We start from the raw sequence: 72,089 nt of genomic DNA, 5'->3' as shown, positions 1-72,089 counted from the left end.
AAAGACATTGCTTTACATCATGCCTTATATACAAATTCATTTGGTGATCTTTGTACAACATTTATCTTCTGTGTCGGTCTTATTACTCGCCGACACAGACGTTCTCAAAAATAGAAAATAAAGAAAATAATACATAATTTTACATAATGACACAATATGACACATCTAATATTTTAATTATTACATAATATATTGTCTTTGTTTATTACAAGACGTTACAAATGGAAGGTATTATCCTATATAGAAATTGTTAAATCGAGGAAGTTAAGTTCACGTTTTTCATTTTGAAGTTCTTTTGTGAAGGAAATTTTTTCATGTAAACCATTGAAAGTATTAAACAGATGCTCTAACTCATGATCCGTGCCATCAAAAGCAATGATAATGGCGTCAACATAAAGATCATAATAGTGGATTTTGGGGCGTAATTTTGAACTTGAATTGAAAAATGTTATTTCCAGGGTGTTGATGAAAACCTCTGCTAAAATACCAGCAAGGGGGCTACGTATTGCTAGACCATCTGGCTGTACATACATTTTCCCATTAAATGTGAAATAATTGTATTTTAAAACGACCTTAAGCAAAGCAATGAGTTCCGCAATCTGAGTTTCACTTACTTTTTTATGCTTAAGAAGATCCTTTTTTACAAGGTCTATGGTTTCATCAACCCGGACATTTGCATAAAGGCTGACGATGTCAAAGGACACCAGTCTAGTGTCAGGTGTACATCTTACAGATTGAATATTGTTAATTAATTCTTTACTGTTTTTTACAGAAAAATTATTTTCAAATGTAAAAGCATCTTTAATTTTAAAATGGAGGCGCCTAGCAAGTGTGTGATGTGGACTGCCTATACCATTCACTACAGGGCGAATCGGGTGATTTTGTTTGTGCAGTTTAAACTGACTTCTGAGCACGGGTGGTTTCGGGTTCATATTTATAAGCCCTTTCTTTTGAAAGTTATTAAACAGGCTGACGGAACTAGCTAAAGTACGCCGGATTTCATTTTGCAGTTCAGCGGTTGGATCTACGGTAACCTCAGTGATGTCATTTTCCTCAAAAAACTTTACAGTCTTTTCTATATATTCATTTTTATAAGCCACGACAGCGGTGTTCCCTTTGTCGCTCTTAGTGACTAAGGTGTCGTGTTCTCTAAGCTTACGATTAATGCTTTTTACTATACTATATTCGCCCGACTGCCCATTAGGAAATAATTCAATTTCTTTTTCTATTATGTTATTACATTCGTAGGCACATTTGACTTCCTCTGTTTTCTCAAATTTCAGAGATTCTAAACCAATTTTAAGATCTACAATTAGATTACAGATAACTGGATATTTATCGAGTTGAGCAGGCAAATTATATTTAAGGCCTGTACATAACAAGTCATTCTCAGCCTGCGTAAAAGTAATATTGGTTTTATTTAGTACTATTTCGTAAAATAGGTGTTTCACACTATTGTCTGCTGTATTAACACTTTTACTTGTGGTCCTATTACTAAACTTCAACAACTTTCTTTCATGTCTAGCCTTGATTTCTTCTTTACGATTAAAGAGCCATTCATTAATACTTTTCCACAGGTGGTCAGTTTGAAAATTACAAAGATCTTTAAAGGCTTTAGTTAAAAATAGGTGTATACAACAGGCTTCACTATAAAGAACATCTTTTTTCTTGTACAAATTTACTGTGCTATCCGAAATGACTAAATGCACTAATTTCTTTTTAACAGAAGGCACTTTGTTACACTGTTTAAAGTTTACATATGCCTTCACATAATCAGGAGTAATGTCTTTATCTAGGCACTGTTGATTAAAGTCAATAGCCATACCTGCTTTCGCAATTTTTAATTTAATGTCCATGTACCTGGTTGCAGCTTTTGATAACTCGGCGGGCAGGAATTTCAGTATTTTAAACATAGCTGCGCAACACCAACGGTTCCACGTAATAAGACTAAAAACAGCCGACCAGTTGAAATGGATAAAGTAATCTTTACCTAGGTTTCGACAGATTTAAATCTATCATCTACAGAAGGCGGCCTGAGGACAATGAACATCGTAATTATATAAAAAGGTATGAAACATAAGCCAAAAATAGAGTTTAACACATATTAGAAAGCTCTTGTATTACAAAATATGAGAAGGACGCCTAGTACTTACAGTATTACATTATTATGGAATGATATGTCACTGTCGTTTTTACAAATATCTGCATAGATCCATTAGTCCAAAATAAAATATAGCCCTGAAAGTAGGGTTTGTCATGTAAATAAAAATTAGTGCATGGAAGTTGCAGAGCTCACAAGCGACTGAGTATAATCGGCCAGCGTAGTTACACTGCGGCCAGGACAGGTGGCGCTCATGTCGCGAACTATGTGCCGATTGGCGTACTGCAGCAACATGTAAAATATCAATATTAATTGCGTCCTTAGATAAAGTGACAATAAATAGAAGGAAAGCATTTAACACTCCCGTTATAACAGTATGGGAGCCTTGGGAACATTAACGTAGATATATACATCAAAAAGGCAGGTGGCGCTTACGCCGAGAGTTACATGCAGTGGCATATACAGCCAGAATATAAAAGTTACATTACAATATTAGTGAAGCACACACACCGTATATAAGCCAAAACTTTAAAACTATCAGTAATGGCTCTTAAGACAAAAATTACGAACCCTGGTCCACAATCCAGTTAATACACATTCTCAGGGAGCCAAGGTTTAAGAATAAGAGAAAATCACATGAGGGCCGATGTAGTGGTAGCCATACATCGTGAGATGACCATATTACATAAAAGGTAGTGAGCTTAAAGATTTGAAAGTGCATTATAGCTTCCTGAGAAAATAGACTACTGCGGTTACCAGCATTAATGTTATACAATAAACAGTACGGGTTTAAAGCCTTCGAAAAATTGTCTACAGGCAAGGTTCAACTGGTCGTTCAGTATATTACCGTCTTTGAGCTCTAGATGTTTCAAAATTTGTAACTCTTCCCACAGTTCTAGTCCACGCCCTTTGACTTGTCTGTGTAGGATAACCGTGTCTTCTAACTGTTTAGGCGTATGGCCGGCTATCAAGAGGTGTTCAGCAAAAGTAGAGTTGTGAATATTAACCCCTTTTTTACCTAATAGATGTTCTTTATATCGTGTTTTCACAGCTCTGCCTCTTTGACCAATCTAATATGAGGGGCAGTTATTACAAGTTAGTTTGTAAACACCTGAATTGGAAAACCAACCGCTGGCAATCTCTACTGAATGTACAAGATTTCTTTTTAAAATGTTTGCTGTAGAGAAGGAGACGTTACAGTTATATTTTTTACTTAGAAGACGTTTAATCCTATACGATATATTACCCAAGAAAGGGATGGAAATAAATTTTTTAGTTTCTTTTGTATCCGTGGGGAGGTTGTTGCTCAAAGTCGAACAATTTTGGGAAATTTTCTTATTGAGCAAGTAATCGATCATATTCTGATTGTACCCATTATTAGCAGCAATCGCTTTGATGACATTCAATTCCTTTTGTTGATCCACAGGTGATAAAGGAGTAGTTACCATTCGGTGAATGGCGGAATGAAAAAACGCCAGTTTATGAGCTTTTGGATGAGTTGACTCCGCGGGAATGACATTATCTGAATATGTTTCCTTGCGGAAGATATTGAAATGGAAGGTATTATCCTATATAGAAATTGTTAAATCGAGGAAGTTAAGTTCACGTTTTTCATTTTGAAGTTCTTTTGTAAAGGAAATTTTTTCATGTAAACCATTGAAAGTATTAAACAGATGCTCTAACTCATGATCCGTGCCATCAAAAGCAATGATAATGGCATCAACATAAAGATCATAATAGTGGATTTTGGGGCGTAATTTTGAACTTGAATTGAAAAATGTTATTTCCAGGGTGTTGATGAAAACCTCTGCTAAAATACCAGCAAGGGGGCTACGTATTGCTAGACCATCTGGCTGTACATACATTTTCCCATTAAATGTGAAATAATTGTATTTTAAAACGACCTTAAGCAAAGCAATGAGTTCCGCAATCTGAGTTTCACTTACTTTTTTATGCTTAAGAAGATCCTTTTTTACAAGGTCTATGGTTTCATCAACCCGGACATTTGCATAAAGGCTGACGATGTCAAAGGACACCAGTCTAGTGTCAGGTGTACATCTTACAGATTGAATATTGTTAATTAATTCTTTACTGTTTTTTACAGAAAAATTATTTTCAAATGTAAAAGCATCTTTAATTAAATGGATATATGCAGATATTTGTAAAAACGACAATGACATATCATTCCATATTAATGTAATACTGTAAGTACCAGGCGTCCTTCTCATATTTTGTAATACAAGAGCTTTCTAATATGTGTTAAACTCTATTTTTGGCTTATGTTTCATACCTTTTTATATAAAGTACGATGTTCATTGTCGTCAGGCCGCCTTCTGAAGAAGATAGATTTAAATCTGTCGAAACCTAGGTAAAGGTTACTTTATCCATTTCAACTGGTCGGCTGTTTTTAGTCTTATTACGTGGAACCGTTGCTGTTGCGCAGCTATGTTTAAAATACTGAAACAATTTAGTGTCTAAGAATTGTATGTGAACTATAAGTTTTATTGATTTAATTAGATCACCTTTTATTGATTTAAAATTTCAGAGTCTGCCATTCCAGACCTTGCAGTTCAATAATGAATTTATAGTTAAATTTTGTAAAATGTTCCTTCCAAAATTATTTTCATATTTTTTACAAGTCCAATACTATTATTTTTTATTTGAATTGCGAGTCTAAATATTATAAAACTCAATGAATTCAAAGAAAGAGCTTAAGAGCTAGGAATTAATGGTTTGTCTACATTAGAAATGGAAAATATTATTCTATTGATTACTTATAATTTCGAAAATTTACGTTTTAAGGAATAATATAAATGGTACTCAACAACAGCTTCAACATACAGTAATAATATCATTGATTATATTAAAAATTAAAATCCAACCAATGTACTTCAATGGGATTAAGTATCATATTATTTCGAATTACCAGAAAACTTTTTGAGAGAAGATGAAGATAAATTCAACTGGTAAAATGCATTACAAATTATCTGAAGATTTTTGTAGTGAATTTCAAGATTAATCTAATTTAACTTCTTGATAAAGGTAAAAAATTGTCTGTAGATCTTGAGAGGGATTTCAAGATAAATTAGATGGCGTAATTTATTCATATCAAAAAGAAATGCCACTTGGGATTAGCCGAGTGGCCTAAGGTGCTGCAGTCATGGACAGTGGGGATGGTTCCAGCAGAGGTTCAAGTCCTCCCTCAGGCATGGGTGTGTGTGTTTGTCATTAGGATAAAATAATTTAAGTAGTGTGTAAGCTTAGGGACTGCTGAGCTTAGCAGTTAAGTTCCACAAGATTTCACACACATTTAAACATTTTTTGAAAAAGAATTGTCACAAAACTACACAAGAGAATTTCCAGATAAACTGAATTGGATAATATATCAGATTTTCAGAGATTATCTGAAGGTCTTATAAGAGAATTTATGGATAAATTAGATTGGGAAATTATATCACATAATAAAAAATAGTCTGAAAATTTTATGAGAGAAATTCTAGAAAAATCGGAATGAAAGCTTTATAGAATGTCATGATAAATCTCCAAAGATTTTATGAGCAGCTTCGAAGATAAAGGAAACTAGAATAATGTATCAACGTGACAAGAATTATTTGAAGATTTTATAATAGAATCTGAAGATAAAGTTGTTTGGGAACTTTTTTATCTGAGTCATTCTTACAAATCAATAAAAAATGCTTATTAAATAATGGATCAAGTAATTAAAAAGAATGTAATTAATTTTCACAAAGCGAGAGCTAAATCTGTCTTTAGACTGGAGACTGCCAAACCTGTCTTTTGTTTGTGTCTGAGTCAAGTTAATTAGTTCATAAATCAACTGTTATTGACTGCAATTATTAAAATAAGTCTGTCAACAAATAATTCTTATTGTTTCTTTCATTTGTTGATATAAATTTATTGAATTAGCATTATAATTAAGTCTTAAAATTTCTTCAAATTTAGGATGTTTACCTTCCATTCTGTACAATTGCCTTTGTAAATTTTATTAATTAAATTTTAAATGTAATAAATGGGTTGGTGTTGTTTGATTGATTCATACATTGGTTTTGTGGTTGTATGCATTATCACTAACATTCATTATAATTATAATTCATATTTTTAATTTAATTTATTATAGTGACGTAATATGAGTAAATGATACTAGTATATTGTTGGTAAAATTAAATGGGTTTATATGACAGTCCTTAAACTGCTCAACCGGTTGAGCATAAAAATTAAATCCTTTTTCCAAATCTTCTAGTTTTTGTAGTATGGAAAGCATTTTTGATAGCAAACAATATGCTAAATGATAGGTAGTTCACCATAACAAGGATAACTGTTCCCTTCTTTTGCCTAGTTTTCAATATGTTTATTATACTGTTTCAATCTTCTCAGTGACTACTTTTTATAGGACCATTTTCGCCCCTACCAATTTTTTTCTAAAATCGTTTTCTGTTTTTTCTCTCTTCAATAATGTAATACTGTGACCTTGATCTATATCTTCTCAAATTTTGCATTAGCAATTCAAACAATGTCATTGTATTTATTATATGATAGTTTTAATTAAAAGAATAAAAATTTTCTAAATAAATGAAACTTCCAAACAGTGAAAATGTTGTGAAGTGTATAAGGCAACTGATAACATTTATTCACAGAAGTATATAAAAGATAGGCATACACATATTTGTGAGGAATGTGATAAAATTCTCAAAAGAAATATATGTAAGAATAAGTAAGTTCTTCTTGAAGAGTTTATATCTAACTATAAGAAACTTTCAAGAGATAAATGTTCCAAAAATATTATTGTCAATGATAAAAGATGAAGAACCTCAAAGTATTTAAAAATTCTGCTTGTTTATACTTTACTACATCTAGGAACAAGCTCTCTAATAGATGTAAAATTTCTCAACAAGAAGATAAGAATAAAAGAACAATGGTGTGTAGATGTGGTTAACAAGTAATTAAAAGCATTTAATCCATTTGACAGCCAAATCAACTGAAAATGAAATTTAATTTTGCTAATCCCGTTTTTCACAAAGTTAATGTTTCTTTGTACTACATAAAAGGAGTGATTTACAGACACCCAACTTTGTGATTATTGCAGAAGGAATTATTTGAGAGGATATAGTAGATTAAGGGAAGCTGATTTAGTCATATTTATTAATGAAAATCACATACCTAAAGTGGGCTCTGCAATTAACGGCAATCTTAGGAAACATCTACCGTTTTATGAAATTGCAAATGATGAAATTTTTCAAATAAAGAATCGAAATCACTGAAATATTTCCAATTTATTATAATGAATTTGAGAAGCAAAGACAAAACAACAATTAGAGATCTAGGTGATGCAGCATTTAAAAGCAGATTGAAAACTATAAATTCTTAATATAATATAAACTCAAATCAGCCTACTCATTTCTCAAATGTGGCAGAACCAAAAATTATGAAAATAGTCAGAGAAAATTTAAAACTATTTAATGGTTTTCAAATAAATTTTAATTTATCTTGTGATGACAGACTGCAGGCAAATGATAAACTTTATCAATGTGAACAACAAAAACAAACCAATGCTAGCATTGTCAAGAAGGATTAAATTAAAAAAACCGAGCATGTAAGGCGAGATATTTTAATGAAATTATCTAATTTTCAAGCAAGAGGATCAGGATGGACATTAGATAGAGTTATTGGACTCAGATTAGGAATTAACACATATGTTCCACTGAGACAATCCTCTTACATTGAATTACCAGAAAAAATAAAAGAAAAATAAGCTTGTCTTAATGTATGTATGGTGATCAAAAATGTTTTCTGTGATCTATAAAATATGCATTATCTCCTACAAATAAATATTCGCAAAGGGTTACAAAATATAAAAAAGTTGGTCTTGATCTTGATCAAAACTAGAAAATTTTGAATTTCCTGTGGTCTTCACAACATTCCAAAAACTGAGAGTAGAAATAATGTATATATGAACATTTATTCATTTGACGGAATATTCAAGATTACAAAAAGTAAGAAAGAAAAACATGTAAATTTATTATATTTTAAAAAGAATAGAAAGTTGGAAACTCATATTATTATTGGATTAAAGATTTATTTCAACTCGTTTCAGCCCATATCTCAAAACATAAAGAACCTAAATTTATTTGGAATATGTGCTTATCGCATTCCAGCAGTGAAGAAACAATTAGATAGAAACAAACGAAATAGCTTATTTACCAAACCAATACATGAAGAATTACCACAGGAAGGATCACTCATCATCGGAATACACTGAAGTTTCCAGTATTATCTATGGGGATTATGAGAGTATATTAAAAAAGATGGACAACTGTCCACCAAATCCAATAAACAAACTGAAGATTTCTATGAAGACACGAAATCGATGATTGATCACTTCGATACAAGTGACTAATAGATCAGATAATATATACAATATGCCACAACTCGATAAGAAAGTTTAGGAACACTGAGAGATGAATGTAACTGAAAAATAATAGAAGAATTTTGAAAACTGAAAGCAAAACAGTAAGCATATAAAGTTGGTGATAAAGCGAAGAAAAATCCAAAGGATGCAAGAAATATGTTGCTAAACCTAAAACAAGTTCAGAAGACTATAAAAACTGTTTATTCAACAACAGACAACAATGCAGTATGATGAATTTGACTGGAGCCAAAAATGAAATCTGCACAGTTGAGGTAAACATTGAGCACAGAGTCCTCATGATGATAAAAATATGTTCTGGAAATTAGGATAGATACATTACCATACGACATTCTTCATTATTATCATCTTCTGTATAGTTTTCATATTCATAATTATTATCTTCTTTAAAAAAGAAACCCCTTAATTCAGGTTTATTATTTCTCATTTCTGCTACGTGTTCAACCATATAAAGTGATGTAGAGTTTTTGTTGTTGTTTTCTGAGTCTATGTATAACATAAAATTTAATTGCAAAAATATGAATAAAAATTTGTCTTCATAAATGGAGACTTAACTGAAGAAGCTCACAATAGAAAATTATGATACAGTGCCTTATGGAAACTGAAGCTGTTCTGTTACTTCTAATATAAAATAAAAATCCGTACTATATTTATATTACAAATGGTACAACTTTATTAGTAGATTTTTATTCCGATCTTTGACTTCTAAACCTCTATTGATTGAGTGAGAAAGTGAATAGACTTTAATATAATTTTGTAATATTTTTGGTAAAATTTTTTATTGGTAAATTATAATTTGCTATTTTTTTTACACTCATGAAAGAGAGAGAATCAGAATTTTCTATTTCTTTCCATATCTCTATATAACTTTCCTTATAACTATCAAATCTAATTTTGTATTCTCTTTCTCCAAAAATTTGCTTCAATATATTAGTACTGTTAGCGTGGTCCTGACTTCTCAAATGTTCTATAATTGAAGGCGATTTAAAATATTTTTTTTTACAAATAATACATTCAACTTTTCTCTCTCCTGATTTATTATTTCTCTCAACAAAAATGTAAAATAGCAATTCATCCCATACATTATTCATGTTTGCAAGTTTAAAAATTGTAAAACTTATTACATATTTAGTTTATAAAATGAATATTCTACTGAAGAAGTTTAATAACGCAAGTTATTGCAATTTATTTAAAAAGATGAGAGTGCTAAGAGTAAATCAACTGTATTACTGTATGTTACTAGATATGGGGAGAAAATTAGTGTGAAGCTTAATAATGAGTTTAAGATCATTTTGCCTGATAGATACTCAAAATTTATTACTGGTTGAAGCTTCCAGATCGTGATGATGGTATTATTAAACTGATGTATAAAGGAATGAAGAAGCAAAAAAATAATGATAACGAGTTCCATGATCTGAAACTTTTATTCTGTATCTGACTGCATTACTTTACTTTGAGTGTATTTGAAAGTATATTTTCAACTACCTTATTAAATTTATACCTGTCATTTTGCTCTCATATGATGGCATGAGCGGGTAAATTGCATTTTTGTGGTTATTTATGTACGAAAATGTCGTTTTGTGTGTGCATATTTGCCTTTTGTTTTATTTAAAAACATAGGGGCTTTTGATTTTTTACGTTATTTGTGTATAAAAGTACCTATTTGTAAGACTGCGCTTGTGTCCCAATGTACATCTATTCAAAGGCGTTCATAGCCAGTAACAAGAGTCTTGAGCTCTTCTATGAACGACCTTGCAGCAAAACATTGCTGTAATCAATTGGAAGTATAAGTGTTTATATGGGCTCCTTTTTGATGTCTAAGGGGAGATGAGGACATGTATACACAGTGATGCCCTCTTGCACACTGCAGTTATGTGCTCAGATTTTTATGTTTTATTGCTCCTAGAATCATTGCTGAGGCAGAGATGTTGACATTTGTGACATTTAGGATTAAAGATGTAAAGGATTTCCGATATTTCGTGTAATGAGTCCAGGAGACAGTCAGGACCACTTGGTTTTCGTTTCGGTTGAAGTTTAATCTTATATTCACTCAGTGTTAATTTTGAAACTGCACAGATGTCGATATTTAAATTCTCCAAAGCTGTTTTCTAGTTTACTAGTTTTGCACTTTGTTATAACCGGAGGTCACCACCATACATGTGGAATCCACAGCACAACAAAAGTGATGATACAACATTGACATACAATGAAAAGAGTACAGGCCCTAACGCCGAACAGTGGGGGGGAATACCTGTTATTGCCTATCACCATTGTCACATATAGAGCTGGACACCAGATTTTGGGTGCGCAAGTAATCACTGCACTGCACTGGTCCAGAAATTTATCGATGACAACATCCTGAAAGGCTTTGCTGAAGTCTAATAAGCGCAAGAGAGTGCCTCTTGTCTATCTTTGAGAAGCTTGATATCGTCTGTTCTTTACTAAGTGGGGTGACAAGCTGTGATATTTGTGGAAACCTGATTGGTGTTCGACTAGAAGGTTGTTTGTAATTATGTAGAGGGTTAGCTGGTTGCAGACTACATAGTGTGAGGTCTTGAACAGTGTTAGTAGGATTCAAATCAGTCAGTAATGAGTGGGCGCTGTGGCAATGAACTTTTTAGGTAGTATCTTTACTAGACCCAGTTACGAAGCCTCAGGTGCAACACATGTGGTTAAGGAGTGGTTGAAAATGCATAATGGGCAGTAGTGGCTAGTCATTTGGCGTGTGAAACCATTGTATCCAGCGGATGCTGTTCTAATAAATATGATGGCTTTTTTGACAATATTGTAGAGAACATACTTTACACAGCATTTAGCATTGCTACTGTCGTTTATCCCCATGAAGTAACCAGTAAGTAACATCTTCGTTTGGGGTCAGCAAATCGTCATTCTCGTTTTCTACAACGCAATTTTCGGCTTCCGAAATAGTGACTCGGAGACAACTATTCGTTTTGCCAAGCACTTAAAGCCAGTTGAGATACTGGCGAGGTCTATATTTTCTCCAACTGTACCAGGACTTTTAATCCAGATATTTGAGGTTTCATTATGCTTTTACACCTCACAACTCACAAAATTCTAAGTAAGCCACATTCAATGCAAAAGCGTACATTTAAAACCTATTGTAGACAATGGAAAACCGAGATATACTTTCATTTACTGCCCACAACACTCTCACAGCACACAGATTATCTGAATTTCATGACAGTGCACTAGAGAGACCTTCGTGCTCAAATGTGATGCTTATTTCCAGTAATAATTATAAAATTAAGTGAAGACGGCTGTAATTTGAATGATGATGTCTTCTTATGTCCACTGCAAAGTACTCATGAGCTGTCACACAGTACAAATGAAGACCTCTTCAGCAGATGAAAAGAAATGTAACACAATATGCTACTTTCAGTGAGCACCTAACAGTTGTAGGCCATTATTTGAATTTTGAAGAAAGCAAGCTTTTGTCGCGTATGTTTTCTTCTGCAACTGCTTTATTCCATAAATAGCCACTTGACGCTTGTGAATACGTGCATTCCAAGTAATGTGGAAATTGGGGGATTGACTTTTCCATTCCCTAGGAAGACATTTCCGAGACAGAAAATCTCTCCGCTGATGGCCTTTTTAGCAGATGGTGTACACATATAGTCTAGTAGTTTCTCCATTCAGTTGATCAGTAACTTAATCTCACTGAATTATAACTTATTAGTATCGCACAGTGTTTGTCTTCTTCCCTGGGAGCTATACAGTGTTCTTAAGCACTAAAATCTCTAATATTCTGGTCATAAAATATAAATTTAATATTCCGTTTTTCATATTACTAGCAAGTTCTACACTTCATTTAATTTTTTAAAATCTCATGTCATTATGAAAATATTTCTTCATTTTATGTATATTTGTGCTTAACATCTGTTTACAATACAAGAATTCATTCTTTTAATGCTGGCAGTAATGAACGAACAGTGCACGTGCCTTGAGGGAAACCATAAGTACATGTTGTAAACAAATTCATGGTTTATCTGCTTAGCTCCATTATAGCGTCACTTAATGTTGTTCACTTGTTCTTGTTAATGCACTTGAGACGAACATATCGATATTGTACCAAATGGATCGTGTATTTGTGAAATACCATGTGGTGATCATTTGAATTTCTTTTTGAAACTAAAGGAAACATCTAAGTGCAAACTCCAATTGTTTCAACAAATGCAAAAAATTTTCTAACTACATTTGCTCACCTTCAAGAACCTCTGAATCCTATCATCCACTGTTATAGCCCTAAGATGGTTATCCAACAGCTTTCGTACACAACGTCAAGGACAATTTAAAATCAGAGATGGTGACATAGTCTATATTAAACTGAGTGAAAGTCCAAATCCTCACAAGCTGTTTATTGTGTTTTCACTGTATGACGACCGTTTTCATACCATGAAGGCATACCTTCAGGTCGTATCTGCATATAGAATGAAACTACAAAAGTAAAAGCGCTAATAGCCAACATAACCTACCGAACAAAGTATACACTAAAGCGATGTACTCGCTAAACTAATAGTTCATGTGCCACAAATTACAAGGTACAAGTGCGCATAAAAACATATCACTCCTTCGTAAAACCTTGGATGAAACACCAGATGGGCATCTGATCCAAACCATACAAGATCAGTAATACACTTCAAAATACATTCAAAAGACGGGCAGCTGATGATGAACTTCATATGGTAGGATGAAACTTATGAGCACAAAACATTCTTGACTGAATGTAATGGAAATTAAAACACACCTCGCAGTGTCAGTAGGATATAAGGCAGGAGAAAACTGCCAACGTCAAAATCCATGGGAGAAACAAACAATTAAAAAACACATAATCCTCAGAACTCGTCAACATACTAAAATATGTTGGCAAGCGTCAAACGAAACTACACATTACAGCACTAGCCACACACTGAATACTGTGAAGCCAAGCACACGCCATCCCATTGCACCTTGAACACTGCGACATCTAGTGGTAGAAACCAAAATTAAAAGGACACATAGGCAGGACCTTGGAAATCACAACAACAAAATGATCTCAGTATCAAATAACTATCCTCTACAGCACACAGAGAATATTACCCATTACACTTATGAGAAGTAAGATACACTTAAAATTGCTTACAGCTAAGGAAACTCAACCACCTGGTTACAGCCACAATCCAACTGAAGCCCTAGTCCTGGATAGCAAAATGTATTAAACCAACAAAAATACAAAAAATATGTATAAAAATACATAAAAATATAAGGGATATAAAAATTAAAAAAACAAAATGTCTAAAATGGTGATGCTAGACGAGCTTAACGTAAAAATCTACCTCTAACCGTTTTTAGTTTATGGCTGCTGTAAAAATGGATGATTTTTGGCATGGCTGAGGTTAGACTATTAGAGGCTGAATGGTTATCAGTTTGAGTATCAGTTTAGCACTACATGAGAGATTTAAACATATGCACTGGAAAGATAGTGAAGATATGGAAGCCTAATTAAAACTCATAGATTTGTTCCGTGTGATGGCTCCATTACTAGCGACGCCTATAACGCAACATAGGACACCAACAGGATAGAACACTCCAGAGCATAGGATGTCATACAGCATCCCAAAGCATGTACAACCATTGATTAATGGTTTCACCTGCCAGCAGTTAGCCAATGTAATCATTGAACACAATGATATCACTGAGGTGTGAGCAGTGTCATCAAGCTCAAATATCGGCAGATGGTACCAAGAACTATAGATTCTATTGCGTGTGTGACTTCCTAAATGGAAGGACTGTCCGTGATGCATATACCATCCATAAAATTAGGCAACGTTCGACCATTTGGACCAATCTAGACACTTTTCAACCATGTGTTTCAAGAGGGGCTACCACCAACCTAAAGCAGTTCGAAAATATAGGCCAAAAGCAGCCTTTTAATGGGGGCAATACCAGCATCATAGCATGGCATGGCAGGCTACATCAAACTAGTCAGAAAATTCAAGAAAAAAAATGCCATTTGGCTTGAAGAATGTGAAGGCTAAATTCCTTAGACTCTTGGACGGAGTGTTTCAGGTACTGAAACCTAAAAAGAAGTGTGGTCTCCCTTGATGACATGATTGTCTTTTAAAAGGATATGGAAGAAAATGAGTCAACTAGATAAAGTTTTTAAAAGACTGCAGGTACCACATCTGACGCTAAGTGCCCATTAGTGCCATTTCACTAGAATAGAAGTAAACTAGCTCAGTTACTTAATTAGTCAGGAAGGAGTAAAATCTGACCCACATCTCATATCAGCAGTCTGAGACTTTCTGGCACTGCATACTATGAAACAAGTACAGCCATTCTTAGGTCTCTGCAATTATTATAAAAAATTTTGACGAATTTTGCACAAACATCCAAGTCGTTGAATCGTGTATTGAGAAATAAAAGACTCAAATTCGAATGGTCAGCAAAGTGTCAAGCTGCTTTTGAGAAACTGAAACATTCATTGATATAAGTTATGTCTTGGTATTTTCTGAATTTGAGCAAGTGTTCATCAATCATGTGATGTGATCAATACAGCAAATTGGTTGTTTTTTGAGCTACATTGTGAATAACAGAATACTTCCAGTGGCTTATGTGCCAAGGCAGTAGAACGAGGAGAATGTAACTTTTCCACTACAGAGAAGGAAGTACTAGCTGTCATTTATGGCACTATCTACTTTCAGTGTTATTTATATGGACAAACATTTAAGGTAATTATGGGTCATACTTGCCTTTAGTGATTGTTGAGAGTGATAGACACTTCCAGTATGTTGACACAATGGGTGATGAAGCCAAGTAGATTCAGTTATAAAGTGGTGCACATACCATACATGGGAAAAAGCACACAAATGCAGACACACCGAGTAGGAAGATTGGAGCTATGCAAGCATTAGATGAAAGTCTGTTACAGTGGCAGAAGGCACAAGTAGTTGATGTAGACTGTCAGGCGTTTAGGTCGCAGCCATAGTTTGATACGCCTGGGGGAAGGTTTGTTATACAGTAGAAATACGAAATGCAGACCAATCATGGTGGTTCCCACATCACAGAAATAAATTATTATGACCGGCACATGACCATGACTATCATGGTGGACATATGACATCAGACGGGTGTGAAACTGACAAGGTTTGGTGGACCACCAGAAAACAGGATGCTCTACAATATATGAAAGACAGTGTGCCATGTGCACAAAGAGCAAAGATTGGTGGTACAGTTAAAAACTTTTGAAATTCTGGGTTTGGATACCTGTGGATCATTTAATAGGACAGCAGCAGGAAATAAATATATTCTGACGATACTAGCCACTTTTCCTAGTTTGTAGCAATGGTTGCAATGGATTTCAGACCAGTGAGTAAGCACATCACGAAACGGATAGTTACCACTTGGTTATAAACATTTGGCATTCCCAATGCTATAATTGCAGATCAATGTACAAATTTTGTGTCAGATCTGTTGAAGCAGCTGTGTTGCCAGCTTCATATCGGAAAACTGTGCACTATCTCTTTCCATTCTCAACAAATGGACATACTGAGAGAGTTCATCGCATAGTTTTTAAAATTTTGAGTCATTATGTAAATAATCAGCATGGTAATTGGGATATGTGTCTTCAACACGTCTTCTCTGTGTATAATTCCAAAGTACACACAGGAACAGGTCTTTCACCACTCGAGGTGGTATGTGGTAGAAAGATGCCATCTCCTTTAGAGATTTGGAAACCTAAATTAGGCTCTAATGAGGAATCGGTGTACAAGACCGGGAAACAGTTAAGAGAGGTTTGGCAGAGGATCAAATGAACGAAAAGAAAGGCACTTGAACATCAAGAATGGATGGGGAAACTTACTGGAAAACTGCTGCCATACTGGATGGGCCAGTGGGTTTAGTGACAAAACCTTACACACCAAAGTGCAGAACAAAGAAGTTTTTAATTATCATAGTTTATATTAAGTTATAGAGTTGATATAACTCGTAAATGTGAAGATGCAACGTCTAACAAAGACATCTATTATTCGTGCTTGCCAAGTCAAACCCCTGAGTGGAGTGATAGATAATTTGTTACACATTCCATCACTGCAGGGGGTGCACAATAAAGTGTCTATGAAGGCAAAGAGGCCACAATTTTAAAATGATCAGGTTACATGCAGCACGTCAAATACACTAATACTGCATGACAGGTAAAGAGTATTTAATTTCTTTAGTCTCAATACGTATTTTTGTCTTCTTGTTTCTGAAAAACAGTAACTTATTACTGCATCAAATTCCGTTTGAATAGTTACAAAAACACTGATGGAAGAATACGCCACCTGGCGCTCTGCTGCAACACGAGCCGTCGCCGCATGCTACCACCCTGTGCCGCTCTGCTGTCGCAAGGAATGGAGCGAGTCAGAACACATTGTATTACTCTGTTTGTTTAAAGGGTCTCATGTCTCAATAAATGACTGATAGTGGAACCACCAATGTTTCACTTACACCTCACCCACTGAGTCAAGGAAAGAGCCCATCCACCGCCCAAAAAGTGTCGCTTTCCCTCCCACCATCCCTGAGAAAATAATGACCTGTGCTCTCCTCTGTCACTGATGCTCAATATCTAGTGTCACAAAACCCGACCCACTACAGTAGTAAGGTTACGTAGTTTAGCAGATATGAGCAGCCAACCATAATAAAAGATGATAAAAGTACACTACATTTATGAATATAATAGTTTTCACGTGTTCATTATAACTGCTTATGTGTCATGAAGAAAAAAAGAATGGAAGGAAGCATAGGCAGAGAAGGCAGAGTATGTGTGGAGGAGAAACATTTGTCTGAAGATATCAACGTTTCATCTGAGCAGAGAACTGCAAATACCGCAGTCAGCTGTCTGGTGCATGCTACAAGAAAGTCTATGTGTAAAGGGGCATTAGAAAATGATCCGCCACAGACAGCACTTGTGACAGCCATCTGGCAGTAGAACGGATGGAATTAAGAGGAACTGAGAGAATTAGCAGACACATTATCTGCACTCAGAAAGAGAGTGCAGTTCTAGACTGCTGTGCATGCACAAATTTGGACATGTACATTAGATGGCCACAACTTGCACATACTCAAAAGGGAGTACTCTGAGTATTAGTATGATTTCTGTTTGTTGTTGTTTATCGTCTGCGTTTATTGACATATGTGGCCAGCAGCTATAGTGCATTTAAAATTAGTGGCGACTTTAGACGTTTGGCTGACAGGAGGGGAACGTGACATCCTTACCCAGTGCTGAGGTAACACCAGTGGCGAGCTGGCTTTACCTACCACACTGTTCTGTAGTCGTGAGGTTCTGTAGTGTTCGCACTGCATTAATAAAAACAATGCAGTATATATGAACACGAGATTTTAAGCAAAAGTATCACCCAATAACACGTTCACTGGCTGGGAAGATAACGTTCTGCTACAAAACATTCTTCGGAATTCGACAACAGTAATGGACGAAACACCACACTCCTCTGCTGAGATGCATAAAGCTCCAACAATGCAGGGGAGACAAGTGAATATTTTGCTCTGGGTTAAAACAGCTGTTCCTTAAGATAAAGCTGAACCTAGCATATATAAGGCGAAGTTAGTGTAACTTGTAATGCTGTACAAGCCAAAATCTCGCACTACCAGGTCGACGATCTGGCTAATGGTAAAGGGAGTAGTTTAATCAGACTTCCTCCTTATCATGCACATTTAAATCCGTCAGAGAACATGGGTTTAAGTGAAAAGTAATGCGACAAAAAACAACAAGAAGTTTATGTTCACTGAGGTTGAAATACTGACAAAAGAACCCACTTCAAGTGGTACATGGCAGGATTAGGCTTGAGGTGGCAGCCATAACAAGAAGATAGTTGAGGAGACGTTGGTTCATGGAGAACTGTGATAAGTTTTGAAAAATGTGTCTTCTCTTGTTGCCATATTAAAATATGCTTCTTTTGCCAAAACACAGCAGAGTTTAGAAATATTCATCTCATTAACATTCTAATATATACCAGTAACAGCGTCACAAAAAAGCCCTTTGCTTGCAAAAATGGACGTAGGAGATTTTTTATCTTGTCTATATAGTTGAGAATATGTAGAATACAAGTTTTCGATCTTCAATACCCTCAGGACAACCTTTTCTGCCAGAAAAAGCATGAAATTTTGCCACTTTTCCAGATTTCCTCCAATTAATCGAAAATTATGCATCCTACTGATAATTTATCATTACAAATATGTAAGCGCGTTCAATTATTCTTTGAATGACTGTTAAATGTCAAAGTCTGTGCAGCCGTTTGGCCACAGTCAGTTGTCAAATTTCGGTCATTTCTTCCCAACATGGTTCGAAAGCCGCCCCCAACGCCTTAGCGTAGAAAGAGCCACTCCAAATTTAAAATATCAAGTTATTAAAGTTGTAGAGCATGAAATTTCATGTTACAAAAGCATCAAGTTTCTCAGTTTTCGACAATATTAATCGTCTTGGGGTTCAAACGGAACAACAGCATCTATTTTATAAGGGTTAAGCGTGCTTGGGACTTTAATTTGCTAGCAGTGTGTAGTCATTCGAGTCAGGTATCTTTTAATTCAAGTTTCATCACTTTATCAACAATATTTCGCTTTGTGTAGGGAAGTCTGCTAAGGTTCTCCCAGTGGGCATCAATTTCCTAACCACAACAAAAGCAATGTTTATTAATATCAAATACCTTCTCGTATGATCGAAGATTTGAAGCTGGCTGAAGTGCACAGTTCTTGTCGGAAGAAGCACAAGAATGCTAACATGAATAGATCGTCTTTGACAATATAAATAAACAAAAGGCGCTGCAAATTTACTCCCAAGAGATGCTCATATTGGAAGACTGAATGGATGCTGCTGAATTCAACAAATTTACATCTGAAGGCTACTTCACCATTAGATGAAGTGTTAAATTTTAGTGTGGCATATGGGCTGATATGACGATAGAGCAAACTTTAATGAGGACAATGAAAGCGAAAGGTGGCTCAATTCACGGATGGGGGTTTTCAGATTCTTTGCTCTTAAAGTGGACTTCAGGGATGGAAACCTTACAGGAGATTTGTAAAAAAAATTAAAAATTCTCTGGTATATAAGAAGGAACAAGCGAGCAACATGTAGATTCAAGAGCCTCACGCACAGATGGAAATGTAGCAGACAATGACAATCTGAATAATTGGTTGTTAAAACATCCATCTTTTCCAAAATTTAATGTGATTATGTCAATAAACAGTGGAGTAATTGGTGATGAATGGGTGAACTTTCATGAGTTATTAGTAGAGGAAATCAACGGATCACCTGAATGAAAAGAGAAAACTTGAAGAACATCTCATTTCAACACAACACCAAGGTGCCTTACCACACTTGCATCCTGCGCTACGGCACTCAAGATAGGGAAGAGGAGGATTTATACCATAAACTCATTAACATTGTTTTACAGACTATGTGTTAGCAAGCAATCTGATAAAGATGTGAAGTTCTGTTCCTCATTTGAACTTTCCCCATCCCCCATGTCGTTGTTCACAGAAGATGGTCTCAATAAGGGTACCAAATCATATCGCTATGATGCATTCATACCTCTCCAACAGATGAAGTACCCAAAATAAAAAGCCTTGTTGTGAATGGAGGTCACCTGCTCCATAAGGTTACTTGGCACATCAAAGAAAAGTTTGGAATCATCTGTATGAAATATTCTGAGGACGGAGATATTAAAATGGAACAGGCAGAAGAAGTTACGGATTCATTAATTGTGAAAACGGCTATTTCTCAAGTTGCTGAGTCTGACAGTGTGGCAGTCGTGAGCGAGTACAGTCACTTGCTTGTTCTCCTAATGGGTCGACAAAACAACTACAACAACTTGTGCTACCATAAACAGGGAAGAGGGAAAGTAAGCTGGAGTGTGGTACTCCAGTAATTCTTTTACTTTGTATCCTGAATCTGCTTTTTCAGTTATGCCTTACAAGACGCGCTAACACATCTTCTACTTTTTTGGCGAATGAAACAGGAAATTAATAAGCCTTGTGGAGCAACAGCCACACATCAAAGTGCAAGGTGCTGAATTCGTTAACACCTTAGTCTCTCGAGAAGTTATAGCACAGGTAGGAGAACAGCTGACGTTTGCACTGTTATGGAATTCCAACTGTATAACTTTCTACGAGCTTTTCGTAAAGTCTTCCAGAAAAAATCTCCCAAACTTGAAAGGCTACTGGCAGCATCGGACGCAGCAAGTCGCCACTCATTGCGATCCTACCATCAGGTGCAATCTTGGCTGGGGAAGAAAACTAATCCATGCCAGCTGGGCTGGAAGGAAAACTTATCAGGCTTGTTTCCCATGGTGATGAGGAAAGATGTGGCAGCACTCACGGTACTGAAGATGGTGTCCTGCACTTGCAAAACAGGATGCACAGCAATACGTGGATGTCGCAAATGTGGACAGAATTACTCCTCGACATGCAAATACTGTTGTGGCTTATCTTGCGTGAATGCCCCAAAAATTGTGTTCGACGAGGGTGAGGAAGGGATCGAAGATAACTTACAGAACAAGTAAGTGGTGAAGGTGACATAATGGATCCTGAAGATCGGACACGGGACCGGTAATTGCCGCAGTCTCCCAAACTACCTCGATAGAATTGAGATTTGTCACAATGTGAATCACTGTTATTTAAATTCTGCTTTCTTAAATACTCTCATGCCCTTTTATTTGTTCATTTGTACACACTTGCGTATTACTCGTACATAAACACATACTGGCCATTACTACGTACTTGGTTTTCATTTTAGCAACCCACTGCCACCAATAAAGTAATGGATAAAAATGAATAAAAATACACACGAATGAAGAAACATGAAAAGATGTACATAGAAACATATATCTGCTCATTAGAGAGCCGTCTTCCCACTGGAAATTCATTTCATTGAATAACTTTGCTTGAAGAAAAAAAAAGAGACCTTTGGTTTCAATAGTATGAACACTTTATAGTGGCTAAAACTGCAAAACTAGATGCTTTCGTAACATGAAATTTCATGCTCTACAACTTTGATGACGTTTACCATTTGGAGTAGGCATTTTTGAGTTACAGGAGCTGAAGACGACTTTTTAGACCAGTTGCTAAAAATGAACGAACTTTGACAACTTACTGCAGCCAGATGGGTACACAGACACTGGCATTTAGGTAATCATTCGATGTAAAATCTAATGCTCCTTCATTTTGGTAATAGTTAAATTCTGAGTAGGATGCATAGTGACCGAGTAATAGGTGAAAACCCGAGAAATGTAGCAAAAGTTTGTGGTTTTCTGTCCACAGAAATTGTCCTGAGGGTTTTGGAGGTCGAAAACGTGGATTCTACATGCTCTCAACTATACGCACAAGATGAAAATTCTATCTCACCTTTGCAACCAAAAGCATCCCGTTACTGGACTAATACAGTTGAAATTGAGGCAGAATAATGACATAGTGGATTATTAAACTAACAACTAAGTGCAAGTCAGGTCAATAGTTTGTGGAACAGCCGAGTCTCAGTATAGAGATAAACTTGTAACTTCTTTGCTTGTACTGTTACAAAACCTACAGCAGTTCTCGTTTCACAAGTTATCTATGGTTCTCAATAATTACATTATTTCATTGAAAAAGCCTGGAGTCCCTCGAATGTCGAGGCAGAAATGGAAGTTTCACATATTAATCATATGCCAAAACGCTCTCGTGCTATCATTTGCAGAAATCTTGTTTCGGTATCACAGATCATTTATGAGGTACGAGGAAATTTTGAATACGTCGTTCTAGTTTCTTACTGACACACGAGTTCGCGATGGAGAGATTTAAATACATTCTATTTTCTCGAGATTGGAAACAGACAGCGATATACTTCCAAGTTTAAAGAATGATTCAATATATTATCTACATTTAATACACAGTAACATATAATCTGACATGAACCAAACACATATTCATGGCGGTACCTAGTTTTCACTGCAGACTACGAATTTCTTGCATAGTTTACCTACTAGCGAAATATCACAATAATATGACCATTAACGAAATGCTAGGTCATTCATCATGAAGCTGGCGAATTAAGCTATAAGATGCGCGAGAATGACAGTTTATTACCGAATAGATTCTTTAAAATCGTTTCAGAAAGATCGAAGATTGGCTGGCTTGAGCGGTAGTTAAGCGAGCCTGAATGGTTCTGCGCCGAGTAGGTCTGTACTGGCATTACACTATGGTCACCTACTAACCCGCCCAGCACACACTGGCAAACTGCTCTTCTCTTCACTCGTTCCATACTGAACTGTTGAGAGTCGCAACTTATTGTAAACGCACTTCAGCTTCAGGTTTCCATAGTGTAAATTTACCACAGTTTTCAGCGATTAAATTTTCATAAATATAATAATCAAACAAAATCGATATTTTGCCTACAAACTTTTTTTACACAAATTGTCACTGGAAATCAGTCTTTGTACTGATTGTTTCGTATCCTACAAATAGAAAGAATTAGGCAAGCATTTAGCGGTCTAAATCATGTGTTTGGTGAGGAAACGTGTCTGTATACAGTCATCGGCACGTCGGCAAACGTTTAGTTATGAGTAATTAAGTATATAACATTATATGTGTACTTTCTTTTTCTATATGTAGTGCCTGAATTGCTGGAAGATCACATTTGATTTGATTTCATCTTTTCCTATATTCCAACATGCCAGGAAGAAGAAACTGGCAAGAGTAGGTGAGAGTGCTCGATTACAAAATGAGTAAAAAATTATTTAATGGTCCCTTCTGACTAGATGAAAGTGTCTAACATTACAGTATCAGTTGAGTGAATTACTTCTTGTATCATCGACAGCTGCTTGTCGAAATAAGCCGCCCCATTCCCACGAAGTTCCATAATTCCTGCAGATCTGTGTCAGTTCCTTCAGCAATTGGGAATACATGCCATCAACTTCCACCCTTTTTCCCAGCCTGGTTTGATCCCCACAATATCTGCCTTGTGGTCATCATTATACTGCCATAACCCTATGAGTGACAAATACTGTGTGTCCAGTAGACCCAAAAACAACTGCATCCTCCAAGTGCATAATGATGTAACAACGCAGTTCATACAAACATATTCTTGGGATTCCATAGGTCATAACTTGAAACAAACGGTTAAGCCGATAATTCAGAACAGTAATAATATATTTCGATGATAGTTACATAAGAGAACAACAATTACATAATAAATAATAATAACAAGAAATAGAAGCAATTACTTAATAAATAGAAACTTCTGGTTCTCAGACATTTTTAATTTGAATGAACACCTTTACAAGAAATCAGACAGCCCACTTCAAGATTTGCACATAATTACCATGTAGTGTGAACGGCTGGACTTACACCAGGACTACTCCGTCTGCATGATGTAATCAATAGACATTAACCAATGTGCAGTTCCAAACATTTTCGCTTGGGGCTCTGCTGCATAGACCTAGGACTACATCTTAGGTACATCATGTAATATAGGCTTAAAACCAATCCAGCTACAAGCGACGACTTCAAGTGACAACAAGTGGAAGACAGTTTTTGACAATGTTTATTTTCAGTGATGAAGACAAGTTTTGTGTGTCTCGAAAGGTGAATCATACACACGAGATTATAGAAAAAAATTCGTGGTTCACCTAACATTAACGTCTTTTGTGCCACGTCCTCTTCAAAAGTTTACAGACTACTTTTCTTCCTGGAGAAAACTGTGCCTGATTTCGTGTACCTACACACACTGCAGCTGTGGCTTATTCCAGAGATACAGCAAGCAAGTGAAGGGTTCATTTTGCAACTACAAAATGCTCCACCTTACTTTCTTTCAGACATTTATGATTATCTCAATGCCAAACTGCCTCAGTGTCGAAATGAACATGGTTTCCATTGTGACCGTCTTCTCCAGTGCCCCCCCCCCCCACAGTCACCTGTCTTAGCTTCATATGATTTCTTCTTATGGGGTTAAGTCAAAGATCACCACGTTCCTGCTTCCATTGCCACTTAATTTGGAAGAGTTGAAAGGAAGGACTAATATGGTCGCTGACAATGTAATTGGTTATATAGATAGAAACTCCCTTGGACAGATTTAAAAGCACAGAGAAAATAACATTATGGCATAAAACAGAAAATTCAGTTTCCAGTTCTTCAGAAGGATGAGAAATGCACTGAACTCTTCCTGGGACTGACATGAAAGAACGCAAAAAACCGATTAAAAAATGGATTGGGCTTGCATGCCACACAGTGATAAAAATTTCTCTGTATTCCTATCTGATAGTAAATACATAGCAGATGATATGTATATCTGACACTGAAAAATTTCAAACGAGTATTAGTCATGAGCAGCATGACACCAGTAAATGATGTACTCTAGAACTAGACAACCTTAGGGCACTGCTAATTATTTTGAGCAGCTTGAGCTAATATGAAGAGACTAACACATTTTTATTCTTTCATTTTTCTACAGTGCGTTTGTGGAGAAAGACGTGTTGCCCTAAGTGGCATGTGGCAGAGACCACGTGAACTAGTTGTGACATGTTTATCACAAGCAGCCAGAGATGTTAAACAGCACTATGAATTTTGAGTCAAAAGGTTCCAGCATGTCCTTCACTCTTTATGTAAATGTAAACAGTGGTATAAATGTGCACTCTTGCTATACATTATGAATTTTAACAACTGACAAGCATCAAAACAGTGCTGTGTGGCCAAGTTTCACAAGGTGCATTTTAGCTGTGTATGTTTTTACTTGCGACAATTCTATTTGTAATGAACTTTTTGTCAAACCTGTGTGGAATGTGCAATCCGATCTCCACTCAAATGTGAACATCACATGAGTGATGAATGCACAATGGGACATGATGTAGACCTGAACAAGTTTTTAAAGATCTAAAGGTGACAATCTTAGCTGTTGAAACCAGTCAATAAGAAACTGTTTAGATCGAAATCTTGCCTATAGACTATTTCTTTGAAGTACATAGAGATCGCTGATTCTCGTTTCTCATTATAAAAAAATTCGGAGACGTTATATGCCAGTTTAAGCTTAGGGAACAGATGTTTAATTAGCAGGCTGGTGGAAATATGGGATGAAATATCACAAAGGTGCCATTATAAAACAAATTTTGTGAACAAACAAAACAAAAATTTTGTACAGCTGCTTGATATGTATTTATGTAGAAATCTATAACTGGCTGTAGTACCTTTCCAATATAAGGAAACTTTTGAAAGTGGAGTCTTTTTAATTGACATCAGCAAATTAGGATAAAAAGTGATTGATGAACTTGTCATAGACTTTCTTCTACCAGTATGAAGCTTAAAGTAGACGCTCAAGTTAACAAAACACACAGACTTGCAGAGGAACAAAGCACAAACTGAGTGTGACTTTACCTTCTGGATTCTTTTCTTGACTTTATTTGTAAACTAATTTTTAGTAGAAATCTTAAAATAAAAAGTTAGATATTCATCTAATGCACTTCGCACATTTCTTTAACACAATTATTTTCTTACAACATTATAATGTTTTCTGTCATTGTTAGCACTTTTTTTAAAGAGGACATTTAAGCTTCATTTGTCTTCTTATTTTTTTTCCTGAGGATCGGAGTTCCATGTGACTTTTCAATATAAATACTACATTACTTGTAACAATTATTAACAAAAGGTTTACATGAAGTAATTGTATTTTGAATGCCATTAATCGCTTCCTGAAGCAAAATTAAATCAATCCAAGAATATCAATAATTACCAACTGATGAAACTGTTTCTGTTATGCCACTTGCTGTGGCGTCACTTTGGTTGCAAATCACTCCTGCACCCCACATCAGTTAAATAAGAGCAAATATTGAAGTTACACTATAACGAATTTGGAATTATACTTCGTGCAAGTGCACTTAAAGACACTCTAATACAATCCATTTGCATTGTTAAAAACTACACTTAATCTCTGTAATCTCGTTCATTTCCTATATTAAAGAGTATACTTAATCTGAAGTTATACTGTCACCAGAAACCTCCTTACTTCCTTCCTCAAATCCACTAGGTCAGTGTCTAATGCTGCGTACTCTGTAATGGAGACATAGGGCATCTGTGTACACTCATATTTAAATCGCCACCACCTGGTGGCGAGCATGCCACAGGGAATTGCACAAGCCTCTTTGTGGAAACAATAAGGTCACTGGCCAACAATTAGGATATACATTAAAACAAGAAGTGCACTTTCATGCAAGCATATTTACATAACCATTACAAACCAAAACTTTTCATAGTTTGATATTTTTTGAATCTCTTCAGGGTGGTCTGTTTCCACTATCATTTTACTCGAATTGTGTACAAGTGAATCACTGTTATTATAAAGACTATTGTCATGGAAATCGTTGTTGTTCTAATTTTCACTTTAAGATTTCTGTACAAGCTCTACACTGTCTACCTCGGAAAGGAATGTATATGAAGAATTAGCCATTTCACACCAACTTACTTGAACTTTGTAATTACAACTTTTCTCTCAACATTATGGCTATAGTTCGACACTGAGTTAACACAGACTTCCCTAAATGGGAAGCAGCCAGGTTCGAGAATGGGGCATGTAAGAGCTACAAAAAGCAATATTTGGAATATCGAACGCCACTGGCATTGGAGTGGGAAGGATTGAGAGCATTGAAGCTGCCAACCCTAAAATCCGAAAATACTGCCAATACTGTATTTAGTTTCACCATTTGTAGAAATGAGTGAGCTAATGTGAAACTACAAATTATCTTCCATTAACTATCCAATAATACTTGCTTACTCAGACAGAAATCTTAACTGTGCATCATATAATGGGACAGCATAAACAATATAAATTAACGATGATGTGGCCAGAACTGCAGTGGCCAAACGTTTCATTGCTAGCAACCATAAATGTAGAAATTAAATATTATATTCCTGTTAATATACACATCATATAGTCACAGTCAGGGCACATGCTGTTTGGAATAAAAACACGCATGATGTTGTCAAAGTTACTTGGTGCTTACCAATAATGAAATAATGCTCCACATCTTTTTCTCTTTTTTGGCTTAAGTATGGTAACATTATTATTGTGATCAGACTTTCACAACAGTCTCTCTGAATTTCAAAGAATATATAGGATATTTTTCAACATGCACACAAAATTAACTAATAATTTCTTTTAGTAGGCTATAATATAACTTATTTACAACCATACAGTTGCAACATAATTTTTAGAAATAAGTCTGTATGGGTGCCAGTTGGACTGGCAGACACACCACTTCCGGTGGCTGTAGCACAGCAAATTTACTAAAACCGACAATTTTTGTAGAGATCTTTGATATAGTCTAGATCTGAATCTGCATATTATCCTAATACACAGGTATAAATATCAAAGCTACCAATGCTGCATACTAGCTTCAGAATCACTGAAACCATAATGGCAATTGCTCGATTTACTTCTGACACTAATTAGTGTGGGTGAATGAAAGTGGCGCCAAACAGTTAAAACGACTTTATCTTTTATGACATAACTGAAAGTGGCTTCAATAGAGTGATGCCACAGTAATCGGGGTGCTGCAATTTCTGCATAGTTATACAGTTTTCTATATGGCGTCTGTGTCAACGGAAATTATTGAGGCAGGTATTATGTAGTAGTATAGAGCGTGGCATTCGAATAATTAATTACACATGAAAGAAAATGCAAAGGATACCAAAACGGATTTCAGGCAGGAATAAAATGGAAATCACACATTCACCTTTAAAAGAATTACCATTCAAACCTGAAAATTGTTTTATAAATCATTTCTGAATTACAAAAACAAATTTAGAGTACTTCTTGAATCATGTATCAAGCTACATTTAAAGATGAGGAACACAAATTTTGGACGCAAACCCAGTTTGCCTGAAACTGCAGGTGATAGATACTGGCATGTCAGCGCTATAGTGCCTCTACAGTATCCTCAAAATTACATTTTTGGTGTACTTACATGAGATGCTGGATGATGTTTACAGACGTAGCAATCATAATAAAATTTCTATCTGTGGACCACTTTCGAATAACAAGAACAAATGTTGCATAGTTGTAGAGCTGCATATTGGACACCATTTAAAAATCCGATACTCATATTAAAGATGCGTTATAAGTTCGAGTGAAACTGCAAATGACACTTCGATATTTGACATGTGGCATTTACCTGTAATCTCTCCAAAATTTATATCATGTCCCCAAATACAAATTTTTAAATTCTTGCATGTTCTGTTCCATGTTGTGTACTATGACCAGAAGATACAATTGAGAGCTAATATTTTTTCATCCTTGCACCCGATGTCAGTTAAAAATGACAAAACAATAATGTTACTCTATAATAAATTTTGTAGATATGCTTTGTTCAAGTGCACTATAATATAATTGAACATTGAATATCCATGTTCCTGTATTAAAAGCTAGAGTCAAGTTGAAAGTATATTGCCAACAGTAACCTTATTTACTTCCTTTCTGAAATTCACTGGATAGATGCTCAAATGTATGTCGCCAGTACTATGATCTGAATACATTTGCCAATATTGTGTTGACGTTCAACATTTGTAGAATTCAGTGAGCTGCAGTGAAACTACAAATCCCCTTCCACTAATTACACAATGACACATGCTTACACACAACCAGAACCTACCCATGTGCATGACAGCACAGATATGATACATTTCCACAACATAGATTAACCATTTTTGCTCATATCTGCAATCTCAAAAAACTTTAGCTATGAACAACTTCGAGAGTAGGAAGTTGATATATGCTCCTACTGAAATAATTTAACTAAAAACATACATACACTCCTGGAAATGGAAAAAAGAACACATTGACACCGGTGTGTCAGACCCACCATACTTGCTCCGGACACTGCGAGAGGGCTGTACAAGCAATGATCACACGCACGGCACAGCGGACACATCAGGAACCGCGATGTTGGCCGTCGAATGGTGCTAGCTGCGCAGCTTTTGTGCACCGCCGCCGTCAGTGTCAGCCAGTTTGCCGTGGCATACGGAGCTCCATCGCAGTCTTTAACACTGGTAGCATGCCGCGAAAGCGTGGACGTGAACCGTATGTGCAGCTGACGGACTTTGAGCGAGGGCGTATAGTGGGCATGCGGGAGGCCGGGTGGACGTACCGCCGAATTGCTCAACACGTGGGGCGTGAGGTCTCCACAGTACATCGATGTTGTCGCCAGTGGTTGGCGGAAGGTGCACGTGCCCGTCGACCTGGGACCGGACCGCAGCGACGCACGGATGCACGCCAAGACCGTAGGATCCTACGCAGTGCCGTAGGGGACCGCACCGCCAATTCCCAGCAAATTAGGGACACTGTTGCTCCTGGGGTATCGGCGAGGACCATTCGCAACCGTCTCCATGAGGCTGGGCTACGGTCCCGCACACTGTTAGGCCGTCTTCCGCTCACGACCCAACATCGTGCAGCCCGCCTCCAGTGGTGTCGCGACAGGCGTGAATGGAGGGACGAATGGAGACGTGTCGTCTTCAGCGATGAGAGTCGCTTCTGCCTTGGTACCAATGATGGTCGTATGCGTGTTTGGCGCCGTGCAGGTGAGCGCCACAATCAGGACTGCATACGACCGAGGCACACAGACCAACACCCGGCATCATGGTGTGGGGAGCGATCTCCTACACTGGCCGTACACCACTGGTGATCGTCGAGGGGGCACTGAATAGTGCACGGTACATCCAAACCGTCATCGAACCCATCGTTCTACCATTCCTAGACCGGCAAGGGAACTTGCTGTTCCAACAGGACAACGCACGTCCGCATGTATCCCGTGCCACCCAACGTGCTCTAGAAGGTGTAAGTCAACTACCCTGGCCAGCAAGATCTCCGGATCTGTCCCCCATTGAGCATGTTTGGGACTGGATGAAGTGTCGTCTCACGCGGTCTGCACGTCCAGCACGAACGCTGGTCCAACTGAGGCGCCAGGTGGAAATGGCATGGCAAGCCGTTCCACAGGACTACATCCAGCATCTCTACGATCGTCTCCATGGGAGAATAGCAGCCTGCATTGCTGCGAAAGGTGGATATACACTGTACTAGTGCCGACATTGTGCATGCTCTGTTGCCTGTGTCTATGTGCCTGTGGTTCTGTCAGTGTGATCATGTGATGTATCTGACCCCAGGAATGTGTCAATAAAGTTTCCCCTTCCTGGGACAATGAATTCACGGTGTTCTTATTTCAATTTCCAGGAGTGTATCATGTTGTAATAATTGCTTGGTACTCACCTTGTACACAACCTACAGAATGATACCACACTTTATATCTTCTTGTTGTCTCACTGGCTAAGCAGAGTAATAACAGTATTTCTACCCAACTTTCTCAAATTATCACAACATATTTTAAAGAAAATACAGATTGTTTTTCTAACAAAAAAAAAATAAGCAAACACCATCCAAACAGGCCTTGAAGGTTCAATAGTATTGACTGGCCGCCATGTCATCCTCAATCCTTAGGCATCATCAGATGGGCATATGGAGGAGCACATGGTGAGTACACCACTCTCCCAGCCATTGTCAATTTCAGTGAGCAGCTTTTGTAGACACATAAAATAAAATAACAGGTTTCTAGAGTACAATTTTTTTCATGTAGTGCGAAACATTTTCAGCAAACAATCTTTTTAGGTGCCAGATAAATCTGTATACACGCCTCTCTTCGAAGATTTTAACGATTTGTTATGTTCATTGATTTAGACATAGTGATTAATTCTTATTTTGGCTTTTGGCACAAATAAATGACAACTGTAGACAATTTCCCGTGTACCTACATCAACATCTATGCTCTGTAGGCCAGCCTGAAGTCAATGGTACAGGGTATGTCCAAATATCAGTTATTAGTGTTTCTTCCCGTTTCATTCCCTTGCAACATGGGAAGCATGACTGATTGAACGCCTCTGCATGTGCTGTAATTAATCTAATCTTTCCCTCACTATACCTAAGTGATTGATACATAAGGGGTTATAATATATTCGCATAGTCATCATTCAAAGTCGGTTCTCGATACTTTGTTAGTAATCTTTCTTAGGATAGTTTATGTCTGTCTTAAAATTCTGCAGTTCAGCTTCTTCAGCATCTCTGTGACACTTTCACAAAGCTCAAACAAACCTGTGTCCATTTGTGCTGCCCTTCTCTGTATACTTTCTATATCCCCTGTTAGCCCTTTGTGGGACAGGTCACACACACTTGAACAATATGCTAGAACCAATCACATGACTGATTTGTAAGCAATTTCCTTTGTAGACTAATTGCACTTTCCCAGTATTCTACCAATAAACTGGAGTCTACCTTCTGCTTTTGCACCGACTGAGCCACCTCATATCCCTACAAAGGGTTATACCCAGGTATTTGTATAGCTCGCCTCATTGGTATTATAGTCATAGGATACTACACTTTTTCGTGTTGAAGTGCACAGTGTTATGTTTCTGATCATTTAAAGCAAGTTGTCAGTTATTACATGCCTTTGACATCTTATCACGATCTGGAGGAAAATTTACACAGCTTCTTTCAGACAGTACTTCATTATGGATGACTGCATCATCTGCAAAAAGTCTGAAGTTACTGTTAATATTGTATGCAAGGTCATTAATATATGCTATGAACAGCAAGAGCCTAACACACTTCCCTGGGGCACATCTGAAGTTATTACTACATGTAACGATGACTCTCCATCCAAAATAACATGCTGCATCCTCCCTACCAAAACTCCTCAATCCAGTCGCAAAGTTCAATTAATACTCCATATGAATGTACTTTTGATAACAAGCATAGGTACTGAGTCAGATGCTTTTCGAAAATCAATAAATACTGCATCTACCTGACTGCCTTGATCCAAAGATTTTAGTATGTCATGTGAGAAAAGAATGAGTTGGGATTCACATGACTGTTATTTTCGGAATCATTGCTGGCTGGCATGGAGGAGGTAATTCTGTTCGAGATACCTCATAATGTTTGGGCTCAGAGTATGTTCTAAGATCCTAAACCAAATGGATGTCAAGGATGCTGGACTGTAACTTTGTGGATTACTTCTACTACCATCTTATAGATGGACGTGACCTGTGCTTTCTTCAAACTACTAGGCACCATGTTTTGTTTGAGGCATCTGTGACAGAGTTTAGTTAGAAGGGGGGCTAACTTAGCGTAAATTCGGTGTAGAATCTGACAGGGATTCCATTGGGCCCTCGAGCTTTACTCAAGTGTAACGATTTCAGTGGTTTATCAGCACCACTGACACTAGTACATACTTCCCTCATCTTTTCAGTGTTATGAGGACTAAATTGGGACATTTGTCCTGGGTTTTTCTTTGAAATGTAAAATCTGAAAACAGAGTTAAGCATTTCAGATTTTGCTTTGCTACCCTGAGTTTCAGTTCCTGTTTCCTTCGCTAGGGACTGGACAGTAACTTTTGTGCCACTAACAGCCTTTACATACAACCAGAATTGCTTTGGGGTTTGTGAAATATCATTTGACAACAATGCCCGGCAATTCCTGCCCATCAGTACATGAGGTCTGCCTGGTCTGGGTTTATCTATGTTTATTCCTTCATAGCTCCACGTCAGAGTCACAGCATCGATATTCTATGTGGGCAGCTGACAGAAAATTTGACAATATTCTGCTGCGGCAGTCATTGAAAGCCTCACACATTGATTTCTTGACAGACAAATGCGTTTTATTCAGCAATTCTGTAGCTACAGCTCTATGCTTTGTTTTACATCTATGACACAGTAGTCTCTATTTCTTTAGCTGTTTCTTTACAGTAACTGTATACTGTAGAGATTGCCTCCCATTATGAACTGTTCTACTGGGTACATATCTGTCCAGTGCATGCTCAACTATTCTCTTAAACTTGAGCCAGCATTCCTCTACATACTGCTGCCCTGTGCTTAAACTTTCAGTTCCTCATTGAGATACGACACTACTAATTTTTTTATCTACTTTACTGAACACACACACACACACACACACACACACACACACACACACGTATATATATATATATATATATATATATATATATATATATATATATATATATATGCTTGTTTCAGTTATTCTTTGTACTCTGTTAGTCATTTGCTGCCACAACCATATCACGTTCACTGATGTGGACATCCTCAAAGAGATCAGGTCTATTTGTTGCCGTTAGAAACAATATATTTTCATCACGAGTGAGGTTCCTAACTGTCTGTTCTAGTTAGTTTTCAGAGAAGGCAACGGGACCGATGACCTCACTGTTTGGTCTCCTCCCCCAATTTAACCAACAAACGACTTTAATTTTTTTTTTCCTAGCAGATATGCAGCTCTGATTCCAAGAATGTTAGAACGACCTCCGTGGTAGGTTCTTTCTTCCGCATTTATTGACTTTGACCACAGCAGCAGACGGCTGTAGAGCTTAGTAGTTGGTGTCATGCGTTTGTACGGTATTATGTTGCGTTTTCTGTGTAATATATGAGTGATTTGATGGTGGAGACAGGACATCACGGAAAAACGCATATTGAGTGTGGTACTAAGTCAATACTTAATTATCATTACAGCTAACTGTCTCGAATGAAGTAGTTAGCCAATGCCTTGTAATGATGCTATAGTAACTGTTCGTACAGTTATTATATAGGTTTAATTTCATTTATTGGGCCCATTTGAATGATAACTTTGTTCCACATTTAATTCTTGTATCATCTTTGGCGCCTCTGGTTATGTTCGTAAGTAATTATTTCAGGTTATGTGTATCAGAACCAAACACTTGTTATTTTCAGTGAGCTTGTGTTTCCGCATTGCGAGCAGGAGGTGACTAGTGTTTAGACAAACATATTAGTGCACATTACGTACCTGTGCTGTTCGGCAATTACGAAAAATACCAGATCGACGTGTGGGTATGTAATATGCTTGCTGTTTTCGTTCTGTCCGATAAAATTGCATAATGTTTACCGTGATTTGGCAAAAGAACCGCCAGAAATTTTGATGTGTTGTCTATAATTACCGGAAAAGTGTATATATTCTGTGGTGGTTAGAGAAAGTGAAGGTCAATGTGAAATACTTTGTCATGGACGAAAAAAGGCCCTCATGAAGTTCACACACACGCTGCATTCATATTGTTATATTTACTTGCGTTGTGCATGCGAAGTTCGGTAACAATATTTTTGAAGGAAGGAATAGGGACAGTAAGAGTTCACTTTAATCTGTAGTTCGCCCGGGTTGTAGCGCAAACCGTTGTACTGCCGATACATCAGATTCGTTAGCACATGTTAATACAGAGTATCAGGGATTGGTTATGTTGGTATGAAAGAGAATGCTGTAGAGGGAATTCATTGTGTTGCGTTTTCCATGGATTATCAATGTGCCTATGTGCTGCATAGTTTAGTAAATAGTGTTAACTGCTGTTTGTAGTAATGTGCACGTTTCAATCTATGGAAGGATATGGGAAATGTAATTGACTCTCTAAGGCCTTATGTGTATGTGTAATTGCCATCGACAAAAGCATCCCAAAACCACAGAACATTGTCATGGGTACGCTAATGAGAAAGTAATTTCACTAAGTCTTGTTAGAGGAATTTAGTCGGTGTTAAATCTTGACAGTCAAGAATCATTTATTTTTCCATGCAACGTTCAGGCAGCAGCGTGTGTTTTTTAGTGACTGGGTAAATATTGCAGCATTGCGCTATATTAAGTTGATAATGTTGAATATAGATGACTGTATAAGGAAACAGTTGTTAAAAATACATACTAAACTGACTGAAAAAGAAGAAAGTTCTGTCTGTATGGGTGGATTTTCATGTTCTGCTTTTCTGAATACCATGAGCAAATATGAGTTTATAGATTGATTGAAAGTGCAGCCAGTATCATTGAGAAATAATTCTTTTCTACCTTGCATACGTTGCTAAGAACATAATTATAAACCTCTTACATTATTCTGTATATTAAGGAATTTGCAGGATACATTGACAGGCTTAGATATAGCTCAAGACTCATTTTAATCTTTTATTCTTCATATGTAAAATTGTATACAGTAAATAGATGTGTTTGGTAAATTCACTTTTCTTAGTTGCTTCACATGACACTTGGAAATTTATGCAACCTATGTCAGCTACCATATTCAGAATAGGATTTTATACCACAAGCAATTGCTACTAAGTAACAGCAGTAACTGTAAGTCATTTGTTTCCATTGTGTGTGGTTTTTGTTTTCTGTCAAATTGAGTTGTGTTTTCCATTAATGACAGTGAGGCTTCAGAGTCCTTATAACCAGCAAGTTGTAAATCAGTTCTTTTTATCAGGTTCTTTGTTCCTCAGCCAGTTTTAAATTTTTAATATGCATTGACTCGTTTGCTGCAGCCAGAAAATGCTGCCTGTGCACTATGTTGAATAGTAACAATTTAAACAATCACTTTTTCTTTCTTGTTTTTCAGTGGATTAGGAGAGCACTCATGGACTCAAAGGGAACTAGTTGGCTGAAAAAAGAGAAGAATGAAGTATATGCTGAACCAGGCTCCTTGGTAAATAGCTTCTTGTATTTTTTACCATTGTTTCATTAATTTCTCTGTGGAATGTGGTGTGTAAACAAGCAGATTACCTTCCCTGTTGTTTGTCAGATGAAATATTTGGTACTGGCTGTTGGTTTTGATTCTTGACCAAATGAAGTTGACTCTTGGCTGTGCAACATATTTGCAATGGATTGGTATCTTGTAATATATAATGCTGCTCTCCAATATTTAATTTGTTTTAAAATTTCTGTAGCTTATTGTTAGTGTGATGTTGGAATGCCAGTAGTTAATGATCAGTTTTGTTGTCTACTAGGAAATTGTCACATGTTCTTGAACTATTGTGGTGTTTGCAATCACTTGTTACAAATTAATTTTCTACTTTGAGATTTAGTTTGGTGTGTTGTTAATGTCTAGATTTGTTCCTTTCTTAGAAAGTGGTATTCTTAATGGATATGAGTAGGACTTTACTTGCTAGAGTGCAGATGATTCAGCTGCTACTGTAGATCAGTTTTGTGGCTTGCTGGATGAATTGATCAGATGCTCTATTTGTGGTCAGTTTTTAAGTCGACCATACCCATACAAGAGGGATATATATATATGTGGATTTATTGCAAAGACAATATGTGGCAGTCTATTTGTCATGGTGCCTGATAGAAAAATCTAAACTAATGACCTACAATATTGTTTTCCTGGTGTATTATTTTTGCTATTGCTCATCTAATCGGTTTTATGCACTCAATGTTCTTGTTAGCAATATTACTGTTCTTGATCAGTTTTTGATTTGGGCGTAGGTATTCAGAATCTATTAAATATAGGGAAGTGATATGTGACAAAGAGCTCTTATTGAAATCCTTTGAGGAGCTTAAATACTATTAAATGAAAGAGCAGTTGGTAGTATCATTTACAACCCTAAGAAGGGAATGGTGGTAATGTTGATACTAAAAGAGTAAAGGAGTGTTACAGTTTTAACTACAGAATGTTTGCAATGCTCTTTAACGAGTAGATTTTCACATTACCACTCTAAATATTTGGTAGCACATAAATTAATTAAATGTTAGTATAATCACAGAGTTAAACTGTGTGGGCTCAAATATGACACATCTGTAACACACAACATATGCCTACGGATTTGGTTCTCATAAAAGAAATAATTATAGCAGAATGTCACTGTCAGCTTCTGGCAAATTAAAACATGCTAAAGCTACTGTTAGAGCTCACTTCTTGATTCAGTATTTCTGAGATCAGCAGGATTTGAAGTTCCCAGTGTGTGGCCATCAACATTCTAAGGATAATTCTCTCCTCATTGAACTTGTTTTGAAAATATATTGTTCATTTTTTACTTCATCAAAGTGCTGTAATTAATTTGTGTTTTTGTAGCTAGGTCAAAACACTTGTGACCCTATAAAGATGTCTTTGCTCTGAATCATTCATCTTGAAAGTTTATCTAGAAGCAGTGAAAACACAAATGTATATCCATGCTAGACAATGTCACGTTATGAAAGTAGCCTTGATAGGTTTTATAAGTGCCAACTGCCAAACTCTGGGTCAAGTAGGACCTTCCTCTCCCTCCCCCCCCCCCCCCTGAAGGAAGAAAACCTTTGTACTTTCAATGTCTCACTTAACTTTCTTTCTAAGAACTTGGTGTTTGTAGTGTCTTGCTCATATTCACGATGTTCATTCTTCTAGTGATACTGTAGGTCTAGCATTGATCTCAAAATGTAAGCAGTTGGTAAAGGCAAGTCATCGTAGATTTAGCACACATGCCTTCTTATCACTTCTTTTTGGAACGACTACAGAAGTGACAACTACAGTGCACTTTCATATCGTGTTACATCTATATTGTAAATGTATCTGTTTTTCCATTAGCTCAAAGCTGTGTGACTGAGCAGTCGCTGTTCCAGCTTTTCATGTGAGGTTGTATCTGAACTAGTCCAATGGTGAAAAGCAAAACTCAGTTGCTGACAACTCAGGTGCCTCTGTCACATTTTCCAAAGATCAGAGAAAGTAAAATCCAAACACAGAAAATGTGGAGGTGATGCTGTGCTGCCTGTGGGATTGGTGAAGGACATAGGGTGACAGAATAGGGCTTCTAGGTGCAGTGTTGGGAGGCTGTACGGGGGAGGGGGGGGGAGAGTTGTGGGGTAGGTGTGTGCACTGCTCAGTGCTAGAATGAGAGCAGGGTAAGGAATAGGTGGGGCGGAGCATACAGACTAGTGAACATTGATGCTATGGGAGGTTATGGGGATGAGTGATATGTTGTAGGAAGAGTTTCCATTTTGTACAATTTAGGAAAGTGCTATCACCCTCTATGATGACATCCCCCAACACACATGACTCTGTCACTGAACAGTACCTTCCCCATTGTCTGACTGTCTCCCAACCTACAGCCCATTCCTGGTTGCCATGTCCAACTACATTCTCACACACAATTACTTCTCTATTGAAGGGTTTGCCTACAAACAAATCTGCAGTACATCAAAGGCCAACTGTATGCCACCATGTTCTGCAAATTTATTCATAGGCCACCTCGAGGGTTCCTTACTAACCACCCAGAATCACAAACCGTTCACCAGATCAAGATTCGTTGATGACATTTTTGTGATCTCCTTGGTTTGTTTATTGAACTTTATCTGATTAAGTCCATCAGACCCTCTATTAAATTGGACCATGGTTTCCCTTTTTATATCATATTTTTCTGAAACTAAGTTTTAATATGGCAAATAGTATTACAATGATTTGAGTGTCTGAAGTAGCAGTGTCAGTGAATAATACTATGAACTAAAAGTTAATACTGGCAGTACTTCTACTACTGCAGTTGCTACCACTAGTGGTTCTGGTAGTGGTGGTGATGAAAGAATCTGTAGGTGTGCAAGGTAGACTTTTTCTGATGCAGAGTGTTATGGGGAAAGGAAATGTAAGGAGACTCCACCAGCTAAGAATATTGGGAAACAATGTGGTTTGAAGGAAATGCTAAGGGTCACACTGAGGCGTGCACAGCCTAAAATTTCCTTTACAGGCTTTTCCCAGAAATGGAATTCCCATGCCTTGTCTTGTCAGTCACAAATACAGAAGCGTCCGATTCCACCCATCTGCTTTGACCCATGACGTCACAAATATGGCGGAAACGACCATACACTAAGACAACAATATGGCACCTATGATGTCATTACATAAACATGACCACTAACACAAAAATACAATTAAAAACCAACACACGCGTTCCACAAAAACCTAAGGAAACTAACAGGACAAGCTTGGGAAATTGGGGGTTTTTGGGTGGGGACAAAGTAAATACGAACAAATTTAGACGCACACCACCATACTAAACGACACAAAATGACAAAAAAAAGATGGCACAAAACTACTCAAATTCCACTAAACACAATATACAGTGGAATCGGACACTTCACTTGATCTACATAGCTCAACAGCAGCTCCCGATCCCACGAATTGGAATCGAACATTTCCCTTCACCTGTTATCCTTAAGACACCTCCACATATAGCCATCCCTTATCAGAGATGCCAGAAGTTTAGTAAGCCGCATTTCTTCACATCGCACTGAACACTTCCAGACTTCATCCAAAAATCCGAATAGTTGAAGAAATTTTATTAGAGACAACGCACTGTCCCCCATCATTGCCGACAACCGAAAACTGTTGACCCTGCCAGTCATATCCATACCTACCAAAGACATAAAAAAAGCAGTTTACCAAAATTCACACCAATAAAAAAAAAGTAACATTGACATAACAAAGCCAAAATTGTTAACTCCCTGAAAAATATTCTGCTGAAAGCACAGTCACTACAAATACCACACATGTGCAATGCTACCACGCAAATGAACATAATACGCCACGTAACACGCTACCCTTAAACACACCACCAGAGAGAACCACCAACCGCAACAATACACCACCTATGAACACGCCACACATGCAAACTAAACCAAAAACATCACCTAACACACAACACATGAACACACCACCAGAGAGCACCACCGATGACATCAAAACACCTACAAATACGCCACTCTCACAAACTAAATTCCACACCACCATGATGTCACACACCACAGTAGCCTTAAGTCATGAGTCAAAGCCGACGGGTGGGATCGGACGCTTTGGTCAACCCCCATCTCCCACATACTCATAGAGTAGCACTCCCCTTGCAAGTCAGTACTACCCATGACTGAAGCAACTGAATCACATTTTCTGCCGGGATTTACCCTACCTCTCATGCCTTGAAATGAGGAATAATCTCTTCACCCTTCCCACAGTTGTTTTGTCTCCAATTGAACTGATAAAATATTCTTGCCCATCGCTACTCCAGGCCTGCTTCCAACCTCTTGCCTCATGTCTCATATCCCTGAAACAGAGCTACATGCAGGACATGCATGTTTCCTGCAGCCCTGTCAGACATCTCCAACACAAAGGCAGGGCTACCTGTGAAAGCAACCTTGTGATTTGCAACTACCCGCCTGCAGGCACTGTGCTGTATCCTACAGAGGCATGACAACTAAATCGCTCTGTCTGCAGGAGTGACCACTGCCGAAGTGTGGCCAAGAAAGCTGGACCACTCACTTGCTGGAAGTGCCCCCAGCATGATGTGGTTCACTTCAGTAACTGCTTCACAGCTGGCTCCAACTAGATTCTATCTTCTAACACAGCATATTATTTCCTGTAACCCCTCTAGACTCAGCCTGTGCTAGTCCATGTCCCCTTTCCCTGCTCTCACTTCACCACACACACACACACACACACACACACACACACACACACTCTTCTTTCCTCCCAGTGCAATTACTATTTTCCCTTTCTCAATTTCTCTCCTCTCCTCCCCTTCCCCCTCCCACAGTACAGCTTCCCAAAACTACCTTTAGCAACTCATACTCTCTCTGCCACATCCTTGCATGCTATCACAGAGAACACATTATCTTCCCCCCACCCCTCCTCCCACTTTTACACTGCTATCCCTCTCTTGCTGCCCCGTGCCTCCTCATATCTCACAACCCACCCTAACAGATGGTTGCTCATACCAAAAGCAGATGGTCATTCCCAGTTCCTGGAGACAGTGACCATGTGTGTGTTTGTTGTGTTCCTGTGAATGTGTTCTCTATTTCAGAAGGGCTTTGTCCAGAACCTCAATTTTTTAATACTGTTTCATTGTATTTGTCTGCAAGTCAGTATAGAAAGTAAACATGCCAGATTTCATGTTAATGGGAAAGTGAACTGGAAAAAACCACACCAACCAAATCTGCAAGAAAAGTCCTCAAGATTGTTTTACCTCGTGTGTTAACTGAGAGGAGTGTTCGGTTCAGATATGTGTTAATTCCCCTGATATCAGTAACATAAAAAAAGGTCCGTGTGATATGCTAAGTGGAACATACAGTGCCGTCTGTATTTTGTTTACCAGGCTTAGAATACTAATAGTTTTTGATATCTCTATGACTCTGCTGTTGGCATCGGGGAGAATGTTAAAGAATGTGTTCCCAGAAAGCAGTTTACAAACAAGATACTGTAAGTAATGCAAAAATCCAAATCCCAAGTCATCAGCTAGCAGAAACAGGAAACTCTCAGTAAGTGAATGGCATCAAAAATCTTACTTATTATTCCCTCCCTGCCTCATCCACATCATTTTAATATTTCAAAATAAAACTGTGTGATTGGCTGACAGAAAATTCGTGTTGCAATTAGTTGTATGATATGGGTATTGTTGTTTTTAATATTAAAGCATCTAGTTGTACCCACTGATTTCATTATACTACTGTTTTTTTTTATATGATGCGCATTTCATATTTCATATAAAATAGTTAATGATAAGTAAATAAAGATTATGGAAGTAGGAAATATGATCGAAAATAGCAGCATAGGAAAATGAAGTGCAAGATGCTAATAAATTTTCAAATATGTTGTCACTGACCATTCATATAACTTTTTGATCATTACCATTGAAATGCACCTTACTGTCACTGAGAAGGCCACTCTCTGAAAAGAATGAGTCATATATTCTTTAGAAGTGTCATAGACTTATAATATGTGATACTTGTTTGTAATATACCTAAAATTGTCTTCTTAAAAGAACTCCTAGCAGATATTTTTTTACTATTCACCACAGGTTCAGTTACACACATCTACCACGAAAGTAAAAGAAGAATTGGATGAGCAAGTGAACAAACAGGTAAGTCTAGAATTTGTGTGACTGTATGAAATTAAGCAGTGTCATGTTATGGCTCAGTTTTGGTGAATATAATATAGATTGGCTTGATGCACTTCTATAAACCTCTTAATCTCTGATGACTGTCACCTACTACATTCATTCGAACTTGCTTCTTGTCTTTATGCCATAGTCTCCCTCTACACTTTTTACCCTCATATATACCTCCATTACCAAATTGACTATCCCTAGATGCCTCAGAATTTGTGCTATTAACAGGTCCCTTGTGTTAGTGAAATTGGTCCCTATGTTCCTCCCTCATTTGTTTTGTGTACCCATGAAATCTTCAGCATTCTTCTGCAGCACATTTCAGATGCTTCCATTCTCATCTTGTCTGAATTGCCTATCATTTATGTTTGACTTCCATTCAGGGCTGCACTGCAAATATCTTCAGAAAATACTTCCTAACACCTAAATTTATATTAGATGTGAACAGTCCTCTTTATTAGGCACATGTTCCTTGATATTCCTAGTCTTCACTTTATTTCTTTCTTACTTCAGCCATTGTCAATTACTTTGGTGCCCAAATAGCAAAAGTTGTCTGCTACTTTTAGTGTCTCATTTCTGGTTGAAACTCAACATTGACTGATCTATTTCAGCTAGATTCTATTGCTTTTATTGATGTTTGTCGTACAATCTCTTCTAGTAATACTATACAATTTTACTCTTCCAGCTTTTACCTCCCACAAATCCCTTCATTGACAATTTCAAGATGCTGGTTTTGTTGATAGAATTAGATTGTCATTGGTAAACACACAGTTTCCTTTATCGTCCAGATTTCCTTCATGTCTTCATCGTACAGAGTGCATATCAGATGTACGCTACAAGCCTGTCTCATTTCCTACGCAATGCTTCCATTTCATGTCTTTCAGCTCTTACCACTGGAGTCTGGTTTCTGTGAAAGTTGCAAACAAACTTGGGCTTCCTGTCTATTTATTCTGCTGCTGTTCAAATTCCAAAGAGTGCAGTCAACTCCACATTCTCAAAAGCATTTCAGTAAATCTGCAAAAGCTGTAAACACAATTTTGTCTAAGGTAAGCCATAGTATCAATATTGCTTTGTGTTACATGTTCCTGGTACCCAAAGTGATCTTATGTAAGCTTAACCCTCTAAAAGCTTTTCCATTCTTGCAAGCATGATATATTAATCTGATGGTCTGGTCTGATAGTATTCACACATGTTAGCACCTGCCTTTCTTCGAATTTGAATTATTACATTCTGGTTGATGTATAACTTTGTCAGCTATCTCGTATCTTGCACAAAAGTGGAATAATTTTGTCATGGATGGCTTTCCCAAGTATCCCAATAATTCTGAGGGAATGTCATCAACTGCAATGGCCTTGTTACGACTTTGCTCTTTCAGTGTTGTATCAAATTCTGGCCATCTCATAAAATCTCCAGTTTTGTCTACAACTACTTCCTTTCCCCTTTCTGGAGCAAGTTTGTTCCCCTTTGCCTTACAACCATTCTTGTTTAGCCATATTGCATGTTCTGTTAACATCATTCCAGTAACGTCTGTATTCCCTTTTGTCTGTTTTAATAGCCACATGTTTGTATTTTCTCTTCTCATCAGTTAAATTCAGCATCTCATGAGTTGTTAAGGTATTTGTACTAGGCCTTACTTTTTACCTATGTTTCCTCCTGCCTTCACTGTTTCATCTCAAAGCTGCCTATTCATCACCCAGTGTATAATTACCATCTATTTACCACTTGCTGCCTAATGCTCATTTTCAAACTATCAATGATTTTTGGTTCATTGATCTTACCCAAATCCCATGTACTTAAATTCTACTTTTACCATTTCAACAACATTACTCTGCAGTTAATAAAAACAACTCTAGCCAGATTCCACATTTATCACTGGAAATGTTTTGCAGATCACAATCCTGTTTTGAAATCTTTGTATTTGACATTACATAATCTGCTTGAAACCTTTTGGTTTCTCCAGGTTATTCCACATACACAAGCTTCTTTCATGATACTTCAAACAAGTGTTTGCAGTGACTAATTCATGCAATTTGCAAAATTCTACCATGCAGCTTCCCCCATTCAGTCATTTATGCCATTGGTTGTTCTCGTAACTATTGTGCATCCTGTTCCTACTATTGAATTTCATTACTTTCTAGAATTGGCTTTCATCTTCCTTAGCTATTGAATAATTACTCATCAAACTTTTTCATATTCCATTCTTCTGCTGGTCTTGTTGCCATACAAATTTCTACCACTGTTGTATTTCCTTCGTGCCTATTTCAGCTATGGTAATTCATTGACATTGCTGTTGATAATAGCTTACTCGTGTTCCTATTTTCTTGCTCATTACTGGGGCTCTTCCTGCATGACTCCTATTTGATTTTTTGTAGATAATCCTGTACTGACCTGACCAGAAGTCTTGTGCTTTCTGCCACTGCACTTCAGCTCTTACTACAACTGAATACAACCTATCAATGGTTCCTTTTTAAAGTCTCTAACCTCCCTAGGCTGTTGTCGTCATCATCGTCAGTTCAGAGACTGGTTTCGTGTAGCTCTCCATACTACCCTATCCTCTGCAAGCTTCTTCATCTCAAAGTACGTACTGCACTCTACATCTTTTTGAATCTGCTTAGTGTATTCATCTCTTTGTCTCTCTCTTTGACTTTTACCCTCCACACAGCCCTCCTATACTAAATGGGGGATCCATTGATGCCTCAGAACATGTCCTACCAACAGATACCTTCTTCTAGTCAAGTTGTGCCGCAAATTCCTCATCTCCCCAATTCTGTTCAGTACCTCCTCATTAGTTACATGATCTACCTATCTAATTTTCACCATTCTTCCGTAGCACCACATTTCAAAAGCTTCTATTCTCTTACACACACACACACACACACACACACACACACACACACACTCAGGGAGCTGAGACCACACTGCCAAGCTGTGCTCTCAGCTCTCTGAGACCGTGTGCAAATGAGTGTCTACTGCTGACAAAGGCCTTAATGGCCGAAAGCCTTAATTGTGTGAATCTTTTTATTGTGACTTAGCATCACTGCTGTATCATGAGTAGAGACTTTCCTTCTCTGGTATTGTTACATTCCATTCTGGATTTTCCATTGTTTGATGTTTGCTTCTGTTCTCTTCTTGTTTAAAAAGTTTGTCATCCATTTTGTCCTCTTACATACAAGACTACACTCCAAACAAATGCTTACAGAAAAGAATTCACAACAGTTAAATCTATACTCAATGTTAACAAATTTGTCTTCTCGAGAAAAGCTTTACCTGCCATTGCCACCCTACATTTTATATCCTATGTACATTGACCATCATCAGTTATTTTGCTCCCCAAATAGGAAAACTCATATACTACTTTGTGTCTCATTTCCTAATATAAATCCCTCTGCATCACTGATTTCATTCGACTACATTCCATTTTCCTCATTTTGCTTTTGTTGATGTTCATCTTATATTCTCCTTTCAAGACACTGTTCCTTCTGTTCAACTGTTCTTCCAGGTACTTCACTGTCTCTGACATAATTAAAATGTTGTCAGCAAACCTCAAAGTTCTTATTTCTTCTCCATGGATTTTAATTTCTGCTCCGAATTTTTCTTTTGTTTTCCTCACTGCTTGCTCAGTATACAGATTCAATACCATCAGGGCTAGGCTACAACCCTGTCTGACACCCTTCCCAACTGCTGTTTCCCTTTCATGCCCCTCAACTCTTTAAAACTGCTGTCTGGTTACTGTACAAATTGTACATAGCCTTTTGTTCCCTGTGTTTGATCCCTGCAACATTCGGAATTTGAGAGAGAGTAATCAAGTTAACATTGTCAAAAGGATTCTTCAAGTCTGCAAATGCTAGAAATATAGGGTTTCCTTTCCTTAATCTGTGTTGCAAGACAAGTTGTAGGGTCAGTATTGCCTCATGTTTTCAAACATTTCTATGGAATCAAAACTGATTTTTCCCAAGGTCAGCTTCTACCAGTTTTTCCATTCATCTGTAATGTATTCGTGTTAGTATTTTGCACCCATGACTTACCAAACTAATAGTTTGGTTATTTTCACGTCTGTTAAAACCTTCTTTCTTTGTGATTGGAATTATTATATTCTTCTTGAAGTCGGAGGGTATTTCACCTATCTCCTACATCCTACTCACCACATGGTAGAGGTCTGTCAGGGCTGGCCTTTCAAAGGCTGTCAGTAGTTGTAATGGAATGCTGTATACTTTCAGGGCCTTGTTTCTACTCAGGTCTCTCACTGCTTTGTCAAATTTGTCATGCCGTATCATTTCTCCCATTTCATCTTCATCTACATCCTGTTCTATTTCCATGATATTGCCCTACAGTAATTACCCTTCTATAGACCCTCTATATAATTCTTCCACCTTTCTGCTTTCTCTTTTTCACTTAGAACTGGTTTTCCATCTGAGCTCTTAATATTCATCCAAGTGCTTCTCTTTTCTCTAAAGATCTCTTCAATTTTCCTGTAGGCAATATCTATCTTACTTCTAGTGATATATGCTAATCCTGCTATGATATGTAATACTCCACACTCAGACATATAGACTGCCTGGCATGCTTTTCTGATAACATCCTCTTGAGTCGACTCTGCCTGGAGATCTGAATGGGGGACTATTTTACCTCCTGAATATTTTGCCTAAGATAATTTCGTGCAGTAAAGGAAACAAAGAAAAATTCGGAGTAGGTATCAAAATGCATGGAGACGAAGTAAAAACTTTGAGGTTTGCCGATGACATAGTAATTCTGTCAGAGACAGCAAAGGACTTAGAGGAGCTGTTGAACGGAATGGACAGTGTCTTGAAAGGAGGATATAAGATGAACATCAACAAAAGCAAAACGAGGATAATGGAATGTAGTCAAATTAAATCGGGTGATGCTGAGGGAATTAGATTAGGAAATGAGACACTTCAAGTAGTAAAGGAGTTTTGCTATTTAGGGAGTAAAATAACTGATGATGGTCGAAGTAGAGAGGATATAAAATGTAGACGGGCGCAGTGGCAAGGAAATCGTTTCTGAAGAAGAGAAATTTGTTAACATCGAGTATAGATTTAAGGGTCAGGAAGTCATTTCTGAAAGTGTTTGTATGGAGTGTAGCCATGTATGGAAGTGAAACACGGGCGATAACTAGTTTGGACAAGAAGAGAATAGAAGCTTTCGAAATGTGGTGCTACAGAAGAATGCTGAAGATAAGGTGGGTAGATCATGTAACTAATCAGGAGGTATTGAATAGGATTGGAGAGAAGAGAAGTTTGTGGCACAACTTGACTAGAAGAAGGGATCGGTTGGTAGGGCATATTTTGAGGCATCAAGGAATCACAAATTTAGCATTGGAGGGCAGCGTGGAGGGTAAAAATCGCAGAGGGAGACCAAGAGATGAATACACTAAGCAGATTCAGAAGAATGTAGGTTGCAGTAAGTACTGGGCGATGAAGCAGCTTGCACAGGATAGAGTAGCTTGGAGAGCTGCATCAAACCAGTCTCAGGACTGAAGACCACAACAACTACAACGATTTCGTGAAGAAGAAAAACCGAGAGAGCTACAGTTTCGCATTGCTTTCAGCCATTGGCATTATTGGTACAGGAAGTTGGTTAATGCTACAAGGCCAGGTCAGTTGATAATCCAGACCATTGCTCCTGCAACTGCTGATAAGTATTTTGTCCATCTTGAGGATCCATGTCTAAGTTTGATATCTCCTCAGATAATACTTATTTGTGTTTGCACCTAACACTGTTTTCAAAGTTGTTGACATATAAGGAACCCTGCCTCAGCAGTGTCCATGGTTCATTTGGGGTGGGGACTGTGAACTATTGTTTAAAGTGCTGTCTTTGAGCAGGAGCAATAGTTCTAGCATGTATATCTGTAGAATTACTTCGTTATCTATATGAAGATAAATAACAATTCTGTATGACTGCATTGGTACACATACAAACCAACAGATGAAAACTGTTGCTAGGTCTCAGATTTGAGGCTGTAACTCCTAGTTTCAGGATCAGTTACTTAAACAATTAGCCTAACCAAGCATGCTTCCAGGGCTGCCAAGGGGATTTCACTTGGGTGTCCTCATAGATTTTCGTCTTAGGTTCAGGATTTGAAGGTCAGTGGCCAGCCAATTATTTGGTAAAGTAGTATGATGCCGTCCTCCATAAAAGTAGAAACAAGAAATGCATTTGGCAATTGGGTGATTTGTGATTGGTGGCAAGTGTAAAAAATGTATTGTATAGTTGTCTGTACCTGAGTGCATAGGATAATATTATAATAATCATAAAATTGGTGGTTCAGGTCACAGTAAGTGCTACCAGTTCTTTTAGTTTTATTTAAATGCCATATGTAAAGCAAATGGTAATTTTAATTCATGCTGGGTCATACTTTTCTAATAGTTATTTTTAGTTAAAAGTTACATGAAAATGTGAGTCGTTAAAAAATTACATTTTGGTACAAAAATGGAGAGCATCAAATTGAAAATAAATAAATCTCGCATGAATGTATCAAAATTTTTGTTTTAATATGTTGAATGTTAAAAAATATGTAATTTTTACCAAACTATTACAATTCAGTATTTGTTAAATTTGCAAGTTGTTAGTAGACTTGGAAGTTCTTAAAAAGTAGTAGTTCCTACTAGATCTGAACCAGCAACTTTTTCATTAAGGCACTTTTATGCTATTCTTCCAATTACCAGCAATTGTGTTAATAAATAGGAAATGTTTTGTAGTAGGCAGCACTCAGAAGTCTTCTGATCTTCAAAGTCAATTTTTTTTAGTTTGGTTACTGCCTAGTGCTGGTTTAGGAAATTGATGTTCCAGCACTAAACTCCAAATACTGTAAGTCTGAAGGAAATTGAAGAGGATGATCTGCAAGACACCCTTTTCAGTCAAGTTATTATTGTCACATGGATGTGTCCATAATGGTTAAGGTGGCAGCCCATAAAATGCAAGAAATCTAGGTATAACTTATCAGTGCAGCCAAAATAAATTTTTACATCTGTTGTTAGACAAATCTCTAATATTAGACAGTCACTAGATCACTATGTGAACGTTTCTGATTAGCTTAAATCACCCAGTATTCAAAATTGTATTGGCTGATTGCATTCAGCAGAACAGTGAGTGAATAGAGCAGTCAATTTTACTTGATGAATGACTGTAGGATTCATTTTTATTCATGCAGATGAACTGTTTTCTTTCCAAAATCATATAGGAGAAAAAAATTATCTGCTGTTTAGGTCTTTAGCTCCAAACATGTTTGCTGTGCCTCTTCTTACAACTTGAAATGACCTGTGCATTTTTCTATTCCCATGAAATGCCAGTGTTCCATAAAATAATAGTTCCATTGCCAGAGGTGATCCTGCAACATCCACTTGTTTTATTTCATCTGATGGCTTCCCCTTCAGGTCTAGTGGTAAATTGTGTAGAAAAAGTTTGGTTTTTCCTTCTCCCTCCTGTCCCCACTTTAGTCAATTATGTATGTGTAATTTTAGTATCTGTGCTGTAGTAAGAAATGTGAAATGCATTTTTATGTTCTTTAGTGGAGAAAATTTCTAAGGCAAAGCATTGTAATTATGTCTTTTCTGTTACTGTCTTCCGTTTTGCTACAATCCGCATCATTGTCAACTATCAACTGTAGAGATGTCTTTGATCCCTTTTCTAAAATTTTTCTTCAGAAGTTCTGAGGTTTTCGTTTTTTGTTTCATGTTTTGCAAGATATGATGTTGCTTATAAATTAATGTAAGCTTCTTATATAAGCTGTCTTGGTGGTTCTCATATGTTCAACTTTTGGTTGGCCATGGGGATTCAGGGGATTTAGCTTCATTTGAATTTGCTGTACAGATATCTGCTGTCATGTAACTATGTAATGTTGTTAACATTTGCAGGTCCTCACTGTATTCCACAACATTCCCCATGCTGGGTGTATTGGCTGTTATGTCATGTTCGATCACTTTATCAGGTTTGTTAGGCAGAAGTATGTTCCTGTCTCCCAGAGTTTGTATTTAACAGTAGCAATCTGTGATGCTTCAGTAGTCCTGTGCTCATGTTCCAATCTCTGTATTTAGGGAATTTATTATTTTGGGCATGTCTATTACTAACAGAATAAATATTCTCCTGTTGTGTGGTTTTTCTAAACAGTTACACAGGCTAATTTTGGGAAAACATGTTTTGTAGATTTTCACAGGAATTTTTGTTTTCACAGCTGTGCTAATGTCACAGGACATGATTTTGAGATGAAAGAGTTCAGTTTGTCCTCTCAAAATTTAGATCTACATTTTGCATGGATTCTCTAAATCTCCTTAATGAAATGGATGGACAGCATGGCTCATGTTGTCTATATTTGGTCAACCTCATGTCATGTTGTACTTTATTGATGTAATTTTCCTCCAAATCTTTTGCACTGTTTGAATTCATGCATCTTCAATTATGCAGCTGACAAGTATATATATCCTGTCACTGCAGTATGATACAGGATTTTGATTCGTATACAATATTTACCAGACTCTTTCTTAAGCATTAATGTACTATGGTGGGTGGATGTTGGAACTCAAATAGTTACTTTTTCCACATCACATTTGACACTTCAAAATTATTTTTTCCTCACATTTGATACTTACCTGCATGCAGATTCCAAATTTCAGTAACATGCAATGAGATAAATGCAGATTTATCTCATTGTCCAGTACTTATTTTTCATGATAATGTATTACTGCCTGTGTTCTGTGGTGCATCTTTTAGTGGGTCCTCAGCATGGAATATATGATTTTGTAGCTAATTATTTCTACTTTTCCTTCCAGTGTTGCGTACAATGCCACTGTTAGTTAATGAAACTCTGGATCTTGTCTTGAATGCATATACAATTTTCTAAGAGTAAGAGGATTGCTTATTGAATGGGTGTGAGGCTACAAATTTAAGTGTTCTGGGTTCCATCCCAGGCATCATCTGTCACTTTTTCACATGGAAATTGTCTATGTGGAAAATGACAGTTTCCATTACAGTGTGAAGCTCTAGGTTCTCATGTAACTTACTGTGTCAGTCAGTTCAAAAGTTGGAGGAAGCCAGTGGTGTACCACATCCAGTAAGACAATGTCTAACAGAGCACTAAGATGTTAATAACTAACTCCAGGTTGTTGAAAGCTTTACTTTTACTTCAGGTTTGCATTAGTTTTTGTGACATTAGACATGTATTTTCCTCAGTACCAAAATTAGGTGACCCACACTTAGATCTGCATATAACTGCTTATTGTCTTTACAGGTGGTTTTCTGACCTAAAAAATGCATTCTGCATATAACCTGCTAGTTGCTTAGTTTCTTCTTGACCATAGTGCCCTCATTGGCTTTGCAGAGGTACCCTATCATGTTCCACTGAATAACATAGGTCAGAAAATAGGGAGCTGAGATCATCATAAAATCAAATGTTCTTGGCACATTCAGAGGGGGGGGGTGGGGAGAGAGAGAGAGAGAGAGAGAGAGAGAGAGAGAGAGAGAGAGAGAGAGAGAGAGAGAGAGAGAGAGAGAGTAGTAGTAGTAGTAGTAGTAGTACTGGTAGTAGCTCCTTGGCAAGGATGAAATAATCTCTGCTTGGTTGATATTTGATGTGTCTACCTCCAAGGTAAACAGAAATTTGATTTCAAATGTTCATCATGTTTTTCTGACATTTCCTACGTCCTGTAGGACCTCCTCAGTATGAATCAATTGGAATGAAAGTAAATCTAATTTGACGTGACACATTTTCTTGTTACCTAATGCCAGTAAGTGAATACATGTGACCAATAGCTTTTTAGCCCCACTTGATGTGTAACACAATCACAAGAACAGAAGCTTTGAATTTGCCATTCTTTCTTTTTTCAGTTTCTTAAAGATCCACCAAGGATTGTAATGCCTAGTCTTCGTATAAAGCAAGACCTTGAACTGAAACGGGATTTAGATGGCGTTGAGCATGATGTAAGTTTTCACATCGGTGATGCATTGTGCATGAAGTACTGTATGAATATCATGAAATGCATTGGGTGCAGTACATTCCAGTGATCATAAATGATGAATCATTAAAACCTAGGATATTACCACTTCTCCAGAATTTTTATAGTATTTCAATTGACTGTAGGTATATTGTTCTGTTGTATGTAATGGTATTTGAATGAAACTTGTAGGAAACATAAGTTTATTAACTGTAACACATCGTAATTTTATTGTACATGTAAATAATAAATGTCTCAAATTCGTTCTTGGAACAAATGTACCAAAGAAGACTTCTTCGCAGCAGCTGTCAATTTGTCTGTGTCACAGTTCTGTAATAGAAAAGATGTAGGACATAAATCAATCAACTGTAAGCAGTATGTTATCAGATAAGTATGGTATTTGTCATACTATTTATTTTCTCTGAAGTATTTAATGAAAAACATACTGCATTACTGGAATTATGTTTGCTCTGTGTAAAGACAATGGGTTTATCCAGTACGAATGACATAAATTTACAGTGTAATGGAACATTGCTTATCCCAAACTGCTTGCAAAGAGAAAACATTGTGTTAGCAAGAATTCTTGTAAACAGCATTAAATTTGGCACATTACAGTGATAGTGTGTGAAATTCCATATTCATGTAATTATCACCATAGTGTACTAAATTTAATGCTGATGAAGGTTTCTCAGGTATTCAGCTGCATGGTAGTGTTGATATCTTGCAACGTTTGAGGAATTGTCATACTACCCATCTTATGGCAAAGTGTTCAGATTGGTGGAGAGCGGGTTATTTATATGTGCAGTCACCCCCCTCAACTAGACCTTGGGTAGCCACGGTGGACCAGTGGCGTGCACACGGTGATGGTGATGACAGTCGCCCTTGGCAACCATGTTTGGTTCTCGGTGTAAGCATTCTGTTTACGTCCGTGGCGGAGGACGTTGACGGGTAAGCTCCCGATGGACTGCTGCTATCGCAGAGTTCCATGCTGTGCTGAGTTGAGATCCCTCATCTCTGTTGACCAGATTTTTGTGAAACCTTATTTCTATGGATTCTTTGATAATGCTTTCCCATAAGCCAGATGCTCGGCACTGTACCTTTGTGTTTTCGAAGTTGAAGGTGTGTTTTTCATTTATGCTGTATTTTGCTTCGGCTGATTTTTCTGTGTGGCCTAGTTGCACACATCTGATATGTTCTTCACAGCATTTAGATGTACAGTTATTGTTTTATGCATTTGCATGGTATGCTTTATACTCCTGGTGTGTTAAGGATCAGTGGGTCTTTGGCAGTACCTAGGAGTTCCCTGTCTTTGGTGGTAGTTGGAGAATGGTTTTGATATTATATTTGCCCAGAAATAGTGCAATTTTGGCTGAGAGCGGAACCGTGTATGGAAGGAAAGTGAGTCGTTTGTCTCCTTCTACTTCATCATAATCTGGGGTTCTCACTGCTTCCTTTTAAGTGCCCTGTTGATCTGTGTTTCACTGTAGCAATTTTGGAGGAAGACTTCCTTCAGGTGTTGCAGCTCGGATGGTTGGCTGTCTTAGTTGCAGATGGCATGCGCCCTATGTACCAGCGTGGTAAGTACTGTTTGGCCGGCCGGAGTGGCTGAGGGTTCTAGGCGCTGCAGTTTGGCACTGCACGACCGCTACGGTCGCAGGTTTGAATCCTGCCTCACTCAGGCGTGGATGTGTGTGATGTCATTAGGTTAGTTAGGTTTAAGTAGTTCTAAGTTCTAGGGGACTGATGACCACAGCAGTTAAGTTCCATAGTGCTCAGAGCCATTTAAATACTGTTTGTCTTTCTGCTGGATGGTGGCAGCTTGTTGCATGAAGGTATAGGTCTGTGTGTGTCTTCTTCCTATGTACTGCATGGCCTAGTGAACCATCTGCCTTCCTCTTAATTAAAATATCAAGGAAGGGGAGGCATCCATTTTCCTCCATTTCCATTATAAATTTGGTGTTTGGATGAATGCTGTTGAGGTGTTCCTGAAACTCATGTAGCACCTGTTTTCCATGTCCGCATATAACAAAATTGTCGTCGACATAGCGTAAGAAGTGCTTTGGTTTCTGTGTGGCACTTTGAAGGGCCACCTCCTCAAAATGTTCGATATAGAGGTTTGAATTCACAGGAGCCAGTGGGAAGCCCATGGCCACATTGTCAATCTGTTCGATGAATTCCCTGTGGTGCTGAAAGTAGGTGGTCAGTGCTTGTTCGAAGAGGCTGACTTTGTGGTTGTGCTGGGCTAAAAGTGTCAAGGAGTCTTGAAGGACATTTTCGTGAAAAGCGACGTCATGTTGAAGCTCACGAATAGGTCCTCGATTTGTAGTAGCATATCCCTGAGTATTTTTACGAATTTGGCTGAGTTTCTCACATGGTGGCTGCAGTGTCACACAAGGAGTTGGAGCAGTGTTGCTAGGCATTTAGCAAGTCCTTAACTATGAGAGTTGGAGTCTGTAATCTGTCGAGAGGTACCCCTTTCTTATGGATCTTAGGGTGTCCATAGAGGTGTGGTATTGCTGGCACTCTAGGGTACAGCCACTTCTTCATTGGCTCAGGTAAGCCAGATTCCTGCAGCAGAGCTATCATCTTTCTACTCATCATCGGGGTTGGATCCTTCTTCAGCATCTTACAGGCCTCGTGTTTTGGCAGCAGGTTTATTTTCTACCGGTACTCGGCAGTGCTTAATAGCACTGTAGTGTTCCCTTTATCTGCTGGTAGGATCGTTATATCAACGTCATCTCTAAGGGACCAGAGAACTGCTCGTTCTTCCGCAGATACATTATTTGTAGGCAACTGAGATCTGTCAATTATTCTGGAAGTTTCCCACCTGACTTCCTCTGCTTCCTTCTTTGGAAGCCCTTACTGCTGCTTCCACACCACTATAATGTCTTGTTTCGGGTTTGTTCTGGGGATAGGGGCAAAATTCAGATCTTTCTTGAGGACTGTGATTGTGGCAGTGTTCAGTTCTTTTCCAGCCAAATTGATCATGGCTCTGATTTCATTCATCTCCTTTTTTGTCAAAAACTTCGCAAGATATCAATGCTACCACCCGGCTGGAGACCCAAGAAACCTTCAACAGTCTTTGCTGGGAAAGCAAACAGTCAAATTTAATGCTGTTTACAAACATTTGTAACACTTACTAGAAATCTATTCTTTGTAACAGTATCCAGCTCTGTGGACTAAGATCAGTTGTGGTGAATATTGGAATTTTTACTGGGTAGACATGATTGGAAAATGAAAAGAAGGGAACTGAAACATTTCAGATGTGGGATTAGAGAATGCCACTGAAAATTAAGTGAACTTACAAGGAATATGGAGTCCTCAGTAGAACTGTTAAGGAATGAAATGTACAGAAAATGCTGACTAAAAGAAGGGACAGGATGATTGGATAAGTGTTAAGACATCAGGTAGTGAACTAGTCAGATGTGTTTCCATCTCACTTGGGGAAAAATACTACTATTACACATATCAAATAGGAACTTTAAATAGAGTGTAGTTAATTTTTATGTTAGTTACATAGTCAATAGTGAAACCTCATCATGCACTTGCAACTCTAAACTAGTAGATAAAGAAGTGCTTTTTTGAGGAGGGTATAGTGTAATTCAGTACACAGCAAGATTTGGACAATGTACTATTTATTCCAGTATGTATCTTGCAAAATGAGTGTGGCAACAAAATAGGAGGCATTAGAGCTAATATAGATGCTTCCTGGCAATTGTTCTCCCACAAACACCACCTTGATACGGAGTAGGAAAGGGTGAAGTAATGGATATAGTGGTACCAGTTGTACCCTCTTCCATGCAACATTGGGTGACTAGTCTGGTGTAGGTTTAGGTGTACAAAGAATCGGATATTAATAGGCAGGGATATGGACTGTAATCACACATTTATTATGAGCGAATAAGGAACCCATTTCTTAAAGATCACAGTACACTCAGACAATGATTACACATCACTGTGAGGGTGTTGAAAAACATCGTCATTGTTGTTCAAGTGTGTTCAACATAATACTTGACAAATTAACAGTGATACATTGAATGGGAAAATCTGTGCTTGGCACTGTCCTAGCAAATTCCGGAGCTAAAATGGTTGTCCATAGCATGCATGAAAGTTGGTCTGTAGAGCATTACCTGAGAAAACAGGTTGAGAACTGTTGACACATGGGTACAAGCTACAGCTGAATTTAAAGCACTAGAACATTAGTAGATCAATAACATTGAAATTATGAAAATGATTGTGTGTAAAATCACAATCTACAGTAAAATTAAAACTGAAGCTTGTGATCTATACTGTCCCCAAAAGTACTTTGGTATTGACATTAGAGCAGGAACACATCGAGATGCAAAATGCAGTTGCCTCATTCTTCCTTGACTGTTGGTATGATCTGACATTTCATTGAACACACTCTAATTTGCATACTAATCAGTGTACAAAGGTGGAATTGGGTTCTGGAAGAGTTGCACTACTTTCTCATTTTAGATTTGTATGTGGCAATAAATTTTGTTTTATATGCAGAATATTTTCGAAAATCCATTATCTAATGTTCCTGAAAATTTGACTCATAGGGAAACTTTGTTACTGAGTTTAAATGACCAAATTGTGTTAACAAAATATTTAGAATATATCTTATTTTCAACAGCTCCAAATTCTGTCAGATGTCTAACATAAGATTAATTTAAATTAAATATTATGTGTGATGCTCTGCTCATGTGATAAGGTATCAGTCATCTGTTTTGTTGAGAGAAACACAGCACAAGATTTATGGTTAACATGGCATTACATTTTCTGCTCAAACATTACAAATCCATGTAACAAGAAAGTTACGAAGTTTGGTAGAGGTAAGGAAATTTAACAGTTTGAAAGTAAGAAGAGTAGTGATAACATCATTCACTACCTTCTAATTACAACAATTATGATTCAAAAAATTAAGATTTTGTTAGTGTCACTAGTGCTGAATTCCTGATGTGCACTTCATTTGATTGTAGTTGCCAATTAAAGCCTTCTTAGTAACGAAAATACAATCTGCTCTGCAGGTAAATACACCACACATTCTGTGGTAATTTTCTTAACAGCTTCATTACTGAGTTCCCCAACTGGACAGTGTACCTTTTTTACTTGTTTCATCAATGTTTTGCAACATAATCCTCAATTTAGGCCCATATCAATTCTGTTGGGTTGAAGTGCCAGTGAGAAGTTATCAGCCTAATTATTTTATGCCTGTATGTTTTTGTCAACGTGTAAGTTTTTGTATGTGGCCAACTGGTTTGTTGAGAGGTATTGGATTTATATGCTCTATCTTTTAAAATTTTTCACTTACTTCCACTTACGGATGCTGAAGCCAATAATTTCCTCTTTTTATTTTAGCATATGTTTCTCATCAACAACAGTACATTCGGGAGCACTATCAACAAAAGGTGTTGATGATGTAGGCAGATTATGCACAAACCATTTCTCTCAACTGATTTTATATCGCAATGCCTTGAACAAGAGTGATATTGATATGTTGTTCTGGTATTCAGTCCTGAGACTGGTTTGATGCAGCTCTCCATGCTACTCTGTACTGTGCAAGCTTCATCTCCCAGTACCTAATGCAGCCTACATCCTTCTGAATCTGCATAGAGTATTCATGTCTTGGTCTCCATTTACGATTTTTACCCTCCACGCTGCCCTCCAGTACTAAATTGGTGATCCCTTAATGCCTCAGAACATGTTCTACCAACCTATCCCTTCTTCTGGTCAAGTTGTGCCACAGACTCCTCCCCAATTGTATTCAACACCTCCTCATTAGTTATGTGATCTACCCATCTAATCTTAAGCATTCTTCTGTAGCACCACATTTCGAAAGCTTCTATTCTCTTCTTGTCTAAACTATTTATCGTTCATGTTTCAATTCCATACGTAGCTACACTCCATACAAATACTTTCAGAAACAACTTCCAGACACTTACATATATACTCGATGTTAACAAATTTCTCTTCTTCAGAAACGCTTTCCTTGCCATTCCCAGTCTACATTTTATATCCGCTCTACTTCGACCATCATCAGTTATTTTGCTCCCCAAATAGCAAAACTCCTTTACTACTTTCTCATTTCCTAATCTAATTCCCTCAGCATCACCCAACTTAATTCGACTACATTCCATTATCCTTGTTTTGCTTTTGTTGATGTTCATCTTATACCCTCCTTTCAAGACACTGTCCGTTCCATTCAACTGCTCTTCCACATCCTTTGCTTAGAATGTCATCAGCGAACCTCAAAGTTTTTATTTCTTCTCCATGGATTTTAATACCTACTCTGAACTTTTCTTTTGTTTCCTTTACTGCCTGCTCAATATACAGATTGAATAGCATCGGGGAGAGGCTACAACCTTGTCTCACTCCCTTCCCAACCACTCCTTCCCGTTTATGTCCCTCGACTCTTATAACTGCCATCTGGTTTCTGTACCAATTGTAAATAGCCTTTCGCTCCCTGTACCACCTTCAGAATTTGAAAGAGAGTATTCCAGTCAACATTGTCAAAAGCTTTCTCTAAGTCTAAAAATGTTAGAAATGTATTGATATATCCACAGAATAACATTTGCTGAAGTAGCTTGTAGCATTAAGCTCTGCACAGTCCACAACTGCTAACAGTAATGACAGGTAACATTGCAACTAGAAGTATATGAAATGAATGCAAGCAAAATAAATAGTGCAGTGAATGCTTCCATAGGACAGCGAGCTGCCTAAAACTGAACTGTACTGCACTTGGGAAATATATTGGCAGTGTGGTGAAGGTGTATTCCTTGGGATAGACAATGTATGCATGTATCACCACACTATTTCATTTCTAGTTGCCAGTCCTAAAGTAATTCTAAATAGAGTTCAATTAAATTACCCTGTTGCTTTATAGAACCAGGTCCTTGACTGTCACACAGGCAGTCAATGCAAAATAATTTTTGCAGGCTGAAAATCTTGGATGTTATCTTGGGTCCAGTGCAAGACACTACTGTTGATTGGAGAGGAGGAGAAGTCAAAGATTACCAGAACAATAATACATTGCCCAGAAATGGGTGTAAAATGCCTGAACTCATTTGCACTAAAGCTGTGAGTGTGAGAAGTTAAGTTGATAAATGCGGGCAACAACAGGCAGGTGAAGGCTGAAGACGAGTGATAAAAGGTGTGTGGATAGGAAAAGCACAACACTGCAACGTGAGGCAAACTTTTGGGTCACCAGACAATGGTCAGGGTCAGTATGTGCTGTGCTGTGCTGTGCTGTGCTGTGAAGTAACAGTGTAGCAGAGAGCTGTTAGTGTCTCTGCAAAGAGGACAGTGAAATGTACAAGCTGTATTAAATCGAACATATTTGTCATTTTCTTGAAGTTCTGTTGGGAGTATCTTGTCACAGTGATTGTATCAGTGAGGATCCCAGACTAAATTTGGTGTGGGATGATCTTGAGAATATTGCAAGCATTTACATCACTAATATTGCATGTAGATTGAGAAAAGTTATCGGCTAGTTGAAAGCGAATTGAAATAATGATAGATTGTGAGTTTTCTAGAGATCAGCAGTATATTAGTAACCAGCTGAGTTCGTGGCATTGCCGCGGTAGGTATTTATTCCAATCTGTTAGTCCATCTTCTCCTCCCACGTTCATTCCATCTCCTCCTTTGCCACTCTTTTTGTCTCCTCCTCGCCCACTATTTTTCCATCTTGTCACCTACTCTCTCTGTCTGTCTCATCCTTGCACTTTCTCTCTGCCCCTCAACTTCTCCTCAAGGTGTGCAGTACACCTATGAGCTCCTTCGCAGGCAGAATGACATACCTGTCTAATTACAGTGTCATGTAGCAATTGTATTCCAGCTACCACCTTGAAAAAAAATGTATTAGTCAGCAATATGAAGCACATACCAAGCAGTAGTAGGAATAAACTATTTCTTATGACTAGACACAGCTATGTTCGAGTTAAAGTTGTGGTCAATGCTATGGGATGGTGGAAACTTGTTGTTAAAAAAATTTACTTTTTTTGTTGATGAGAAAGCAATGACATTGCAGAGGCAAAGGGTGAAAGAATACACAAAACAAATATTAAATGTCTAATTTTCTGTATGCAAGCTATGGCAAGAATATGTAATACTGAGATGAGTGGAATCGGAATATCTATGCCAAAGGAAAGCAGTAACATGTACAAAACATAAATTCCTGGGCAATGTGATAAATGTGTTGTATGGCAGAAATTCTGTGAGCTTACGAACAATCCAAAAAAGTACCAACTTTACTAGAGGTTAACAGCTTATGTTGAAGAGAAATGGATAGCAGAGCTAGCAAACAGTCCGACAAGGGGATAGGAAAACAGACTGCGGCTGCTGTTATTTAAAGTGCTGGGTATCCCATCCAGAAACCATTTCTCATGGTGGCATTTGTTGCACATGTATCGACAAATTTAAATCTGTTTAAAAGATTACACCTCATTTAGTATAACAGATGAGGTTTGTGGTTCAGATCCTACTACACAATGAATTTTTCTTCTCTTTTCCTCTAAGGAAAATCAGTAAGATACTTCTCATTGCACCATGAATGTTAGACGGACAGCTTGCCATAGGTGCATTTAATTTACAATAAATTTAAGAAACAACTTACTAGGGACATTATGTGTCATTTGTTTTTTTATATTAATTTTACAGCTATTAGCCAGAATAAGATTTAAATTCAGCTTTTTTAACCATTATTTTCAGTCATACATGCCAACACATGCTGTCATCAACAAAAATATAAAAGTAAGTACAAAAGTAGCATCAAACCTACGAGCTGTGGAGCCCCATTGTGATATTACAGCACTCTTACCAATGTTACTGCATTTACTCTTCTTGTAGGTAGTAGGTAATTTCATTTCATGTGGTTACCATACATGAAGTTGCTGTACAGCAGCTCAACAGTGTGAACAGCTCTACTGTAAGATAGCTGACAGCTTAAGATAGGTTACCACTATTCTTCTTCAGCCCCAATATGATGCACATCCTCCACTTCTGAGGAAATATGTTCCCTGAATGAGAATTCCTTTTTTCACTACACCTGTGTGAACAAATTATCATGCATAAACAATGCAACACAATTTCCAAATCGTCTTATCAAACAGATATTTTATGAAAATATGAGGCATATTACTGAAGTGGCAAGTGGCTTATTTTCACAAAGCATGGGTTTATGTATATTGTCGTATGATTAGGTACTGCCAGAGCAATCTTGTCTAAAGAACATTGCCACAGTGTCTGTCTTAATTTGTGTTTTGCAGTGATTAACATGTATGCTTTGCTTTTTACGGATACCACAGTTTTCATCATTATGTCAACACAATTCAGTTTCTAAAAACGTGGCAGTACTGTGGGATAGCCTATGACATAACTAGATCTCTCTTTTCTCAAAGGTACTAGTGCTGTAGACACAGTACCTGAACAGTTGCTTGCATACTAATGAGTACAGAATGTGGGATTGTGTTTCCAGGGGACTGACATTGAACTGAGGGTGACAGTATTTCCAAAATGCAGTGCAACTGTGGCTGTGATCTGATATGTGCTGCAGACAAATAAGAATTGAATATGGCAGTGCACAGTAAGTGGACCAAACATTGAATGTAAGATTACAGTTATTGGAAGAACTGTCATCATCTGCTGGAGATTACACAAGATTTTGGGTTTTTGACATGAATCGCATTTAGGGCAGATACTCACTATCACAAAGAAATAAATTTAAAGGTGACCTCAAGTGTTCGATGAAGAAATGGGACCTAGAAAAGGGCTATGTGGGGTGATCAACATACTACCGTGAGTCAGATGATCACCAGTTTCAATTTGAAGGCAGCACGGCCTGTTGCTATGAGAAATTTACTGAGACAATTGAAATGCATAAGACTTGTAAAATAATTGCCTTTCCTATATTGTTAGTGTTGCAGCCATCTGGTGCATGTCATATCCATGATTAATCTTCATTCTGTTTATACATCTGTACCTGTACTCTGCTACATATGAGTGGCAGTCTTTAAAAAAGTTGGTTACATAATTAAATTTTGCTTCGTTTGCAGGTACATATCAGCCTTGCTGGTACCCTTTTTAATTTCCGAATCACAGTAGGCTGCTTTATGACGAAAAAAGAAAAATTATGGAAAAGCTTTAGTGTAGAGTAATTCATTTCCGGCAGCAGCAGTAACGGTTGAGCTGTGTCCAGCTTATCCTGATGACTGACTTAGCTGTGTGGATTGGCTCCCTTAGTGAGGAGTCCCCCCCCCCCCCACCCGGGTCTCGCCACTCTGGTGGGTTTGTGCTTGACTATGATGGGACCCCAGACTTTACAGCATCTTTTCCCTTTGGTGCTGCATGTCTATTCTCTTGGTACTCTTTTTCTGCTCCCGTGGGGAACAAGTCTGTGGTGTTTCTGGTAATGTTCCGCACTGTCCACAGCTGACACAGAGACAATTTCACACTGTTTTTCGTTCCCTTTTCCATTCTTCATTCACCTTCACCTATCCTTCTCCACTTCGGCATTTGAGGCTCCTATAGTTATTTTTCTTCCCAGTGTGCTCCTGATGGCCGGCCCATCTGTGTGACACAACAGGTGACTTGGTAATGTGTAATTCCCAGCTCTGGTTCAACATGTAGGGTTCAGAAGTACAAGCCAGGCTCAGGGAGGGGTGATTGCCTGAGCTGCTAACTTTCCAAATTGCCAGTTGGTCTCCCTATCAGATGTTTGGGAGGTGTGACCTGTTGGGAGGTGTGACCTGAGGTATGAACAATCACCGAAGGCGAGTGTGCCAACTTGTGAAGGGGACCTCTAGTTGAAAAGAGCGTGCCCTCGGAGGCACTTGCAGTCATGTGGGGTGGGGATTTCCTCACAATGAGCCAATCATCTTCACAATCAATGTCCGTTGTTTGTTGTTGTTGTCTTCAGTCCAGAGACTGGTTTCGTGCAGCTCTCCACGCTAATCTATCCTGTGCAATCTTTCTCATCTCCCACTACCTACTGCAACCTACATCCTTACAAATCTGCTTAGTGTATTCATATCTTGGTCTTCCTTTGCGATTTTTACCCTCCACGCTACCCTCCAATACTAAATTGGTGAGCCCTTGATGCCTCAGAATATGTCCTGCCCACTGATCCCTTCTTCTAGTCAAGTTGTGCCACAAATTTCTCTTCTCCCCATTTCTATTCAGTACCTCCTCATTAGTTAGGTTCTCTACACCTCTAACCTTCAGCATTCTTTGTAGCACCACATTTCAAAAGTTTCTATTCTCTTCTTGTCTACATTGTTTATTGTCCATGTTTCACTTCCATTCATTGCTACGCTCCATACAAATTCATCAGAAAGGACTTCCTGACACTTAAATCTGTACTTGTTGATAGCAAATTTCTCTTTTGCAGAAACGCTTTCCTTGCCGTTGCCACCTTATATCTTATATTCTTCCTGCCTCGACCATCATCATTTATTTTCCTCCCCAAATAGCAAAACTCACCTACTACTTTGAGTGTCTCATTTACAAACCTAATTCCCTCAGTATCACCTGATTTAATTCGACTACATTCCATTATCCTCATTTTGCTTTCGTAGATGTTCAACTTGTATCCTCCTTTCAAGACACTGTCCATTCCGTTCAGTTGCTCTTCCAGGTCCTTTGCTGTCTGACAGAATTACAATGTTATCGGCAGACATCAAAGTTTTTGTTTCTTATCCATGAATTTTAATTCCTACTCCTAATTTGTATTTTGTTTCCTTCCCTGCTTGCTTAATATGGTGATCGAATAGCATCAGGGATAGGCTACAACTCTGTCCCACTCCCTTCCCAACCATTGTTTCCCTTTCATGCCACTTGACTCATAACTGCCACCTGGTTTCTGTAGAAATTGTAAATACCTTTTTGTTCCCTGTATTTGACCCCTGCCACCTTCAAAATTTGACACAGTGTTAGTCAACATTGTCAAAAGTTTTCTCTAAGTCTAAAAATGCTGGTTTGCCTTTCATAAATCTATCTTCTGCATTCAATGAACTCTCTGCCAGGCACTTACACGTGATTTGCGGAGTATCCATGTAGATGCAGGTGATGAAGATTTAGATAAGTCATAGGTTCAGTATTGCCTCGCGTGTTCCAACATTTGTATGGAATCCAAACTGATTTTCCCTGAGGTCAGCTTCTACCAGTTTTTCCAGTCATCTGTAAGGAATTCGTGTTAATATTTTGCAGCTGTGACTTATTAAACTGACAGCTTGGCAATTTTCAAACACACGCTTTCTTTGTGATTGGAATTATTGTACTCTTCTTGAAATCTGAGGGTATTTCGCCTGTCTATCAGGCTATCAGTAGTTCTAATGGAATGTTGTCTACTCTTCGTGGTTTCACTTGCTGAAGATGGTCAGTCCATCACAACAGTAAATCTGTTTCTAATTCAGAAAGGTGTTGATGCAATTGCAAGCCCTGTGATGTCCTGTTCTCATTTTGCGGAATAGCACTTTGCTTTCGGAAACTGCTTCTGATTCTCAAGCATGACGACTGCTTGCTGCTTTGCTTCTCGACGACATCCTGTTTGTGTTGAGGCCCATAGAACTCTGAACTCTTTCTGTGTTGGTGTTCACAGTAGGCTGCTGGATGGTCTGATCAAGGCCGAAATCCAAACATACCACTCTGACCAGGGTGCCATGGCCGTCAATCTGGTGATGAAAAAGATAGGTGCCTCCTTAGTGTGCATGCACGCGCGCATCCTCTCTCTCTCTCTCTCTCTCTCTCTCTCTCTCTCTCTCTCTCTCTCTCTCACCATTGATAGATTGGTGCTTCCGTCAAAGATCAAAGCAGGCTATGAAATTATCACAGTCCAACCATGTATTCTGAAACTGATGTGCTGCTACCAGTGTCATTGTTTCAATCACTCGAATGTCTTGCTGACACATGGCCAAATGTTTAACCTATGGTGGGTATGCACACAAGGGCAATTGTTCTCTTCCTCCCTGCCGTATAAACAGAAATGGCCACCATGCTGCTCCTCTTGAGATAGCCCCATGTATCTTGATGAGTGGGGTGTCCAGGAGATCTAGCGAAAAGAAAAAGTACCTTAGCTGGTCGTTCGAATGTTACTGGCTAGTCTCAAACCCTGCCTTCTGCTGTCTGGTACTTACAGTACCGTTCTTGCTAAATCTCGCTCCATGCAAACCTGAGACCTTAAATTCTACTCTGAGGTTGTGAAATTGCCCAGTGTTACGGTAGCATGGCCATTCCTTCTTCCAGTTGTGCAGCAAGCCATCCAACTCTGTCCACACAGGGTGAAGTCACCAGTTATACAACCGGCAGGCCAGGATGGACAGCAGGAATACTCCAGTGAAGAACTCGTATGACTCTCCTGCCAACCACAGCCTGAGTCTTCATCTGCTAGCCAGAAAGGTCCGAAGAAGTCCAAGAAAGGCAAATTGTCTTCTCCTTCGCCAATTCAAAGAGCCTCTTTGGTGGTGTCGCCACGTGATACCTTGGCCTGGCTGGCCTTTGTGTCTCCGGTTTGCGCCACTAACCATTTCTCTGTATTGAACTCTGCAAGCTGTCTGCACAAAAAGCCGACACGTCTGTAGACTAAATGGAACATGATTGTCATGGCTCTGTGCCCTGTAGCAGTGAGTCTTGACAGGATGGAAATCGGCATCCTCTGAGGTGACATCCATTCATTGTTTCCTTATCATGACTCCCTGAATGGATGTTCGTGGCCTTCAATCCAACAAAGAGGATTTAGGGCTGCTTTTAGAATTGCAGCATCCACTTGTATTCTGCTCTCAGGAAACAAAATTGTGTCCTCATAACTGCATTGAGATTTTGCATTTCTTCCTGGTCTGATTTGACTTTCCCCAAGCTCATCTATTGGGGAGTCAAGCTGCTCATACCAGATGATGTTCATAGTAAAGCCATCTCCCTGACTCCCCGTCTTCAAGCTGTTCCAGTTCGCCTTTTCCTTCCTTATTTGACCTTCTCCCTTTGCACCACTTACATCCCTCCATCCTTCAATGTCACCAGGGAAGACTCTCGCAGCTTGTTGGGCAACTTACTCACCCACTTCTGCTGCTCAGTGACTAAAGCACACCATCCCTTCTGCCTCCCCTCCCTCCACAACTCTGCAAGTCCGGTGGTTAGAACATGCCAGAGGTATTCCTGCCTGTCGTAAGAGGCGACTAAAAGGAGTCTCATATGTCTTTGGCCTTTGTGATGGTCCCCTGTGTGACTTCAACATCTTTCTAAGCTTTCCTGAAGAGCGAGCCAAGTGGGGAAGGGTGCCTTACATGGTGCATCGTGTCTATCGTGCATTGAGATCTTTAACACACTTTGTCATCGCATTGCAGTCCTGCCCATTCTGCATATCTTGGGTGAGACACCTTCTTGGGTGAGACACCTTCTTGGGTGAGACACCTTCTTGGGTGAGACACCTTCTTGGGTGAGACACCTTCTTGGGTGAGACACCTTCTTGGGTGAGACACCTTCTTGGGTGAGACACCTTCTTGGGTGAGACACCTTCTTGGGTGAGACACCTTCTTGGGTGCGTTTCCACCATGCACTATGCAACGTCACTTTCTGTGCGTATGGTGACCATGGACTTCTTTGCACCTCATATCCAGCACGGTATCTAGTCCAGTGTGTGTGTACCCTGTTGGTTGCAGCGTCCCCCAACAACACGGATCACTCTGCTGATGTCTGCGCCATTAACTCCCCACATATGCCATGGAGTAGATGGCCATCTCGCTAGGGCATCAGGATTCCCAGCAATGGCCATCCTGCCAGGTGATCGTTGCTGAGGCTGGGTGGCACCTGTGGGGAGGGCCCCTGTTCGGAGTGGGTGGCATTGGGTTGGAGGCATCAGGGCAGATGACACACCATAATGTGTAGTATGTCATCTCATGCTGGTGGTCCGCTGCCAGCAGTCTTTCAGTGGGACAAGTCTAACTTCAATGCTAAGAAATGAGCCCAAATCGTCCCCTTCCCTGGCCATATCATGGCAGGAACGCCAGGCTAAAGATGGCAGTGAAGCTTATTCGCCCCAGTACCTCGTATATACAAGAGTTCATGGGGAATCTTTGATGTCCATGAAACCTCAATTTTTCGTGGAGTATTTGGGTGACAAGTTCAGGAAGGTGGAGGGTTTGTCCAAAATGTGCTTTGGGTCAGTCCTAATAAAAACAGCATCCTCTGCCCAATCACAGGTATAACTCGCTTGTGACAAATTTGGGGATGTTTCTCTTTCCATCACACTCCATAAGATCTTAAATCTGGTCCAGGGTATTACATTCCACAGGGACTGGAACAGAAAAGGGAGGTAATGACAGTGGCACGTAAAGTGCCCTCCGCCACACACCGTTGGGTGGTTTGCGGAGTATAAATGTAGATGCAGATGTAGACCTAGTTTTGCAGTCTGACAACGAACTGCATGCCAGTTTAGAGCGGCGATGTGTTCATTTCATCTGCCACATCCATCGGGGTCCGAGGAATTATCAGTTTGCCACTGGTGCCTTCATCTTGGGCTTCGAGGATGATACATTGCCTGAGAAGGTGAAGTTGATGGTCTACCGCTTTGACGTCAAGCCATATATACATCCCCCAATGAGGTGCTTTAAGTGCTGGAAGTGGCCATATGTCTGCCTGCTGTACTTCCAGTGTCACATGTCGATATTGCGAATGTCCATCACATCCCAATACTCCATGTGCCCTGCCTCCCGTCTGTGTCAACTGTGGAGAGCATTATTCACCTTGATCGTGAGGATTTTACAGGAAGAGAGGAAATTCGTGGAATGTAAGACCCTGGACCGACTGAGGCTAAGAGGAAATTTGAGCACCTACATCCTTTAGCAGTGACCTCTTACACAGACACTATGAGAACAGTTGTCGCCTCTCGGAACCAGAAAGCTACACCTGCCCCCTTGATGGTGCGGGGCACTTCCCTCCTTGTTGGTCCCGCACCACGTACTATGGGAGCAACCCCCCCCCCCCGCCCCCCCGCCCCCGCCACACACGCGCACAACTGTTCTGGATATCGGTACCCACTTCTGAGCTGGAGAAACGTAAGTCTTCTTTGGATCCTCTTGCTAGGAAGGGATCACTTGGGTCACTGCCTTCCCAGGTTTCTGCTAGTGGGAAAGATGATACTCACCATTGGCTGAAGAGCCCAAAAACAGTTGGTCATAGGGCTTCACGCTCATCCTCAGTACCGGAGACTGATCAGTGAAGTTCTCCCAGCCAGGGAACCCAGTGAGAGAAATCCAAAGGGACTGTGCTTACTGGCTGAGGCAGAAGACGTTGAAATTTTACTGTCTCAGTTCGACCTCTGCCTCTTAAATACTGGGGCCACCACACATTTCAGTGTGGCTCATGGTAGTTATTCGGCCATTGATTTATCAATTGGTAGCCCAGGACTTCTCCCATCTAGTGGAGAGCACATGACGACCTGTGCGGTAGTGACCACTTCCCCATCTTCCTGCCACTGCCCTGGCGTCAGGCCCATGGACGCCTGCCCAGATGGGCTTTAAACAAGGTAGACTGGGAAACTTTCACCTCTGCTGTCACCATTGAATCTTCCCCACACGGCAACATCGATGTGATGGTTCAGCAGGTAATTACAACAATCGTTTCTGTGGCAGAAAACACGATCCCTCGCTCTTCAGAGTGTCCCAGTGAAAGGCAGTCCCTTGGTGGTCGGCGGAAGTCACTGAAGCAATTGAGAAGCATTGGCTAGCTCTGCGGCGGCATAAGTGGCACCCTTCTCTGGTGCACCTCATAGCCTTCAAATGGCTCCATGCCTATGTTCACCTACTTATCAAACAACGGAAGCAGGAGTGTTTCGAGAGGTATGTTTTGACCATTGGGTGTGGTACATCATCTTCCCAAGTGTGGGCCAAAATCAAACTTGTTTTCAGGTACCTGACTCCAAAAGGTGTTGCCAGTGTTAACATAAATGGCGTGTTATCTACTGACACAAAAGTTATTGCCAAGCGCTTTGCTGAGCACTATGCTCGGGCCTCTGCATCAGAGTACTACCTAACAGGCTTTCACACTCTCAAATGGCTGCTGGAAGGACAAGATCTCTCGTTCACTACACTCCAAAGTGAATTCTATAACGCACCATTTACAGAGTGAGAGATCCTCAGTGCCTTGCACATCACCCTGACACAGCTACTGGACCAGATCAGATTCACAGTCAGATGATTAAACATCTCTCATCTGAGTACAAGCGTCATCTCCTTGTCTTCAACAGAATCTGGTGCGATGGCATCTTTATATTGCAATGGCGGGAGAGCACCATCATTCCAGTGCTCAAACCCAGTAAAAGCCCACTTGATGTGGATAGCTGTCGCCCCATCAGCCTCACCAACGTTATTTGTATGCTGCTGGAATGTATGGTGTGTCGGCAGTTGGGTTGGGTCCTGGAGTCAAGTGGTCTACTGGCTTCATGTCAGGGCGGCTTCCACTAGGGTCGCTCTACCACTGATAATCTTGTCACTTGAGCCTACCATCTGAAAAGCCTTTTCCAGCTGCCAACACCTGGTTGCCGACTTTTTTGATTTATGAAAAGTATACGACACCACCTGGCGACATCATATGCTTGCCACATTATACGAGGGGGGTCTCCGAGGCACGCTCTCGATTTTTATCGAGAATTTCCTGTCACTTGGCACTTTCGGTGTCAGTTAGTGCCTCTCATAGTTCGCTCCATATCCAGGAGAATGGGCTCCCACAGGGCGATGTATTAAGTGTTTCTCTGCTTTTGTTGTCCATTAATTGTCTAGCAGCAGGTGTTGAGTCGTCCATCTCACCTTCTCTGTATGCAGACGACTTGTGCATTTCGTACTGCTCCACCAGTATGGGTGTTGCTGAGTGGCGCCTAAGGGAGCAATTCAGAAGATGCAGTCATGGTATCTAGCCCACAGTTTCCAGTTTTCGGCCGCTAAGTCATGTGACATCCACTTCTGTCAGCATCGTACCGCTCATCCGCAACCAGAACTTTACCTTCATGATGATCCAGTAACTGTAGTGGAGCCATATCGATTCTTAGGAGTGGTTTGTGACACCCGATCGACTTTTCATCCTCAACTTCATCAGCTTAAGTGGAAGTGCTGGCAGCACTTCAATGCTCTCCGCTGCCTGAGTAACACCAACTGGGGTGCTGATAGCTCTATGCTGCTGCAGCTCTACAGAGCCCTCATTCAATCCCACCCTGACTATTGGAGTCTGGTTTATGGTTTGGAGGCGCCCTCAGCGTTGCATTTACTCCACCCGGTGCTCCACTGTGGCCTACACTTAGCGACAGGAGCTTTTAGGATGAGTCCAGTGACCAATGTCCTTGTGGAGGCCAGAGTACCTCCAATTCAGATTAAGTATGCACAGCTGCTGGCCAGTTACATTGCACAAACTCATAGTTCTCCTGCACATCCTAATTACTGTCTCCTTTCCCCACCCATGGTGGTTCATCTCCTGCATCAGCAGCCCAGGTCAGGGCTAATGATTGTGGTTCGTGTGTGGTCCCTTCTCTCCGAACTCGAATCATTCCCTTTACTACCTCCACTTGCAGTCCATTCACGTACGCCTCCATGGTGTACACATCGGCTGCAGCTTTGTCTGGACCTTTCAGGTGGCCATAAGGACTCCGTTAAGCCTGCAGCTCTCTGCTTTCACTTCCTCTCGATTATTGACATGTTCTGGGGCTCTGCAGTGGTTTACATCAATGGCTCGATGGCTGATGGTCGTGTTGGCTTTGTCTACGTTCAGTGCAGCCATATTGTGAACAGAATTCCTTACCAGATGGCAGCAATGTATAAACTGCAGAGCTGGTGGCCATTTATCATGGACCTCAGTGTGTCTGTTCATGCCCTGGGGAGTCATTTCTTTTATGTACAGGCTCTTTGAGCAGCCTGAAAACTGTCGACCAGAGCTACCCTCGTCATCCATTGGTATCATCCATCCAGGATTCCATCTATGCCCTGTAACGGTGCATTCGTTCAGTGGTGTTTATCTGGACCCCTGGTCACGCCAGAATACCAGGAAATAAACTTACTGACAGGCTGGCCAAACAGGATACACGGAAACCACTTCTGGAGATAAGCATCCCCGCAACTAACCTGCTATATTTATTATGTCACAAGGTTTTTCAGCTTTGGGAGACAGAATGGCAAAATCTCAGTATGCACAACAAACTGCGAGCCATTAAGGGGACCACGAGTGGGTGGAAGTCCTTAATGAGAGCCTCTCACTGGGACTTGGTGGTTCTCCGCCGGCTCTGCATCGGCCATGCCTGGGCGACCCCCGGCTACCTCCTGCGCTGTCAAGACGCACCTCAGTGTCAGTGCAGCACCTGGTTGACAGTGACCTAAATTCTTCTGCTTTGTCCTTCTTTGGCTGCCCTGTGACTTCATCTTCGGTTGCCAGGCTTATCAATGATTTTAGCAGATGACGACTCATCAGCTGATTCTGTTTTACATTTCATCTATGAGGGTGGGTATTACCATTCGATCTGAGTTTTAGTGCATGTCTGTGTCCTCCGCCCTAGTGCTTTTAGGGTGGATGTTTTAATGTGTTGCAGAATGGCTGCTTTTTCCTTTTTACTCTTGTGGTCTGGCAGCCAGTTGTTCTTGATTGGAATTCAGGAATATTTACTACTTCTTCTTTGCTGAAGGAGTTCCGAAAAACCGTGTTTAATAACTCTGTTTTAGTGGCACTGTCATCAGTGACTTCACCGTTATCACGCAGTGAAGGTACTGATTGTATCTTGCCACCGGTGTGCTTTATGTATGACCAGAATCTCTTTGGGTTTTCTGCCAGATTTCGAGGCTGAATTTCATTGTGGAAATTATTAAAATCATCTTGCATTGAAGAAAGCGCCATATTTCAAACTTCTGTAAAACTTTGCCGA

The 72,089-nt window shown here is 38.8% G+C and overlaps 1 protein-coding gene across 5 annotated transcripts; it reads left to right on the top strand.

Annotated features, from left to right (window-relative positions):
- The first annotated feature begins 33,946 nt into the window (after window positions 1-33,946).
- On the top strand, window positions 33,947-52,412 carry LOC126213291 (uncharacterized). 5 transcript variants are annotated; one of them, XR_007541133.1, is made up of 5 exons: window positions 33,970-34,081; window positions 34,332-34,448; window positions 35,981-36,067; window positions 42,171-42,233; window positions 52,095-52,412. XR_007541133.1 is itself a non-coding variant. In XM_049940962.1 (4 exons), exons 2-4 carry the CDS (start codon window positions 35,999-36,001, stop codon window positions 52,269-52,271), a joined length of 309 nt encoding a protein of 102 aa, XP_049796919.1. In that variant the 5' UTR covers window positions 33,947-34,081; window positions 35,981-35,998; the 3' UTR covers window positions 52,272-52,412. The 5 variants fall into 5 exon arrangements, 4 of the variants coding, with proteins under 4 accessions (XP_049796919.1, XP_049796918.1, XP_049796920.1 ...); XM_049940962.1 differs by lacking the exon at window positions 34,332-34,448 and having other exon boundaries at window positions 33,947-34,081; XM_049940961.1 differs by lacking the exon at window positions 33,970-34,081 and having other exon boundaries at window positions 34,286-34,448.
- Window positions 52,413-72,089: the final 19,677 nt, after the last annotated feature.

This window comes from Schistocerca nitens, chromosome 11 (genome assembly GCF_023898315.1).
Source record: "Schistocerca nitens isolate TAMUIC-IGC-003100 chromosome 11, iqSchNite1.1, whole genome shotgun sequence".
NCBI lineage: Eukaryota > Metazoa > Arthropoda > Insecta > Orthoptera > Acrididae > Schistocerca > Schistocerca nitens.
The sequence above is the reverse complement of the archived record's forward strand: the minus strand, read 5'-3'. Positions and strand labels throughout refer to the sequence as shown.

Bases quoted from the DNA above. Each gene is read 5' to 3' on its own strand.
- LOC126213291 (XM_049940962.1), top strand. From the start codon at position 35,999: ATGGACTCAAAGGGAACTAGTTGGCTGAAAAAAGAGAAGAATGAAGTA. The intron at 36,068-42,170 runs GTAAATAGCTTC...TATTCACCACAG, and splicing joins ATGCTGAACCAGGCTCCTTG to GTTCAGTTACACACATCTAC. The intron at 42,234-52,094 runs GTAAGTCTAGAA...TTCTTTTTTCAG, and splicing joins ATGAGCAAGTGAACAAACAG to TTTCTTAAAGATCCACCAAG.